At 37.2% G+C, this 72,089-nt stretch overlaps 4 protein-coding genes across 6 annotated transcripts in view; 2 read left to right on the top strand and 2 right to left on the bottom strand.

Moving 5' to 3' along the window:
* The window catches only part of LOC131972399 (protein-glutamine gamma-glutamyltransferase 5-like), a 17,450-nt gene extending 8,643 nt beyond the window's left edge, over positions 1 to 8,807 (bottom strand). Inside the window, exons 1-10 of one of the 2 annotated variants that reach the window (XM_059334240.1) lie at positions 8,539 to 8,807; positions 7,733 to 7,927; positions 6,492 to 6,728; positions 6,275 to 6,393; positions 6,047 to 6,175; positions 3,173 to 3,350; positions 2,770 to 2,905; positions 1,609 to 1,712; positions 1,180 to 1,419; positions 926 to 1,042 (exon numbers count right to left, since the gene is read on the bottom strand). In XM_059334240.1, the coding sequence (XP_059190223.1) occupies positions 926 to 1,042; positions 1,180 to 1,419; positions 1,609 to 1,712; positions 2,770 to 2,905; positions 3,173 to 3,350; positions 6,047 to 6,175; positions 6,275 to 6,393; positions 6,492 to 6,728; positions 7,733 to 7,927; positions 8,539 to 8,620 (1,537 nt within the window). In that variant the 5' untranslated portion in view covers positions 8,621 to 8,807. The remainder of the gene's footprint in view (positions 1 to 925; positions 1,043 to 1,179; positions 1,420 to 1,608; positions 1,713 to 2,769; positions 2,906 to 3,172; positions 3,351 to 6,046; positions 6,176 to 6,274; positions 6,394 to 6,491; positions 6,729 to 7,732; positions 7,928 to 8,538) is intronic. The other variant, XM_059334239.1, reaches the window with a different exon arrangement.
* A 7,985-nt stretch (positions 8,808 to 16,792) lies between these two features.
* ptges3a (prostaglandin E synthase 3a (cytosolic)) lies at positions 16,793 to 24,044 on the top strand. The gene is made up of 8 exons (XM_059333828.1): positions 16,793 to 16,928; positions 18,016 to 18,129; positions 18,722 to 18,791; positions 18,887 to 18,985; positions 19,158 to 19,247; positions 19,344 to 19,400; positions 19,495 to 19,522; positions 23,223 to 24,044. Coding segments are annotated over exons 1-8 (480 nt in total). The 5' UTR covers positions 16,793 to 16,926; the 3' UTR covers positions 23,243 to 24,044.
* Positions 24,045 to 28,069: 4,025 nt separating this feature from the next.
* mipa (major intrinsic protein of lens fiber a) lies at positions 28,070 to 30,472 on the top strand. Its single transcript, XM_059333105.1, has 4 exons — positions 28,070 to 28,561; positions 28,829 to 28,993; positions 29,102 to 29,182; positions 30,086 to 30,472. The coding sequence occupies exons 1-4, from the start codon at positions 28,202 to 28,204 to the stop codon at positions 30,269 to 30,271; spliced, it is 792 nt and encodes a 263-aa protein (XP_059189088.1). The 5' UTR covers positions 28,070 to 28,201; the 3' UTR covers positions 30,272 to 30,472.
* Positions 30,473 to 33,544: 3,072 nt separating this feature from the next.
* Positions 33,545 to 67,080, bottom strand: stat6 (signal transducer and activator of transcription 6, interleukin-4 induced). Of its 2 annotated transcripts, none has more exons than XM_059333104.1 (20): positions 66,765 to 67,080; positions 54,443 to 54,591; positions 54,218 to 54,362; positions 53,558 to 53,641; positions 52,651 to 52,834; positions 49,783 to 49,883; positions 48,452 to 48,600; positions 46,638 to 46,754; positions 45,452 to 45,619; positions 44,071 to 44,158; positions 43,855 to 43,977; positions 43,571 to 43,663; positions 40,298 to 40,501; positions 40,125 to 40,219; positions 37,866 to 37,999; positions 36,588 to 36,737; positions 36,443 to 36,503; positions 36,285 to 36,344; positions 34,480 to 34,596; positions 33,545 to 34,395 (listed from the first exon to the last, which is right to left on the bottom strand). In XM_059333104.1, the coding sequence occupies exons 2-20, from the start codon at positions 54,574 to 54,576 to the stop codon at positions 34,335 to 34,337; spliced, it is 2,268 nt and encodes a 755-aa protein (XP_059189087.1). In that variant the 5' UTR covers positions 54,577 to 54,591; positions 66,765 to 67,080; the 3' UTR covers positions 33,545 to 34,334. The 2 variants fall into 2 exon arrangements, with proteins under 2 accessions (XP_059189087.1, XP_059189086.1); XM_059333103.1 differs by having other exon boundaries at positions 54,443 to 54,588; positions 66,765 to 67,078.
* Between the last annotated feature and the right edge of the window lie 5,009 nt (positions 67,081 to 72,089).

Here is a 72,089-nt window from a genome sequence, read left to right as displayed (position 1 = left end):
ATGTTTTTTCTGGCTAACAGAAAATCCTGGTGATAATAAGCATCATTATGTCCCTATGCATCTATAGTTTAAAACTGTGGTTTGGCCATGTTTATGTACTGTTTTTACATCACAACACATCTACCTCACTTCCAGCAGTTGCATGCATTTAATTTATGGTGACCATTAAGTTTAGATACGAGGATGAGTTGATCTCCTGCTACCAGCTAATTTTAGAGAGTAGTTACAAGCTACCTCTGTTGTTGTCGTGTGGTTTGGAGGACTTATAGCTCTATAGTATAAAGCCATTGCACACTTGTGTGCCAGCATGAGACAAAGAGAATGGAGACCAACTCGTATAAGAATTGCTCCATGGCACTACAAGAGGTCGAAAAGTTCACAGGGGAACTTTAAGGTTACAGTGTAACTTTTACCTGTGAAATGACCATTTGTATATTACTCTGTGCTTAGAAGATTACTTTATTAATCCCACAATGGGAAAATTCAACCTCTGCATTTAACCCATCCTTTTTTACACACAAGTGAACACACCATGCAAGGAGCAGTGGGCAGCACATTACTGCACCTTACTTGACTGTTTTAAGAAACTGAGAAAATTCTTGCTGAATGGAAGAAATTTAAGGGCTGTGTCTAGTTGCCGGTCCTGAAGTATAGTGCAAGCTTAAAACATTTTATGCAGGAGTATTTTAAAGGAAAATAGTAGTTTGGGTAGTAGTATGCATACAACTAGATAAATGAGACATGAATTAACTCACAGTTTGTAAACAGATCTCTTGATATAGTTTTGCTGTTTTAAAATGCATCCCCCAGTTACTTGAAATCATCAAGGATTAATGTTGGGTTTTGGAAGTTTCATTCAAGAATTCAAGGTTACCCATATAGTGCATTCATGTTTGCATGTGGGAGATGTTACACAGCCACTGACCAGTCTCCGGGATCACTTTCATTTTGAAAGTTGGTGGTTCCACAAAAGGACAGTAAATGGGGGGAAAATCTTTAGAACAAATGGGGGAGTGTCTCCCAGGGCCTGCTGGTTGATCCCCTGAAAAGGAAAAAGTGAGAATAACTTTATCCCACATGTGGAGATCACAGACAGACACACCCTGCTTCTACTGTCTTACATGCAACACAGTACATAAATACGTGATACAGTATGTAGTAGTAGTATTCTGGTCTTACTTTTCTTGCTTTTATAAGTGTGTGTCAGGTTCTCAGGACTGTCTGAGCCGATCCTCTTGGTGTAGATCAGCTGTCCCACCCATTCAGTGTCCACCTTCCTCCCCACCACCAGTCCATCACGCACGATCAGCCGTATGACGTTCGCGTCAACAGAGGCGTAGATAAACGACGTGTCATAAGGGGTGCCGATGCTACGACGCTGGATAGCAGCAACTGGGCAAGGACCACAGCAGAATATCCCTGCAGGGGAAAAAACATGTACTTATTGTTACAAACTTGTTAGTTATGATTCACAAATGAATCACATTATTCATCATTTTCCATTTTTATGACAGCTTTCATATCATAGTTGTTTAGAAAGTTAGGTGTTCAAGACTTGAAAATGTTAAATAGAAATATTGACATCCAAAATTTAGTTTAGGGACCCACCCGCACTCCTCTCCTGGGGGGTCGGGTCCACTACCTGCCAGCCATCAAACCCTGCACCCAGATCTGGTCTCCTCATCCAGCACTCCACAAACACATGGAAGTTCCTGCAAGAGGGTCGTCAGGTGCGGATGCACAAACAAATGAGTATGCATGCATCGATAAATATGAGGGGCTGTATGGGCCAGACTCATTCTTCATTCATTCATTCATTCTTCCCTCTCAAATTCACAATTTTACCTCACAAACACATATCATTTTCCTCTGTGCATGCATGGCCATGTTTATCTACGAGGGGCCGTATAGGCCATGATTCATTCTTCCCCCTCACATAGCTCTCACATACACATTCACATTTATACCTCTCACATACACATTTATACCTCTCACATACACAACAAAATACCTCTCACATTCACAAATACCTATTTTTTAGGGGAATGTGAGAGTTGAAACTGTAAATGTGGGAGGTATTTTTTTTGTGTATGTGAGGTAAAATTGTGAATGTGAGAGCTATTTTTTGTGTATGTGAGGGAAGAATGAATCATGGCCTATACGGTCCCTTGTAGATAAACATGGCCGTGCATGCACAGAGAAAATGATACATGATCACAGGTCAGTACACGTAGTGGACTACTGTGTAAGCCTCTACTCTGCTATGGAATGATATGTTAATACAATGTATAAAGCAGTTAAGTTTTGCGATTATATTGAAATGTTTAAGATGTTACTGCAATTGATGTAAAATAGAAGTTCCAGGCTGTAGCAGGCTGAGTTTTACAGATATAAAACCAAAGGAATCCATTGATACCAACCATTTATAGAAAGTATGCAGTAATGGGGTGAAATAACGCAGCAAAGTTAGATTAAATTTTGGCAAGAAAAAACTGGCATGGCTATTTTCTAAGTCATCCCTTGAACTCTGACCTCTGAATAAAAATGGGTTCCATGGGTGCACAAATCTTCTCTTTACAAATAAATATACATCATTACAAGCTTTGGTCTTTAGAAGAAAAAAAAAAAAAAAAAAAAAAAAAAAAGGTACAGCTACTACTAAATGATTGACAGCCCCAGTTTACATTTCACCTGTCAAATGATCCTAAAAGCTAAATAACTAAAAAGGTCAACTATTATTGTTGTACTTTGAGAGCAAGAGACACCAACCAAATGCTGTCCTTTGACAGGTTGAGCTTCTCCCCCGTGCTCGAGTAACATTCTTCAATTTTCAGGTTGCCATCACCGTCATGGGCTGCGTTAAAAACTGTCACCACCCTGGAGGGAATCCCCAGCACTCTCATCACTGGGGGGAAAAACAAGTCAGTCTTTCAGTCAGGATTTGTAAAATAAAATTTGATAAAGATGATATTTCAAATGTCAGCTCAACCATCAAAATACACAAAATCAAATAAGTAAGAAACTTAAACCTTTCATAACTTTCTGACTCATGGCCAATTCATATTCAATGGGGTGCAGGGCATTTGCTTTGCATTCAAGATAACTAAAGAACACTTCAATGTCACCCATGATTTTAGTGTAAACACACTGTTGTGTCCAAATTATTAGGTACCTGTGCAGAGGACAGATGCATAGACCCAACACTGCCCGTAGCGAACTGGGCTGCAGTTGGACGAGACCCACTGGTGAAGGATGTCGGCGCTGCCGCTCCACTCTGTCGGCTTCACGCCATCTTTGTAGCTGCCGTGCCACTTCCCCTCCACAATACCCAGGTCATCATTACAATTCACCTTGGACGGGAGGAGACACATTACTGAGTTTCACCCAAACTGGAGAGAAAATATCAGGTTTCTACATATACATGGCAGCAACTCACTGCATTTACTTACTGACTGACTGATCACAGTTTGTTTGGGGGGCAATTTGCCTATGGGATTTTTGCATTGGATTTTGAATCATTGCAGGAAATCAGCTCCGTGGCAAACACACGTTTCTGATGCTTAAGTCTAAAGGAAGCATCAGAATGAGGAAGATAGGTGATTTAAGTGACTTTGAACGTGGCATGGTTGTTGGTCTGAGTATTTCACAAACTGCTGATCTAACAACCATCTCTAGGGTTTACAGGCAATAGTCCGAAAAAGAGAAAATATCCAGAGAGAACAGTGGCATTTGCCCAATTTCTTTTTGGGGGGTATTTATTTGCGAAAGATATTTATTCTTCATATTTTTTGTATTTGCTAAAGAAAAAAAAAGAATTTTCTGCATTCATTTGCCAAACATCTTTTGAATATTTTGTGTTTAATTGCCAGAAAAAATTGTTGGTATTCATTTGTCAATAATATTGACTTTTCTAGGCATTCATTTGCCAAAAGACAAATTAATAACAAAAATTAATTAATTTTCTTTTTTAGATATAGCAGTTATATTGTGATCGTGAATTGTTTTGGCCACGATAGTGTAGTGAACATGTAGTAACTGATTTTTACCCAAACTGGAGGACAATTTCAGGTCTTTACATACACTCACCAGCCACATTATTATGTACACCCGTTCAGTTAGTTGGTTACACAATTATCTAATCAGCCAATCGCATGGCATCAACTCATTGCATTTAGACATATAGACATGGTGAAGACGAGCTGCTGGAGTTCAAAGAGAGCATCAGAATGAGGAAGAAAGGTGCTTTAAGTGACTTTGAACAAGGCATAGTTGTTGGTCTGAGTATTTAACAAACTGTTGATCCAACAACAATCTCTAGGGTTTACAGACAATGGTCCGAAAAAGATAATAGATATAACTAGAAAATTTCCTCTGGGGAAATTTTGAAAGGGCCACGGGGGCTACTGCCGGTGTGTGTACACTATGATGAGATTCTTCAGAGATTTCAAACTATGCCCTTTAACCTCAAAATGTGTGTGTGTGTGTGTGTGTGTGTGTGTGTGTGTGTGTGTGAGAGAGAAACATGTATGTGGAGGAGTGTGCGCGCATACGCGCGCATTTGTGTGTGTGTAGCGAAAATCGCATAAAGTTACCTGTGTGTGTGTGTGTGTGTGTGTGTGTGTGTAATTAAAATCACATAAAGTTACCTGTGTGTGTGTGTGTGTGTGTGTGTGTGTAGCGAAAATCGCATAAAGTTACCTGTGTGTGTGTGTGTGTGTGTGTTTGTAATTAAAATCATAAAGTTACCTGTGTGTGTGTGTGTGTTTGTAATTAAAATCACAAAGTTACCTGTGTGTGCGTGTGTGCGTGTTTGAAGCAGGTGTATGCATGTGTGAGGAGTGTGCGCACTTATGGTCATGTATGTTTGTGTGTGTGTGTGTATCTGTAACTGTAATCACATCAAAGATCAAAGGCAATCAGATCAAAGCAATCAACTGAATTAACTGACACCACCTGTTAAAGTTCCGAAGGAGTGACAGCAGCCAGGTGGAGGTGGACTGGAATTTCTGGCCTCGAACAGAAAGCATTTTTGGCAAAACCATAATACCTATCATTGATTCGACTTCACTTTAAGCGTCCTGAGTTATTCCTGAACATCTACATATGTTTGTTTTTTTTTCAGAAAAATGAAAACATAGCTTTGTTAGAGCGATCTAAAAAAAACTTCCATATCCCTTTTTCAAATATCTCCCTGCGTTTTTAATATGGGACCCAATGAGGCAGTTGGTGGTTTTGGTGGCGCATCTTTGCGTCGTACGCCCAAACTATAACTCTGACAGCTTTACCAGAGGATTGTGAGTGAGAAGACAAATTTTCCTACATTTCTATGTATAAATTATTTCTGTAGAGTGGAATTTGCGGCCTGGAGCGCAGTTTTCAAATTTATTTTTTGACAGTTTTATCTCTCCCTCTACACTCTGAGCGATGACATCACACACTCTGACACGAACATTCCGTGCAATACACACCCATTATAATCTCAGAATTTCTCCAAAAATGATCATGGTCATTGAACAGGGATTGATAAAAAACTATATGTCCTATCGAAACGTGGATTAATACACCGATACACAAGACTTGTGTCTACTGTTTAAAGTTTAAATGGAGTCTCTAGGTGAAATTATGCCAGAGAAGTAGACGTTTAAAAATCTCCAATTATTGTTCTTTTTCGCTCATTTTTGGTCGGCCGTCCCATTCATTTTAATGCAAAATTTTGGGCAGTTTTTCGCGACGTAAACTCGAAAAATTCGTATTCTGTAGAGAAAAGTAATAGCACACCGATCCCGATCAAACCGCACGTTTTGATATATAATTTGTCCTGCAACTCTTTAAGCTGTAGGACTAGAAGCGGGACGAAATTGCGTCCACAAGAGGAATAAGAAGAAATCCACAGTATAACAGTAGTGCTCGGGGCAATGCCAGTGCTCGGAGCAAAGCCCCGAGCACTGGTCCCTACAGCTATTGCTGTATGGGACCAGTGCTCGGCGCGATTGCCCCGAGGCCCTAATAAAGTGGCCGGTGAGTAGTCATGAGTGTCATCTCTCACCATAGCACAGATCACCCTGCTGAGGTAGACGGGGTCTGCTCGTAGAATGTAGTCTTTGTCTTTGTCCCTGAGGTGCTGTGGGCTGACCTGCAGCAGTGTCAGACATGCCTCAAGGACCCCAGGCTCGTACTGCACACATGAAATCACACATTTACTCTGTAACATATTCTTACCTGGAATAATACGTGATAATACGTGATCTATTCATGATAGCGGAGTGTCACATACCTGACCAAACGCCCAGGGCCGCCTACCAACATTAAGATGTGTGCCCATGTACACCAACCCATAATCACTCTTGATATACTCTTGTAAGTGGACATCCAGTGGCATGTACACTGGATCCTCTGAAAGGCAAAAGCAGTGGTGTGGAATGACTTCAATTACAGGGTAACAGCAAAAACAGTAGACAGTAGCAGGAAGGAGTATTACAACGTGGACCCACCTTCCAGCCAAGGGTTGAAGAGCAGTACAAATGAGCCCACTGCATAGCTCCTTCTGCTCTTTATAGTCTCTATGTGCACCAGGAGGTGATACAGACCCACTGAGGACAGGACAGGGGAGCAGACGTGGGCGGTAACTGACTGAGGATTCATGTCGCCTGGGTAGATTTTGGCTGTCCACCTTTGAGGGTCAGATCGCTCGTCATAGAACTGGACTGGGATCCTCTCTGACAGATCACCTGTGTGGTGAAAGAAAACACTCAATTGAATTCAGACCATGCATCTTTTGAATGAGGAAATATGCGCGTCATGTTATACAATTATTTTAGTGATATATTAAGCTAAATATTGAAATCATGTCAATAATATACATATGATAATTAATTTAGATAATTCAGAACCTTAATTTTCGCTTTATCTTTAAGGCATTAATTTACAAAAGAAAGGATTTATATGATACTTTTTAATATCATCATTATTATCATCATTATTACATTATTATTATTATTATTATTATTATTATTATTATTATTATGTATTTGAGGCATTATTTTATATGCCAAAATATAGCCTTTTGTTTTTCTTTACTTTTTTTTTGGGGGGGGGGGGTATAATTTGCCCAAAATATATACATTCTTAATATTTTATTATTTGCTAATTTTTGCTAATTTGCTATTTTGTGTTTATTTGCCAGAAGAAAAAAAAATGCCAATGATGGATGTTTTTGGACATTCATTTGCCAAAAAAAAAAGAGACAAATAACAAATTTAATTAATTCATTTACTTTTTTAGGTATAGCAGTATTATTGTTATCGTGGATTATTTTGGCCATGATAATCATGTAGTGCTGTGCAAATAATTCCAGGCACATTTTGAATGAGCCTTATATAGCACATTAAAAGAATACTTTACAAATACAAAAGCATCGCGCAGCAGCACAAAAAAAAAAATCACCACAGCCACCAAACCTGGCATGCTAAGAAACACAGAGTTTTCCCTGGGGATGACAGGCTTTATCAGCATCATGTGAACCTGTTCAAAAAGAGCTTGAATATAACAGACCTTCATTTAAATGTAAGAATCCTGCACTCCATCCTTAAGCCTTTAAGCTTTAGAACTTTACTTTCCTTCCACATCCCACACACAAGATATTTATGTGATGATATACGTGAAGTGACTGAAAAAGGGTGCATTTAATTGCTTATAATTGTGACTTTGCATTTGTAAGACTGTTATTTTTCACCTAGCCAAACCTCCAGGACCACATTCTCTGTGTGTGGATTCCACGAGCGGCTGCGGAACAGCAGAGTCAGTTTGAAAGGTTTCCCTCGGCGCACTACCAGGTGCTTTCTGCTGAGCCCCTGGGTCTCATGGGAAATGTGGTTTTCATGACCCTCAAAGTTGACTAATCTCAATCGGCAGTGGCCATCATCAGTACCTGGAAAAACAGATGACACATTTAAAAAAAAACAAAAACATAATCTCATAAATCTGCCACTTTTTTCTCACAAATCTGCTACTTATTTCTCTTAGATTTCCCACTTTTTTCATAAATCTAACTTTTTTTCTCCTACATTTCCCACTCCTACATTTCCCCGCTCCGCCGCAGCAAGGACTCAGCCTCAATGGTAACGTTCTACCAGTGTGAGCCACCGGGACGCCCCTTCCCACTTTTTTCATAAATCTACTACTGCTTCTCCTAGATTTGCCACTTTTTCTCACAGATCTGCAATTTTTTTCCTCCTAGATTTGTCACTTTTAATCTCATAAATACAAATAAATAAAAACACTGGACTAAGGAATTGTTTTTTAGTTTCTGTTCACATGAAACTTCCATTTCTCTGTAACATACCTTTCTAAGATCATTTTCACACTTTAACTTTAGAGCCTGTCTGTGTGAATTATAAGCAACCAAGTGACTAAAATACTTGGTTTTAAACTTAAATGACATGTAAAATCTTTTAAGCTATCAAACTAAACTAAACATTTAATTTCAAAAGCAGTAGAGAAAACCAGCATCTGAAAGTTAAGCTTGATTTGTTAACTCACCACAGAGGTGGTGCGTGGTCTGTTGCATGCAGTCCATGGTCTGACAGCAGGAGTTACAAGTGACAGGAGGAATGAAAGGCATGCTCCACCTTCTCACTGATAGGCATCTAACTGAAACTCTTTTGTTTTCTGTGGCGTAGAGCCACTGTGGGTTCTTTTCTCAGCAGGTAGGACACAGAGCACAGGGATGGTTCAGCTTTCTTTTAGTGTGTGCTCCAGTCTTCTGCCTCCCAGGTCCAGCACGCTACTCTGTTTTAAAAGGGAGGTGTGCCAATCACACTCAACTTGTGACATTGCCACCCAATTAAATGAATCCTGAGCGTCTGTGTGTGTGAGCCTGCTGCCTGCAGAGTCAGGTGACCTGCTGCTGCAGGAGAGTGAGCTCAGGTGTGCTGCGGGGGAGGGGTGATTGGGAATTGACAAATGCAAGGCCAGGTGAGGAGAACAAGGGGAGAAATCAGTGTGAACAGAGTGAGATGACAGAGGAAGACAGAACACAGAGACAGACTCAACACATTGGCTAAAAAGCCCATTTGGATTAGTTGAGACCGTCCTCAACTTACTGCCTGTGGACACATAGTGGCTAGCTGCAGGGCTGTAAATGGCTGAATTGTTTTTTCCCTTTGGGGGAGCAAAGGCCCTCACCCTTCTTTTTGTTAGTCTTATGCTACCTATACATCAGAAGACTTTGAAAAGATTTGGAAAGACTCCTGGAAAACTCTAGGCTCACACCTGCTCATATCTAAAGACAACTGTTGAGAGTTTTTAGTCCCAGCCTAGTCTCAGACTGAGATTCTACAAAGACTGTGAATCTTGCAGGATCACTATTTACAAGACTACAACTAGATTTCCTTTAGCATTTTTTACCTACCATGCAATTTTTGTGTGTGCAGTGGTTTGTGTTGAAAAAACAACAACAAAAAGAAGAGGAGAAGATGCCACAAAATGCCCCTCACAAAGCTGAAAAGGGGTTTCTGTTTTTCTGACATGAAAAGTTGACTATTTTACAGTAAAATAGATATAAGGAAGAATAAAGGAAAGGAAACTGTAGAAAAGAATTCATGATATACATTTATGTCCTATTTAATTATTTGTTTAATTGAATAATTATACTTATCAGCTCTATCAACTTTCATTTAGTTAATCACACATTCATCATCAATTATTTATTACTTATTTATGTATACATTTATTTATACATTTTAACTGGGTCTGCTTACTGTTCTTTTTACTAAGAAACAGCGCCCCCAAAATCCCGCTTGTGGCCATAAATATATTACATCTCTATATTTGTATTTAGGATTGAGTTTTCTGACATTATTGTGATGTTACTTTTTCCTGTCGAAGTGGTTTTACTGCCGGTCTGGACCCGCTCATCTATTGGTTGTTGATTGTGTTACGTCACTGCGACTTGCGATAATATCAAACACGTTTGATATGATCGCAAACCCAAGATTAGGAAAAGACTGATAAGAAACAGCGCCGATTACTACCTTACACTTAACGATCGGGATGACGGGAGCGCGCTGTGACTCCAGTAAGACTCCTAGATTTACTAAAGACTTTCAGTTTTTAGTCTGGGACTGTGAAAATCGTTTGGTGTAAGCCCAGCCTTATTGAGACTGTATTGGAACTTTTCCCTGGCTGGAGTGCTGCCTTCTTTCCTTTGGTGGATTATATATTTTTTGGTGGATTACCTTTTGCTATTTTTTTCACTTGTGGAATACCTTTTTTTCGTTGGGGATTATATTTTTTCTTAAAAGTGAACTCAGACTCTTCAGCCTAGATTAAGGCCTTTTTCTGTACTTTTGTACATGCCCTAATTTCGGGATCACCCTTATTTATAAATAAACATTTTGTTGCTGTCAAAAATCTCTAGCCTTTGTACTTTTATAACTGAACGGTCACTCCTTCATTTTTTAGTGGTAACGTTAATTCGCTGTGTCGGCGTAAATTGTTACAACCTGGCACTGCTCTCCTGAGCCCTCTCCTGCAGCTGATGCACCACGCCCCCTCCACAATCCACCAATGATATGATCCCTTTTGTGACAAACTAAGCCCCAGAAGCAATAATTAATTGTGTGCACCTCTCCACCACCTCCTCCAGTGTGTCCAACCTGGCTCCAACCACAGAACCAGCTCTTTCACCAGTCTGTCCAACCGCCTTGCATCTCTGTGTCTGATGCTGCCTCCCCAGCAGACTGCAGCATAAAACAACACACTACCACCACAGACTGATAAAACACCTGCAGCATCTTACTACAGATGTCAAAACATCTGAGCTTCCTTAAGAAAAAAAGATGGTTCCGCCCCTTTTTGTTCTGTGTTTAAGGACCAGTTTAAATCATTATCCAGGTAAACACCCAATGCAGAAAGCTCGGTGAGATCAAAAAAAGAACCCGTGAGTAACAGCTACAGACTTGAAGGAATCATTGGGTTAACGTCATGAGTCATGAGAACCACACACACAAAACTGAACAGGTGACACCAAGGAGGAAGCTGCTGATTTCCATAGAAACATTACTCCATGCCTGAAGTTTGCCAAAGGGCAATATGGCACTCTGGGAAAATGTTTCAGTCCACAAATGAAAGGCTTAATTGTTCATGAAGGTGTAAAAAGGAGTCTACCACACACACAAGATTGAATAGTTTTGGTAAACATGGCAGGACATCAAGAAGAGATCACTGATTTCCAAAGAAAGATCACTGCAGGCCTGAAGTTTGCCAAATGGCAACATGATAATCATGGGAAAATGTTTCATCAGTCCATAAATCAAAGTTGATCATTCCACATCACTGCATGCCTGAAGTGTGCCAAAGAGCACCCTTGACACTCCATAACACTACTGGGAAATTGTTTGGTGGACTGATGAAACTAAGGCTGAAGAAAACGCAGCACTACGTATGGTGTAAAAAGGGCCCTGCAATCCAACATAACATCATCATTCCAACAGTGAAGTATGAAGGAGGGAGAATCATGACTTTGGGCTGCTTTGCTGCCTCGGGGACTAGACCACTTGCTATCATTGAGGGGAAAATGTGTTCCCAATTTTATCAAGGAATCCTACAGGTTAATGTCAGGGTGGCTGTTGCAAGCTGAAGATCAGTAGAAGTTGGGTGATGCAGCAGGACAATGACCTTAAACATCAAAGTAAATCTCTTTTGCCTACAAAAAAGAAAATCCACCTTTTAGAGTATCCCAGTCGGAGCCCAGACCTCAATCCGATAGAGATGCTGTTGAATGACCTCAAGAGAGCTGTTCACACGTTTCTGATGCTTACATGTTTTATTCAACAGGATAATCTTCACAAATGAACACCACTTTTATTATGTTTGAATGGTTATTGCAGCTGACAAAAGTAAAAAGCTAACCAGCAGTTTTGACAAGCTAGCAAATCTGTAGCCTAATGAATTGTTTATTTACATAATTTACAATCTACAGGAGTTTATAAGAGCACTGAAAAACATGACTACAGGCTGCAAGGCGGACTAGTGAGAGAGTTCTCATTTGGTGTGACAATGTTTAATGTTCCCGACAACCACTGTAGTCCCATTTAGCCACTTGTTAGCAACCACCTTTTTATGGACTCAAAAACTTTAAAAATTCACAAGTGTGGGTGTTTACTAACATATTTTATGACATACAACAAAACACAAACATCTCTTTAGCTTATGTTAGCCACAGACCTTATTTCAGGCTTCTAACCAAAAACCCATTCAAAATCCTCATTGAGTTTGAGAGGCTGGACCCCATGGTGCTAAAATGCTAACTTATTTCCAAGTAAAATAACTTATTAGTCTAATTAGTTAAATCCAAATTCATTAGTCACAACTTTATGTTTAGTATTGAACAACTAAACATTATGATCATGAGTAAAGTTCATTAATGCAGTATCTAAATGCAAGTACACTATTTCATAACCAATACAAGAGCTTAAAATGAATTTATTTCATGTCACTCACACACTGTTAGAAAAAGCATTTTATTGAAACTATACACTGAATCGTATAGTGTCCACAGACCTGAACATAAAGGAAATAAAACATGACTGTAGTTATAAAGTTTTCACACAATCACATGACAGGTTGAGGCACCCACAGGCTACACTACATGTACAACCTTAGATTATCTGTGGTGCCTGCAAAATGAAGATATATCCAATCTAAACTGATGTGAGACAAGTCCGTGATTAAAGAAGGTGTAATTCATTTACACATAAGGCAGTACAATCAAAATGACAAACTGTATTCCTGAATAACACTTCTTTTCAACAGTAAAGAACACAGTAAATGCATGATTTGCTTGGATTTACCAAGTAGTCCCTTTATTGTACAACTTTTTCTATTTTAAAAACATGCTTTCATAGCTTAGAACAAGAGTAATAACATAAACATAAAAACATGACATGTAGCAGGACAGTTTTTCAGGTCATACTGAGTGCATGATGTGAAAACGTCTTTGTTAGTGCTGCTTATTCCAACTGAAAATCAGTATGGTTTCCGAAGAACCAAGGCAGGTAGACGTATGTGAAGACAATGTGAGTATCTTAGAAAAACAAGAAAGATTTGATCCTTTTTGGGGTGAAGATAAGATATCCCAGGTACCTCCCTCAGCCTGGGACAGGTGATTGATTTAAGGCATGAACATTAACTTTCTGAACTGATCTCAAGTGTATATAGTGAACAATAACAGCATGTTTTGAATTCCTATCAAGAGTCCATTTTAACCCTTCTTGAAGCCATGGCTGCTCTACACTAATCAGACTTAAAGATGCAGCTTTAATTCAGCCAGAGTGATAAACAAAACACACGGAATGCTTTTTAAAATGTTCAAATTAGACTGTATGGTCTGTGAGGACCTACTGAACTGCTTTAACAGTGCATGTCAAATCAGGGGGACCTGATGGGAACAGTGGGTATCACCCAACCACCAGTGTCCATCAAGGGGGTCAATAAGGAGGTCATACAAGTAACTGGGATTGCACCTGCAATATAAACTGGACTGGTCAGCACACACTGATGCACTTTGCAGGAAAGGGAAGAGACTATGATCTGTACAGTTACAGGCTGAATTAGCCCATATTGTACCTGCTGAACACACTTCTTCACTTTGCAGTTTTAGCACATGCTGTAAATTCTTATTATAGATCATTATTACTCACCATCTCATATGTTTATTTTATACAGTTATTTCAGTGTTTATTTTTAATCCAATTCGGGATAAATAAAAAATATCATTGCTCACTATCGACTTCCTGTGTGTATTTTATATGTTGTAGGATAACAGCTTTACGCTACTGCTGGTTATTAAAGTTACAATAACATTCAAATAAGAGCTAATACGTGCCTTAGAAATCTATACTAGAAAATGCGACATACAACTGATTAATAGAAAAAAAGAAAATCTTAATTCATGTTTGGTGAGTTTATAATTTTTTTTTTAATGGAAAAGTGAAACAAACTGAGATTTTATGAACGGAATCTGGTTTGGCGAATTCAGCCATCCAGATGGCTCTGGATTTGTTCCTACTCTCTCCTGTTAGTTTACTGTCTGACCTGAGAGCAGCGAGTTTCTTCATGAAAAATCATTTAAAAAATTTTTTTTTAAAAAGAGGATAAGAACAACACTCTTGTAGGTTTGGCAGCGGTGTATGCTTTTGATGTCTGAAACTGTAACACAGATAACTAGTTTAAAATAAAATATAATTTTATTTAACTATTGTTTCAGTTTTACAAGCTCACCACAAGGTGCTGGTCTTCGACCATTACATTGAGTGAGGAGCGTTGCTGTCACTGTCCTGACTGCAAAACATGCAGTAGAAACAAAAATAATATAATAATGAACCTCAACATATTTATATTATCATTCATTGGTGTGCATTGTTGTGATCATTAACAATAACTGCTCCGCATAAAATGTGATGAATAGTAATCATCGAAATCCATTAATAAACTCTTACACGTTGCTGTTTTGCTATTTCATAAAGATTTCTCGAAACAACAATAAGGTGGATTTTTTAAATGATTTTATTCAATATCGTCACACTTAAAATAATCGCCCAAGTAATTTGTCAAAATTGTTTTGTTTTTTTGCCTAAATCATCTCATGACGCCGGCCACCTATGGTAAAAATCGCCTACATCCTCAGTTGATCAGATCATGTGATTTTAGGCAATTTTTTTGAACATGCCTTTGTGACTTAAGCAAGATATGGTATCACTTTATTTTGACATTGTGACATGAGCGTGTCATAAACATAACATGGGATGTGTCATGAACATTAATGACACTTTGAAGTAACATTAATGCTCATGATACTTGTCATGTCATGTCATGTTTCTGACAGGCTTGTGCGACTCTTATATAGACACCTTCAAAATAAAGTGTTACCAGATCTCGCTTAAGTCACAAAGGCATGTCCAAAAAATTGCCTAAGTCATTTATTTCTCATAAGTTACATAATTTACACACAGTGTTATTACTATGCCAATAGCCATCCTTTGTTACAACCTTTTTGAGTGAATTGATCAATAAATGTCATATGTTACACTTTGTGAAGTTTTTGGTGTTTCTTGCAAATCTTGAAAAAAATTAGTTAGGCGATTATTTTAACAGGGTGACATTTTTTTTTTGTCTTTGACAATTAAGGAACACTACAATCATGAGATCAGACAAAAAGGCATTACAAGAAACAAATGTCACAAAACAAATAACTAATCAGGAGAAATAGTAAAAAATTAAATAAAAAAAATAAAAAAAGGTACATACATTGGTCACGCAGAGTATGAAGTACATAAAGTTTGTGCATTCACTGGAAATGATTTTTTTTTTAAATCATAGTTATTAGAAATTAAGGTTATACATTCATCAGGCTGTCATAATATTGAAGAAATAGTTAATTTTTTTGTCTTTTACAATTCTGAGAGACTTACCCTCTGGAGTCCATGAAAGCACCGGCACATTACTTCATCACGTGACGACATAAAATGACGCAACGTTGAGCCTTGCTATCAGCTTCCCTCTAAAGTTCTGGCTAGAAACTCCATACCAGATTTTTTTGATGATATTTAGCCAAGTAAAACGGAGATATTGTCAAATATATTTAGTATAAAATATAGAACAAGAGATCATCCTCATTTTACCTGTTATGTTATATATGCAACCTGGATTCATATTTGCAACATTTAAAATTTTGTGTTTTAAAACATAATTTTCAAGATCAGATTTCATGTTTCATTAGTTTCTTTTGGGTTGAAATTTTGATCAAGTAAGTCAAAGCTAAAAATTAATATCAGGACATATAGGTGAGGTAACGCTGAAAAAAAATTATACTAACATGGCATGGTAAAGATTTCTTAACAGATCTTTTAACTGACATAATAGCCAAAGATTTCAGAGGGTTAAGAAGATAGTTGAATTCAAGTAGAAACACCTTAAACTCTGGCTTAGCTTTGATAAATCTGTGTTTGTGTATAAAGAAATTACAAGAGAATTAAGAAATTGGTTACAAATTCAACAGATTTGTTACAATGAGTAAAATAACAAAGAACATCTTTTTTGGTGAATTGGTATGAGACACTAAGTTAGATAAATTATTTCTCAAGTCTATCCAAAATTCCTGCACAACATTACATTCACAAAATGCATGAGCAATAGATTCCTCCACATCACAGAAGACACATTTACTATGCACAAACTTAGATAGCATTGCATGGTTAGATTTTGGGTAAAATGTTAAAGTGTATTTCTTTAATCTTAGAGATGCAAAATTTATAAGGCAGTAACCACACTTTCTTTCAGTCACATCATCAATTAACTCATCCCAGAAATTCCCTCTTGGAGAACATTTCTTTTTAGCACGGATAGTATTCCTTATGAATTTATTACTACATTTTTATCCAGCAGAGGGCGACCATCAATAATTAGTTTGGTGTCAATTCTTGCACTTGTGCTGTGTGAAAGATGATATTTCATAAGCTGTATGGTACCAGAAGGAATTGCCTGGCATACAAGACTAAATTCTTTACATCTAATAGGAAATTCAAAAGTACTAATAAAGTCATTATAAGAGGGAAGGTTGCCATGTTTATCAAATAAGTCATTAATGAAAGATATACCTTTTGCATGCCAGGAAGGAAGAAAGATTTGTTTTTTTATTATAACGTCTTTGTTATTCCATAGCAGGGTGACGTAATTCAATATATCAGGTGTCAGTGGGGTGACGTCAAGGGAGAGGGAAACATCGCGATGTTCTGCGAGACACAGATGTCTCTGTTGAGTTAACTGTTTAGGTTACAGTTATCATTTTTTGCCGGGCACCGCAGCTAGATAGCACTATTATCCATATCGTGTACCGACGAGGGAGTTTAATTGCGAAAACCAGTGGAGATGTAAGTCTTTGGGTTTACTACGTAGTCGTAGCTGAGTCGCTACAAGTCTTGGTCGTGTTGGGAGGATAACTGGCTAACATTAGCAGCCGAGCTAAATACACGAGTTAGCGTCAGTGGCGGTGCAGTTACACCAACTACTCGTTAAATCCACCGACAACTAACTTTCCCTCAGCATAGACCAATGTGGCTACTCGATGTCCCAGAAGATGCTAACTTTATTTTATTCGGCGTCTTTACGAGTCCCCAATTCAGCACCGTCGCTAGCTAGCAGGCTAATGTCAGGCACCGCAAGGGTAACGTTCATGTTAGCACGAAAAAAGCGTGGTGTCATGATTAGCACAGAAGACTTCACTTCAGCTAACGCCAAGTTACACACGTTTGTCAGTGACAATGTAACATAAGCTGCTTCTAATTAGGCAAATACTGCTCTCACTGTGGTTCAGCTACCCACACAGCTTACTATTAATAGAAAAACTATGATTTCTCATCTGATACACGTGTGTAATCTGTAACGTGAGCAGGCGCAACTTTTTTAGGAGATAAATCATTTTAATCCTAAGAGACTAAAGTTATTGTTTTTAGATAATGTGCAGGATATTTCAAATGCTTCCATGCTAACCCGAATGAATGAATGAGTGATGCCTTCGTCACCATGATTTACGTGACCTAAAATACACTGCACCCTATAGGCTACACGTGGGTCGCCAGAGCAGAATGACCAACCCCCGATTGGAAAATATGAATATTAACCAACGGGACACTCCTTGTTCTTGATTAATTAGGCTACCATGTTATGGTAGATCCTGTCTTTCATTGCGACACTCCTGGAAAGCTTTCACAGCCCCTGCCCTTATTTAAATAACATTTGTACATACTGTTTCTACTGTGTTTAGGTTGACTTTTTCCTATTACTTTCCATTTGTGCTGCCGTTTTTTACTCTATTAGCTTTATTCTCTTCATTTTAGTTCTTTGCACCTTTTCCTTGTGTGTGAAATGCTCCTTGGCAATTCTGATTATAATGAACTATAGGCAATGTTGGATTTTACTGATGTACCCTAAAATTCCCTCTTTATACTCTGTCTTTAGGCAGCCTGCAACAGCCAAGTGGTATGACAGACGGGACTCTGTTTTTGTAGAGTTCTGCGTGGAGGACAGTAAAGATGTGAAAGTAACTTTTGACAAGTACAAATTTGATTTCAGGTAAGTTTTATTAATATAAAGTTGAATGGTAATTGTTAAGTAGGTTCAGGGGGCAATGGTTATATCAAAATGCAGGAAACTCTTTCAAATATTTATTTCTTCAAATCAGATTCTTCACTCACATTTCACAATCAATTAATCTGAAAGAAAGCAAATCCAGGCTTAGAAATTGATGTCATAAGTTAAATACATCTTGAGAATAAAGTTCTCAGTTCAGCTTAAAGTGAAGAAATACTAAGTGTGACTTACCAATACTGCCTCCTCATGCGAAAGTGAAAAGGGTGTGCAAGACTTAAATAGAGTGCTCAGGTGAACTCAATCGAGTAAACGAGGTGGGACAAAGAACCAATGAGTGACAGGGAAAGGAAAGAAAGTGAGGTAGGTGAGGAGAGAGTAAAGGAAGCACAGGAAAATAACTAGTGCCTTCACTATAGTGATATTTCTGATAATTTCGTATCCTTCCCAGAACCATCCTAAAGAAAAAATGAGCAGTAGGATGTGTTTATCAGGGCCCTGTATAGTGTAGGAGCAAAATGATTGCAACACTATTTTTTGGCAGTTGTAAAGGAGATGACCTTTTTTCACTTCACAGCTGCCTCAGTGGAACAGATAATATCAAACAACACAATACGGTGGACCTTTTCGGCGAGATTGATCCCAAAGTACGTTTGTCAACTGTTTTACATCGTTGCATAGTTTTCTATCATGCGTTTATTACTTTACAAAGCTTTTATCAAATTGTCTCTGTTCCAAATAGGACTCCAAACACAGACGCACTGATAGGTCTGTGTTGTGCTGTTTACGAAAAGCAGAGGCTGGGATATCATGGCCACGACTCACCAAAGACAAGACAAAGGTAGCTTTCAATCCACAGATATTAATCACTTTTTCTACACTAAAGGTACAGAATTGTTGTAAACCAGATACTAGATAACTAGATAATTTAATTGCCATGGATTTTTCAATAAATCTTGGCAGGCTGTAAACTCATTTGTTCAACCTAACTCAATTCCTTTAATCTATCGTAGTGCAACTGGCTGAGTGTGGACTTCAATAACTGGAAAGACTGGGAGGATGACTCAGATGAGGACATGTCAAGTTTTGACAAATTCTCAGAGGTTAGTATGTTGATCAACAGTGCCTAAAATGAGTGATGTCCAGACACTCTGTAGTACTGGCTTAATGATTTTTATTTGTCTTCTCCATTTCTCTAGATGATGAACACAATGGGTGGAGATGATTTACCTGATTTAGATGGTGCAGAAGATGAGGTATGTTTTATAGGCTTTTTATCCTTTATTACATTTATTAGTGTAAGTGTAGTGAAAGCAGTGCATAAAGAATTGTTCTTACTTTGTTTTACAGCATGATTCCGCGGACAGCGACGATGGAAGTAAGTATTATTCTAAGAGAGATGTTTGTTAGTCTCTAGATACTGGGTGAGAAGAAGTGGTAGAAAAAGTATTCAGATCCCTTACTTCAGTAAAAGTACTAATATCACACTGTGAATTTACTCCACTACAAGTAAAAGTCCTGCATTCAAAACTAACAGAAGTAAAAGTACAAAACTATCAGCATCAAAATGTACTTAAAGTATCAAAAGTAAAAGTACTTGTTTTGCAGAATGAACCCACTCAAGATTGTTTTAAATATTTTAAATATATATGTAAGCAGTGTTTTAATTTTCTCAAGATAGGGCTCATTTTAACTACTTAATACACTTTGAGGTTGAATTAAAAAAAAATGTCTGATCACTTTAAATTAATCATGTTTTATGTTAAATCTTCACCTGGAAAGTGGGTACATCCCATGTCCCTTATTTTATGTCTCCTCTAACCTCGCTTGAACCGGAAGTTCTTTTGCATGCGCCATCTTTACGACCATCCCAAAGCTCTTATTTGTGCTCGGAGGATAGAGGATAGATGAGACTGATCTTATACATCGCAACATCTCTGTAGTTTCAAACTAGAGTGAAGACAGATTACTAATTAAACTCAAGTGTGTCACCACAAGTTTTATATTTTATTTATGATTCGCCACATAGATAAAAATCTGTTTTATTGTGGCTCTGAACAACAAAAAGACCAAACATATTTCTACATTTATAATGAATTAAAAGAAAGATTGCTTTAGAAGCTTTTTTCCCCGTTCGTGATCTGTTATTTCCTCCATTCAGATTTATTATGGATATTGTTAAAGTTTAAAAAAAAAAACAGTAGAGTATGAGAGTCTGTCCGTCAGCAAGAAACACTTTTACATCGTTTGTCATTTTCATCAGTCTCACGTGAGGCTGATCATTACTGAGTATAGGTTTGACCTGAGTGACATCATTTTACATTTTACCTTAATCATCTAACCTAATAAAACATTGGCTGGTGTTCAGCGGACACAGTCATGTTCTGGGATATTAAATAATGAATTTACCACGCTGATCGTCTACGACGGCGTATTAGGGCCATGTATGAAAATAAATGAATAAATAGGGACCCAGGGGAGAGGGGCCCAGCCGCCATGGCACGTGTAAAAACACATAACATGAGGTGATGGTACTACATCAGCACATTTCATTCCTTTCTACCTGCGGGATGTCTCCGCTTCTCCATGAATCACTCTGTTTTGGGTGTTTTATTATGAAGTAAGACCGCTGTCAAAAGATGTGTCCATGTTATAAGCATTCGTATTTGTAATGATAAACATTTGTGTGTAAATAAAAAAGTTGTACCCAAAATTCTGCTGTCACACACATGAGTCTGATAAATTATTAGGGTTAGGATTGTTTTTATGTGAGTATGAATCTAAAAGCTGTGAGTGCAAAGTCTTGTGAATACAACTCTAATTTCTACGACTACAAGTCTTCACTGTGAACACGAATTCAAGTTTGTGGGTACGAGTCGAAAAACTGTTGAAATGACGTCACAGGCAGGTCACAGGGGAAAGCAATCGAACCCCGAAAAATGCGCCGAAGGATGGCTGACAACATGGACACCGTCGGGGAAGCATCATCATCATCATCACCACAGGTAAAGTAAATAACACATCCAACATTTATTTATTTTTATTTAGTTGTTTATTTCATGAAATTGTACTGTTTTAAATAATATGAAGTTTATGGACGTTAAGACATTCTGCTTTAGCTTACAAGCTAACGACCGGAGAATCAAACGAGGGAACGCACCTACGCCGCTCCGCTGCTGTAAAAGTGGAGAAATTCGCCTCAATATCGCAAACAAACGCAGGGAGAGGACAGTGTCTTGTGATTTAATCATTAAATCATCAATCATATTGAATCATATTATGATCCTTATTTTCACCTATAATGAAAATGTAAAACGCGTAGGCTTGTAGGCAGACACTTGTGTGTCTGATCTCAGATATACATGTATATAATAAATAAATTCTGGATTGATAGTAAACTGCTGTCAGGACTCTGACTAATTCTATTGTTTGGTTACACAAGCAGTAACTGACATGTGGTTAGCTTGTAAGCTAAAGCAGAATGTCTTAACGTCCATAAACTTCATATTATTTAAAACAGTACAATTTCATGAAATAAACAACTAAATAAAAATAAATAAATGTTGGATGTGTTATTTACTTTACCTGTGATGATGATGATGATGCTTCCCCGACGGTGTCCATGTTGTCAGCCATCCTTCGGCGCATTTTTCGGGGTTCGATTGCTTTCCCCTGTGACCTGCCTGTGACGTCATTTCAACAGTTTTTCGACTCGTACCCACAAACTTGAATTCGTGTTCACAGTGAAGACTCGTAGTCGTAGAAATTAGAGTTGTATTCACAAGACTTTGCACTCACAGCTTTTAGGTTCATACTCACATAAAAACAATCCTAACCCTAATAATTTATCAGACTCGTGTGTGACAGCAGAATTTTGGGTACAACTTTTTTATTTACACACAAATGTTTATCATTACAAATACGAATGCTTATAACATGGACACATCTTTTTGACAGCGGTCTTACTCCATATTTTATGAGAGTGATTGTTTATGAGTGATCCGACTGTCGCTCCCCTCCAGCCTGTCGGTCCTGTCAGACCTCCTCTGCTCCTTGTTGACAGTTACAGTGTGTAACATTCGTGTGTAACATTCGTGAACTTTTTTCACTGCAGCAGGTTTGTTCCCAGCCTTCCTCATTCCTCACGGGCCATGCTGGCTGGGTTTAGGGAATCTTTATTCATCTCTGAAGTGTGTGTGTGTGCGTGTGTGTGCGTGTGCTTGTGTGTGTGCTTGTGTGTGTGCTTGTGCTTGTGCTTGCACTACCGGATGGACCCAGTAAGGCATGGACCAATATTACCCCCTCCCCCGGGTCCGTATTTTTTTTTCATACTTGGCCCTAATATGCCGTCATAATATAGCCTACAGAAGAAAATTATAATAAATAAATAAATAATATAAAGACATTTTCCGTGCCCCTGAGCAGGACACAGTTCACAGTATAAATACACAATGCAGCTTGTTATTCATGTGCAGCTGTTTGTTAAACAGAGAAAACACTTATTATTATTATTATTATTAGTGCATGTCTCCAGCTGTTAAAGCCGACTGACAGCTGATCCAGCTGTGATCTGCTGCCGTCTTCATTAGAAACGGACGTCGCTTCACATGACGCTTCGGAGGGAAGAACGTCCCATGTCTCTTAAATCGTTTCCTCTCTCCTCACTTTGTTTCCTTGCGTCTCTCCATGCATCTGCAGTGGGTGGGACTAAAATGCAAGTGAACGACGCAAGTGAGGGAAGCAGGAATGGGAAATAGACGACATGAGATGCACCCTAAAGCTGTCGGCTAATTGTAGTGGAATGAAATGTACAATTTTTGCCTCAAAATGTAGTGGAGTAGAAGTATAAAGTTACATAAAATGGAAATAGTAAATGCACTTAGTTACATTCTACCACTGGTGAGAAGACAACCATATTCACATGTTCCTCAGATGGTCCCATGTGTTGGGACATTATTGAACATTTCATGCTCATTGTTTGATGCACTAGTTTCCATGTTATAAATATTAATAGGTGAACTAATCGTCTAAGGTCTAAAATCACATGCTCACACACATATTTTTTCTCTCTCTCACAGAAATGCCCGACCTTGAGTAGATGAATCTGGATGCCACCTCAGTAGTAAACGAAGCAAGTTAAAAGTCTGTTGAAGAAGAGAGACGAGACACGAGTTGGCAGCCACGTTGGAGAAGAGACGTCATCTCTCTACGCAGTTTCCAAAGTGAAACCCCTCAAGGAGGAGACGGGGCGTGCCTGTTGGATACAGACGTGCACAGCGACCCATAGCGACATACAGTGCTGTGCTTGGCTGTTCTGTTCTGCATGGACAATTCTGTTCAAATGAAAAAATGTTCTTGTTCATTGACTTAACTGACTGTAATGGGATGTGCTGATGTCTTACACCTTCTCTCTCTCTCTCTCTCTGTTTTTTTGCGATGTCAGGTTACGTATTGAACATTGTGATTTCTAACGAAGAAAAAACTCAAAATGCCTATTTTCCAAAAAAGTAGATTTTTTTAATAACAGATTTTTCCCTTTTAATGTTTGTATCGTTAAAATGCACTTATTTTGTTTGTTAATTTAAAAAAAAAAAAAAAGCAGGAGCTCCGCTTGAAATGAGTTTTTTCGAAGTATGCCAACTTTTTTTTTAAGCATTTCAGCAGTTAAAATAAACAGACATGCTTGTGCAATTTACAGCTTGTGTTGAGATTATGGCAGTAGAGTGATCTAATCTTTTGCATATTATCAAACCATGCAAAGGGGAGTTTGTTTCTGTACAGAGTATTGCACATCGTAGCAGGTACAAAGATACTTTTCTTCCATATGCATACTGAGGTGAGGACAGAAATCCTGTGCTATTGTTAATCAAATACACTAGAACGATGCTTTGAAACTTGTGTGTTTGATTCACCACGTTGAACACTTCTGCGTTTGTCCTATGCTGTGGGAGTTTGGTTATACATTTCTAATAAACTCTTTCAGACCATTGAATATAAAATATCTTCTTTAAAGTTCCAGAAAAAGTTTACTCATGTTTAGAGATAGAATCCACTGAAAATGAATTATTACTCATTATTGTGGGAATGTGGTCTTGGTATCAAAACATTTTTTTAAGCGGTTCATATTTTTACAAATCTGTATTTAGAATTATTGTGTAGCGTCGGTTTATCTCCAGATTTTTTATTTTAAATAAATTGGGTGCGAGAAAGAAGAACGATTACAATTCTTACTAGTGACTTAAGTTTTTTTAAATTTAAATCTGTTGGGGGCTGACAGCCTTCCAGCCTCACTACAAAACTTTACAGACAAACAAATCATTAATCTTTTGTGTAGTCTTAATATTCTATGTACTCCCCTTATCCTAAGGGCAAAAAAAGACCTGCCATTACCAAATTAACTCCTAAAATAAAGCAGCATTATTGTATTTTAAACCCCAAATCTATTTATTTTGTCTTTCATCAAAACTTTATAAATATCCGGATTTTCCCTCTTCACAGTACAGAAATTGGCATTATAAAACAAAAAACAAAATAGTAACAATTTCCCTGACCTTCAAGATGTATAAACAACAATAAATAAGGATAAAAACTTTAGGAAAAGTCATAAAATTTTGACATAAATAAAGATAATTTAGGTTTGTGGGTTTTTTTGTTGGGGAATATTGTGACGGGGTCATTTTTTACCCACAAGACAACACAAGGGTTAATGAAATGGTAAATAATAATAATTTAATTAAATAAATGCTCATGGTTTGAAATAAATTACCAAATCTCACGTGAAAAGCGCAAGTTAAATCCAGAGTACATGTATATACTGTTCTGCTACACATTAAATTTTAATTATTGGTCATTATAATTGTTGTCCTCATACTGGACTCAAAGAGATTCCCACCGAACAAAAGAAGAAGTTAAGAATAAAGAAGAAGTTAATTTCTTATAATATTATTTATTATGGAAAGCATTTAATAATACAACGTAAACATTTTTTTAAAAGGGGAACAATTACAGATCTCTCTTTCAATGTTGTATTGACTTTTAAAATGTTGAAATGAACATCTCTTTGGAACGGTGAAATGTCACTTTGTTACCACTGAGTAGTGCTAATGTTCGCTTTCACTTCTCTTTGACATTACACGGGGTATTTCAGGGGATTTCCACCTCCTTTGAGTTTTTATAATACTGAGTGCAAAAGAGAATTTGGAAGCCTGAAATTCCTCGATGGTATGGATTTTTTTTACTGTAACTGTTTAAGATTAGACTATATTCATCCTGCAGTGGGAAAAAAAATAACAGCTGTTTAAGATACAGACAGGGGAGTAACAAAGATATAAAAATAAAAATGATTTAACAAAATAAGATAAATAATACAAAATAAATATAAAAAAAATAAGATAAATATTATACTATTCATAATAAAATAAATAAAATAAAATTAGTATTGTCAGTCTGTAGATTTTTTTAAAAATGGCAAATGCAGGATTTCCCTTTCAAGTAATTACCAAACAGGAGAGTTACAAAGATATACAAATAAAATTGATTTTTTTAAAAAGATCCATTTTACAAAAAAATAAAATATAATAATTAAATTAATAATAAATAAATAAAATTGTGTTTTCTGTGATTTTTAAAGTCCAATAATTACCAAACATGGGAGTTACAAAGATACAAAAATAAAAATTATATTTAAAAAAATAATACAAAAAATACATATAAAACATAATCAATATTTAAATAAATAATTTAAAAAGTATTTATAATAAATAAGTAACTGAATGAATTAGTAAATAAAAAAGTAAAAAAATAAAATAATGCTGGCTGGCTGTGATGCAACTGCAGTATTTCCCTTTCAAGTAATTATCAAAGATGCCACGTCCAAACTCGGCGATGCTCATTAGATTTGATATTAAAACCATCATAGATTATTCATGGAAAATAAGAACCATAGACTATTTAAAAGGATGCTTTTTTCTGAGACAATAAGAAAATAAAAATAATGGATCATTTGAAAACATAAACTGCCTCGGATTATTTTTTAGCAGCACCTCTGAGGTCTAACATAGTTCATAGCTGATGCTGTAGTCCTTTATCTGATCTGCCCTGTAATACATGGTTCCTCCACTGTGTGGTGAGTGCAGACCAGACCAGAGCTGCTGCTCTAGTGTGAGATGTTTAGGGACTGCATGTTATTATGTATGTGTCAGCAGTCTGGAGCCAGGGAACAGGAAAACACAATGCAAGCACCTTTTCAACACCCTCCCTGTAAAACTAAACTGTGGGCTTAAAGCCACAAAAGGAGGCTTAGCGGTGACTGAGGGAGTCATGAGAAGGACATAATACTCATCACAATAGAGATGCGCCAACTGGCAAACTCATAAACTGTCAGAATCAGGGCAAAGGGATGAAAACATCATACTTTTTTTTATTTAAAGAAAAAGCTCTTTACCTCAGCAACAATTTATCATATGATGGTGGTAGGTTTTTGGTGGATGTTTTTCATGTTTTGAGGTGGAAAAACATCAAAAACTCTTAATAAATTCCAACTTGCAAAGCGGCCCACATCATTTGAGACATGTCTGTGTGCTGATTATATTTTCATTCCCCTTTTGACGCCATTCTCTGGAGTGCAGAGGCAGATACATGCAGCCTCTTTGGCCCGTGGACATGGGAACTCACAGATTCAACAGCGATGGCAAGACAAACAGATCATAGAAACGAGCAGAAACTGTTACTGCCAGCGTTTTGTCTCTATGCATGAAAGGAGAAAAGCAGTGAGCTCAGCATAATCCTTTCAGAGGGCTGCGGCCGTCCCTCTTGCTGCCCTGGTCAGCATGATGCTCCAGTGCAGAAGCTCAATGCCAGGCCTGCTCTCCCCTCTTCCTCTCCAACCGTGGATTTTCCACCGCTTTATCCAACATGAGCCTCCCAACCCGCCCAGCACACGCACACAAAGTAAAACTGTGCCTAATCAGTTCTGCTGCCACAAACCTAATTTGTACCAATCCAGAGCACAAGTGGAGAAGGTGCTCGCAGCTCTGATTAGAGTGAATATGAACTGTTTATTACACAAAGGTGGACACTGCAATGTAAAAATATATTAAAATGATTGGAAATCAAGCAAAAACACCCACTGCACTCCACTTGTACCAGCTCACATGTTCCGCCCACAACATGCCCACTGCTTTTTCTATTTTTCAGGCTTGTGCATCAGTGCAACTTCTCAAGGGAGAAGTGGTGTTATGAATGAGTTATTCTACCACTTTGTTTGTATTTATCCGTCAAGCAGACTGCTGTTGGTGCTCAGGTACAATATCTCCACCTCGCCCAGTAAAACAAGACTGGGAAAGCCCTCAGTGGACATATAAGATGCTGCAGCATTTCACATTCCCCTGCTTGTCCTCCACAAAAATACACCTTGAAGTGCAGCATGTTGAGAGCTCTTCTACATAAATAAATGAATCATCATGAACAGCTTTGATAATTTCTGGGCCTTTAAAACTTGCAACCCAGTAATCCAGATTCAGAATAACTACAATGAGCAGACAGAGGCGGGTCCCGGCAGGAGAAGGGTTAAATGATTTTGTTTTGATTTGTAGTATTGTGTGCTGGCCCCTCCCCTGGGCCCGGCGGGTCTGCTGTGGTGTTATAAAAAGGCCTCTGAGCTCCCCCTGCTCTGGTAAAGAGGCTGAATGTCTGCAGGACATGCTTAACGTTTGTCTATCCATGTTCTTCTACTAACAACCAGCGGGGTTGGCACATAGATGCACAGAGACTGGCGTATTGCTCCACTCAGGAGCTCTCTATGACAGAAATCAGAATTCAGAGCAGCAGATTGTTCCCAGTTGCATGAGAGTTACATGTTGAGCAGTTTGCGTGTTGTTGCATTTAGCTTTAGAGAGGCAGTTTCTGTTTGAGGGCAAACATTTTTTGTCATTTGCTCTGTGTTTTTTTGGTTTCAAACAGTCATTACTGTGGAGAAACAGCATCTCCTTTTAGGTAATTAGTTAGTTTTTCTGTTGACTTTTCATCCCTCCATTGCTTCGAGGTTGCTTTTGCCACCATGTGGGAGTTCAGGTCCATGTCCTTCTGGCGGGCTGTGTTCGCTGAGTTCTACGGCACCATGTTCTTTGTGTTCTTTGGGCTGGGGGCGGCCCTCCGCTGGACCACCGGGCCCCATAATGTTCTTCATGTTGCCTTCTGCTTTGGGCTGGCGGCCGCCACCCTCATCCAGTCCATCGGCCACATCAGTGGAGGACACATCAACCCGGCTGTGACCTTCGCCTACCTGATCGGCTCCCAGATGTCCCTGTTCCGTGCTTTCTTCTACATCATGGCCCAATGTCTCGGAGCGCTGGCTGGTGCTGCCGTGCTCTACGGGGTCACACCCGGCAACATGAGGGGAAACCTCGCACTCAACACGGTAAGATTAGCTACCAGACACTGGAATGCCACATCCATTACTGGTTCTGACTCCTATATATCGCATCACATTTTATGCATCCACTGACTGCTGAATATAAAGATTATGCATGAAAAATTAAGTAATATACATACAGATAATTGCCAGTTCTTGTATCTGCATTAAATATACAATAATCTAACTGTATCTAACAAAAACCACATTGCTTGTGTGTTTTTTCGCATGCACTCACATGATTAATGCTTCTTTTTTCCTCCCGTCTTGCAGCTTCAGCCCGGAATCAGCCTGGGCATGGCCACCACCATGGAGGTCTTCCTCACCCTGCAGCTTGTCGTTTGCATCTTCGCCGTGACTGATGAGAGGCGCAACGGACGCCTGGGCTCTGCTGCCCTGGCCATTGGCTTCTCTGTGCTCATGGGGCATCTTCTCGGGGTAAGAAGCAATTATTTTTTACAACTTTAAACCAGGATTTCTTACAAGAATCTGTTGTATCACATCACATATAAACCTTGAACTACTTTTTCTCTCCCTGTTATTTAGATGTACTACACTGGAGCAGGAATGAACCCAGCAAGGTCCTTCGCCCCGGCTGTCCTGGTCAGGAATTTTGTCAACCACTGGGTAAGATGATCAGATCTGTTAATGTTGTTACACTTCAAACTACAAAAAAATTAAAAATAAAAAAGGAAACAAATAAATGAAAAAGAGACTAAATATACAAGGAGAATGGACATAAAACAAAGTTAGAAACATTAAATACCACATGACTGTTTAAACAGATGGATTAAACTTTATTGGGAGACTATTTTAAAGCATAGGGGAAACCTATTTGAAGGCACAATCTAAAAAAAAATAATATATATATATATATATATATATATATATATATATTAAAAATTCTAGAAAAAATATTTTATAATTTTATTAGAAATATTAACCATAAAACTGATGTTGAAATCTAAATAATAAATAAATAATACTGTATTATATATATATATATATATATATATATATATATATACACAGTGTTATTTAATTGCTTAATGGTCTTGAATGTTAAATTACAGTAAATTCTATGTATAAAAATACATCATATTGCTGAATGTAAAATTAAGTCAACTTTCTGTTTTCTTACAGTAAAACGTTCAATTTAATGTAAAAACATGTAAAAAGAAATCATAAAAAATGGTAAAAAAGTCTGTCAATAAAACACTTACCATCATAATAAAATAAAAAACACTGTAGTTATTGTATATATTTTAAATATAGAGATATTTAAATATTTATTTAAACTCATTTAATGTTATATCGATATTTTTAAATAAATTATTTTTATTTAATGGTAAATGGCACCTTTTAGTTCCAGACTTTTGACTGTTTTTATACAATTATTATTATTTTTATTTATTTTTTACAGTGTTTACTGTATGCATGACTCTATAAGTGAGCACTTCAAAATGAACAGAAGGTACAGTAACATGTTGACCCTCACTAACACACTCTGCTCCTCTCTGTCACTGCCAGGTGTACTGGGTGGGACCCATGATCGGTGGCGCCATGGGTGCTCTGCTGTACGACTTCATGCTGTTCCCCCGTGTGCGCGGCCTCTCCGAGAGGCTCGCCACACTGAAGGGCACCCGGCCCCCAGAGGCCGAGGGCCAGCAGGAGACCCGGGGAGAGCCCATCGAGCTCAAGACACAGGCCCTATAAGCCTCAAGAAGAAGATTTCAGAAGCTTTCTGACCCCCCCATCCCTCACCCCTCAATCTGCACCCTCAGTTCCCAGTCCATCCTCGGTCCACTCGGCATATTTGCGCACATACCTCCTCCCCCACCTCCACACACACGCTAACACAGATCCCATTCACCCTCATCCAGAACTGGACCTATTGAATCACAGTGAAGGGGAACCCACAGCCCCGACCATCTCGCCTGATTTCACCTTTTCCCACCCTTCCTCCTCCTCCTCCTCCTCCTCCTCCTCCTCCCCCTTGGACTGCAGGACAAAGATGGAGGGTTAGAAGAAGACTTGCCACTGAAGGAAGCACCCTGTGCCCTGTGGTGTGGGGAGTCAGTCACTCCTGGCTGACCAGGTGGCTATAACTGCTCAGGACAGGGGCCTCTCTTGCTATCTTTCTTTCACTTTTCTCTCTCTCTTTCTGTTTTTCTCCCTATTTTGTAGTCTGCTAGGAGTGAAGCTACAGTAGAGCAGTGGACTTCTGCATGCTTTTCCATTTTGATCCGGTGTGATCTCGCCCTTCGTTTCGTTTTTGTTTAATGAACTTTGGGTAAATTACATGTACGTATTGTACTTTACCAGTATTTATTTGGCTCACATTCTCTTTTTTTCCCAGTTGTATGTGTGTGTGTGTGTGTGTGTGTGTGTGTGTGTGTGTGTGTGTGTGTGAGACAGAGAGTGGGTGTGCATGCATGTCTCTGTGCATGTGTATGGGTGTGTTTTGATTTTCATTTTTCATTTCCACAATTGTCTGTATCATGAACAAAAAAAACAATCATATAAGCATATTTTAGGGAAAGATGCAGCCTTTTCCCCCCGCCCTTACTGATAACTGCAGAACAGATTCCATGTTTCGAGTGATCCCCTTTTTATATCAGAAGAAAATAATTTATGCCTTTGAGTCAAGTCTTCAAGCCAAATTCATTCAGTTTAGAGTTTGTGTCTCATCTAGTGAAGCACACACACATTCATATTTATATTAAAATAAACACAAAACACAAAACTATCTGGTCTTTTCTGAGCTCAATGAAGTTACAATTATAAACACGTGGACTGGTATATAACCGCCACCAAATCTGTTTTTTAAGTGAGGAAATCTGCAGGTTTGTACCACATTTACACAACTTATACAGTATTCGTGTTGGGCTACATTTTAAAATGACTTTTTTCTGACATGAGCTTTGCTTTTAGAGCAGCGCTTATCACAGATTCATGTACAGGTGTGTGATAGTTGGTTTGCTTTTTACTTTTGCGTGTCTGCCATGGAAAAACAAAGAAAGCAAATCTGACGAGCTGTCATGAGGATTTTTTTTTTTTTTAGTTGAATTGTGTTGTTTGACACGACTGAAGGGTCTCTGTTACATCAACTCGAGGTTAGAAATGAAAGAGTGCATGAGGTGTGGTGGCTTGTTGCTGGTGTTAGCAAACACCTGGTGCCTTCTCTTTTCTTACGCTGAGCTGGGCGGCTCTTTTGGGAGTGAGATAGTTTTTATTGGACAAGCCCGTCTCCGACATATTTTGGGGAGAAGAGAGAAGGTCACCGCGAGGCGACTGAAATCTTTAGTGTGTTTGTACAGGGTGGTAAATGTACACCTTTATTTTCATACGATCTAAACGAGAGAGAATGAACTTTTGAAGTTGAAGCTCTACATCGGCCCGGCGTCCCCTCTCTCTTCCATCCCTCCTTCATTCACCCTACCTCCTCCCTTTGTTTACGAGGCAGCCGTCGTGTTCTGCTCTAATGAGGGGACATCTAAAAAGCTGCTGGGATGGAGGGACGGGGACGGGGACGGGGCGCTGAGAGAGATAAGTTAGCATTTTTGACAAATTTCACCCGAGCAGTTGTTGAACCAGACATGTAAGCTGATTCTCTTCCTGCTTCTCCTCTACATAACCTTTTTTTTTTCTTCAGTGTGATTTCCCTGGCAGTGGTTGAGTAGAATTTAGTGACATGTTGAAATTAGAAATTTGTGTTTTAATGGAAAAGCTTTGTGATGTACAGTGTAAAGTTTTCTTTTTTTAAAAATAATTTCATGATTGTTGAAACTGGATGGATAGGAAATATAATATGCTAGTTAATGCAATGTCTCCTCTCTGGCTGATGGATTACGGAAGTGATGACGATTATGTTACACACCAATATGATGCTTTCACTCGATGGACAGCCTTGTTGGTACACGGGCATTCCTTCCCCGATCACAATGCCATTGATTTATTATTTTTATATGTCAAAAAAATCCGAAAATTCTTATGTTTCCAATCATTTCTTTGTCTGTTTTCTTTTAGACTGAAAAATATGGGATTTAAATAGATGGTTGCACACAGGACAGAGCTACATTTGCATGCATCGGAAAGGAAAATCTGAGATGCATGCAATAATTATCATATATAACACATTCACAACATCATAAACACATGGAAGCTGTGATTCAGTCTGCAGAAACTCCTCTTAAAATACTTTAAAATCTGCCAAAAACAGCTGTGATATCAGTCAAGGATGGTTTATAGGAGGAGTCAGATATTCTCATCCAAAATACTTTGTGTCAAATTCAGCAAATAGCTCCTCACAGTCCTTCAGCTGTCAGGCTACACATCTATGTACATCTATAAACCAGAAAAAAGACACTTTTCTGGCTGCTCTCCGTGCCCACGAGGATCGTAATGAGACATAATCAACATAAGAGATATTACCTTCACAGCTTGGTATCATTTCTTTTTGTTTGTTTCTTTGGGGTTTTGAATTCGAAATATATCAACAATCTTTCTCCGGAATCACAGAACTTTAATGGAGCTTAAAACTAATGTTTTTGTAAATAAATTGACAAAATTTATATTTTGGTGGACAAAAAAAGAAATAAATGTCCCTACAGTCAAAGGATATGATCTGTAGTCTCAATTTATACAAAAGTAAATCCACAAGATATAAAAAGTATCATTACATGCATAGCAATGACAGTGAAAAGCTTCTCATAAAATCAGAAGTTGGTGCAATTTTCAAAATACATTCAACTGACACAATATTGTTCTTCAACCTGTAAGAACTTAACTGCAGCTCTAACTTATTTCCCAAAACAAAACAAAAAACATTTAAGTGACACATTTAAGACTGCAAACTAAATTTAATTAATTAAGTTGCATAAAATAGCATCTAATTTGAGAATTTACGCAGGAATAAAAGGTATGGAGATGCAGTTGACCATTTATTTTCAATTTATTGATGAGTTGTATCATTTTTTTGCATGAGGCCAAACATTATTGGCTGGAATTAACAAACCAAAGCTTAAAAATAACAGAAAATTGAGTCTTTAAGATATCATTTAAGCATTTCCCACCACCAACATCATCACAACTTCTGCCCTCTGCTGCAAAACATGTGTCCAATTATGTGGTAATAGTTTCACAGTCAACGGTGATAGAAAAGCTTATTTGTGTCCCTTATGTCCCATATCATAAACACAGGCGGAGTTATGGAGTTTTTTATCATGCATGCTGTGCGGTACGGCAATATCGGGTGTATATCCTACTGTAGCTGAGGCTTAGCCATCATAAGGAAGGGTTATATATACAAGAGGGGAATACTATTCATATACGGTCATGGACAAAATCATCTCTGGTAGCTGACATCCACAAATAAGCCAGCAGGTGAGAGAGAGCAAATCAAATATGAATCAAATGTAGATGACAGAACATTTCATTTGTTCTCAAGTTTGCCTGCTTCCGTGTAGCACCAGCTCGACATGTTGAGTCCCAGAGAAATCACACTTGCTTTTACTTACAAGTAGATGAAATAGATGGCTCACAGGTAGAGCGAATACCACGAAGACTGAGTCCTTGTTGCAGCGGAACCAGGTTCAAATCCGGCCCAGAGGTCCCTTCGCTGCATGTCTCGCCCTGCATTCTCTCTGTCCCGATCAAATAAAGCGTGAAATGCCACAAAAAAAAATTTAAAAAGTCTTAACGTGGAAGAAAAAGTCAACGCAACGACTTTGGTCTCTCTCTGATGTTGCTCCAAAAACAACTTTGACGGGAAATCCTCCTAATGGTTCAGATCTTGGAGAAGAGTGTCCAAGTCTAGCTCCATGTTGTTACCAGCTGGACTAAAAGATAAAACAGACACATTCAGTTAGCGATCAACCTTGGTTATTGGATTTCATGCACAGACGTGTGGATAAAGAACCTACTTGTGTTCACTGAAGCCGCCAGGAGGGCTCTGGCAGAACTCAGGAGAAGGTGCAGAGTCCATGATGTCCTGATTCAGCGTATCTGAATGGGGGCTGAATGGCTGCGGGAACTGATGCCTGACAGAAACAGCAGGAAAAGGAGTACTATCAACCAATAATTATTAAAAAATGAATAACAAGCTTCCACCAGAGGAAGCAAACTGCAACTCAAAGGCCTCATTATTCATTCATGACATTTTAAAACAGCTAAGATATCAACAATTAAATGCATCACATTGAGTTTTTCTCAGTCCGTGTTTTTTTAAAGGCAGCCGTACACAACTAAATGTAAAATCGATACACTGTTAATCGTAGAAAGAAATTATAAAAACAGGCATCAGTTGAAATCTGAACTTTCCGACAGTCCTTGTCTCACAGCTTTAGTTACTTTTAAGATTTCACATACAAAACACACGATGAACTGACAAAACATCATGTTTTCTGCAAGTAAAATAAGTTAAACTATCCAACAGCAAACAAAATAGTGCAAATGGTGTTTGTTCTTTTACTTAACCCCACTACCACGTCTTGAAAAGATATCCAAAAATACAGCCTTTATCACAGACAGAAACTGTAAAAACATGCATCATGGTCCGAATTGTAACTTTGCGACAGTCCTTGTACATTTCCGTGAGAAAAAGTAACCAAAACAAAGCTTAAAATTTTGATATTTCTGTCAGAATCACTTTATTCTACATGTTTCATTTAAAAGGTTGCCAAAAATAAACTGTTTGCAATAACTAGATTCTGTTAAAAGCATTAAATTCTGCTCCTCGGCCACACTGTGAAGCCATAAATTATCTGAGAAATTCAACTTTCCCCCCTTTATTATGATTTATGTCATTCTAACTTTTTTTTCTGCACAAAAGACATGTTTGAGTTGTTCACACTATCCATAATTGTGCAAATTCCACAGAGTTGCATGACTTATATATTGCAGTGAAATCCAAGACCCCAGTGAGTAAAATGAGCACTGAAAAATGCACTGAAAAATCTTGGGGTTCAGAAGGTTAAAAACTTAAAAAGAATTATCAGACTGGTTTCTGAATTCCTGCTGGTCTAATTATGTAGCCATGGACCACCACAGAAAGCTGATCAACAGCAACACAAATGCATTAATAAATTCCATTTCATTCAATTCAGATTATTTTAATATTTATTATTTATTTAATACAACTCGTGTTTTTCTTTTTTTTATGATTTATGTTGTAAGTGTGTTACTCTGCACAAGACATTTTTCATTTGTTCCCACTTCAAACCATGATTGTGCTTATTCCATAGTGCTGCAGGACTTTATATATATTTTATATAAAATACAAGGCCATGGTGAGTAAAATGTAAAAAGAGCAAAAAAAATAACGCCCCAGAAACAGCTTGTTGGGGTTCAGAGGGTTCAACATAGTTTTTCTGTGCGGTTATTAAAGAACATTTATTATGTATCCCTTTAAGAAGACTTTTCTATTTTATCAGACTTTATGGAAGATGATATTGCATGGCCATTTATACAATTTTTATAGGCAAAAAATCAGAGTGCCTCCTACATTTTGCACCAAATTTCTCATCTAAAATTCACCAATTTTATTATCTCTTTCAAGGTTTCCTGTGAGCGCCATAAAAGTGACAAGCAAACATAAATGTGCAGAAATAAAAGCAGTGGAAATGTGGAGGATTGGTCACTATCTGCACCAGGGAACATGAGTGAGAGGAAGTGAGTTGCTGATATGGAATTAAAGTGAAAGAGGGAAATGTGTAGCGGTGACACTTACACGTTGAAGCCTCCTTCAGCGTGGGGCATGGAAGGAGCTGGGAGCGTGCCTGCAGCTTCCCTGCAAACACACACACAAACATGACACGTTACCTGAAAGTGATTTTACTTTAAGTGCATCAGATGACGTGGTTTGCTTGTAGAGAAACAGTCCCTTACGTGCCGACTTTAGTATGCAGAGACACGGGGATGTAGCCTCTGTTGGCTGCTGCTTGAGGCTCTGTTTAAAAAAGAACTCCATTTGTTAGCTGATCTCACTTGAGCTTCACAACATAGATGTGACTCTGTGCATGAAGAGCATTACCTGTGTAGAATTTTTTGAAAACGTCGTTTTTATCGAATTCAGGATACAGGTATGTTATGTGGATGATGTCTCGGATGCGGTCGCCGAGGCTTCGGATCTCCAGATCTCTCTTGGTGAAGGGTTGGATGTTCTGAATCTTCTGTCCCCCGTCTAGATGAACAAAAGTGAGAGAGAGAGAGAGAGAGAGAGAGAGAGAGAGAGAGAGAGATAGAGAGTCCATCAAATTTCGTCTGTAAAAAACATCAGAATATATACTAGCGTTCAAAAGTTTGGGGTCACCCAGAAAATGTCTGTGTTGTTTCCCATGAAAACAAACTGTTTTATTCATGAAATTAGTTAAAAAATTGACCAAATATATAGTAAAGACATTGACAAGGGTAGAAATAATAATTTCAACTTGTGCAAATCTCCAACTTTACCTCTAGATACTCTAGAGATACTTACCTCTAGATTTGCTTCTCAAATCAGCACAAAACAGTTTTCATCTGTGCTAACATAATGCTCAGGTGTTTTAATGATCAATGAGCCTTTCAACACTATAAACGTGGATTAACACAATGTGCTACTGGAACACAGGAGTGATGGTTGCTGACAATATCTAATAGATATTTCATAAGATCAGCCGTTTCCAGCTTTAATAGTCATTTACTACATTAACAATGTCTAGACTGTATGTCTGTTTTTTGGGGGGGTTTTTGAATTAGTTTTTCTTTAAAAAATAAGGACATTTCTAAGTGACCCCGAACTTTTGAGCGCTAGTGTAGATCGGTATAAAACTGAACTGTTTGGTGTATTTAGGTGCTACTATGGTGTAGATTTCTGGTGGAAGAACCCCAACTAATTTTGATAAAACAACCCTTAAATATATGCATTGTAAAAAATTCCATACATTTTGCACTACAGACACTACAGGTGAATGGAGTTAAAAGTTTAACTAATTACCATCAAATGTCCCCAACAAGGACAAAATTAAAAGTTAAAAAAGTTTTTTGAAATTTTATGCTGAAATATGCAAATCAAACATTATCCAATGCAAACTTTTAGTGAATTTAGGAGAACTCTACAGACAAATAGATAAAATGTGGTAAAATAAAGACCTAAATCAAGCAAAATTTAAGATTTCAAGCAAAATCTCAAATTTTACCACTGATATGTATGAAAAAGTATTTTCTTTACATAAAATAGCAGATATAAGAGACATATATGTGATTACACTAGCAAACAACAAACAGAAACTAAAGACAGTAAAAGCCACTCTGGGGCCCCACAAACACTTACTCTCAGAAGCGGACACGTATGCGATAGTGATGCCTCCGATCTCAGAGTCGCTGAAGCGCAGCAGGAACGTCCCGTTGGGTCGGTCTTTGAGGATCAGGTGCAGATGTTGCTTCCCAATAAAACCAAAGATCAGCCTGGTGGAACAAAACATGGCAGTCAAAACATCATCATCAACGTTTTATGTTTGAGAAAGTAGCTTTCTGGGAACATTTGCAGAGTGTAAATAAATGCACAATCCACATAAAAAAGATGTATTTTTCAAAAAAATTCCTATATCGAACACCATATCGGTTATTGGTGAATTTTTCCCGCTCTACAATCAGTATTGGCATCAGTCTCAAAAATCCCATATCAGTCAGGCTCTAGTTTTTGGCACACGAGAGCCTCTTTTTAAGGGTTTTCAACCAAGTGGAGAAATATTACGCTAAGTGGGAAAATGACATCTCCTTCATTAAAGGACCCTGAGAGCATCTAGATTTGTGACATGTGCCATTTAACCCATTTAGACCGATGAAACGTCTGCATGTTTTTAATGATTTGGTCGTTTTTAAAACAAGTAACCAATGAAATGCAACATGATAAGCTGAAATACGTGTGTGGAAGGCAAAAGGGGAAAAAACAAAACAAAATACAAATTCTTCAACGTCTCCACATGGGAGAATTGACAGAAAATGAAGTTGAACAGTGACAGGATCATCCAAATCATCATTTGTTGTTGATGTTTTAAAAAATATATATATTAATGCTTTTTAGGACACGGCAACAATTTAGAGTTAAAGTCAAAGGTTTAAGCACTCAAATGGTTTTTATTTCATATTTCTATGTGCTACAGAGGCTGAGAAATCTGATAATTGTTTTTTTAAGTTAATAGATTAAACAAAAAATCTTGAATTTTAAGTCAAAGGCAGAGCTCCATAGTTACAGCCAAGGGTGTAAGATTTTAAATTGTTTTTATTTCATGTCTCTATCTGCTACAGAGGCTGAGAAATGTTTAGGAAACATTGCCATCCTGTGCAGTTTTTCTTTTGGCAGGTGGTTTTGCAACAATGCTGAAGTTTTAGAGGGTCTTTTTCTAGGTGGACTTAGGTCTTAATGGGTTAATAACCTACACATCTACCAGCGATTTATTTTCTTTACATCCTTTGTCTACCCTTTTATTTTTCCCTTTGTCAACCTCAGTTTTGTGTTCTCTACAACTTAGGGTGTCACCTGAAAGTCCGTACCAAGGTCCGTGTTCTGTTACATTGTATACATTTGGTCCTGTTGGTTTTGGTTTCACACTGCAAAAGGAATAAGGGACTTTACAAGACAATTCTACTGGACACGTCATCTCCCTGTGTACTTCCGCGGCTCATTTTGTTTTGGTTACGCTGCGTTGTTAGGCCGGCCGGCATCTGACGTCAGTGTTACTTCCTTAACGTGTTTACACTAAATGAATCCAGCGAGCCACCTTTTACTCCGTTTGAGTCCTTTTCCCATGCGTTATTTCAGTCTTGTGGCAGTGAAGGTTTCTGCTGCTGTCCTCAGCCCCGTTGTGCACACAATTAAATGTTTGTCCTTGGTCTTGTTGCCGCTGATTAGTGATTGTGCTCACCTGCTGAGGCGTGCAGCAGCACGGCTGCTGTCACACACACGCAGCTGCACCTCCAGGCAGGTCGCCGCAACAAATACTTTTGCTGGTCTTTTGCTACCAGCAGCACCAGCTTAATGAGCAATATGTGAGAGTGCTTGGTATTTGCAAGATGAGCCTCCTCATCATGCCAAAACTTTATCGCTATTGACAGGAGAGGAGGAGAAAACGGCTCACAATCCTGCAATCCAACTTCCTGTACCGTAATTCGAGAGCAGAAGAAGAAAAAAACTTCCTGTCATTGACACGAAGGTCCGAACTATAAAAAAAGTTGTTTTCACACTGCAAAAGGGCCGTGGTTCGTTTGGTCCGGACCGAGACCACCTCTTTTGGTCGGACCAAACTTTTGTCCTTTGGTGCGGACCATGGTCCGCGGCACCTTTCACACCTGGAATTTAGGTTCGGATCAAACTGAAAAGTCCTAAAATCCGGACCAAACGAGATAGGTGTGAAAGCGCCCTTAGTCACTGAACACGTGTCCTTAACCTGGTTGTTTGTTATATGTATATATATATTTGTTTTTTTGCTTTGTTAGATAAAATTGTTGACCAAAAAAATTGTTATATTATTAACACACTAGAGCAATTTGGTGATATTTAATATTAACACAGCAGGAGGAGTGTGCTCACCCTTCACTCCAGTAGGCCTTCAGGTGCTTCTTGGTCAGCTCCATCACTCCCTCAAACCACTGCCAGAAAGTGAACGGTCGACCCGGGAGAACCTCCTGGAAGAGGGACACTGCAGTGTGAGATCTGAGTGTACGCCAGCCTATGTGTGTGTGTGTGTGTGTGTGTGTTTGTACCTTATTAAACTGGGCCCAGGAAACCATCATGTTGCTGAAGTCGTCCGCAAAGTCGGGCCTGTCAAATATCTTCTGGGCCAGGAAATGTTGGTTGTACTGGTCCAGGTTGTGATGCGTCTGGACCTCGGAGGTGAATTTACTGTTCAGGGTGCTGTACATCATCCTCCAGGGCACGCGCTCCGGCACCATGAACGGCACTCTGTCCTGATGATGACAACAAGAATGTAGTAAATTGAGGCACTTTTCTACCATTTTCTGCTACTTTATTCTTCTTCTCCACTACATCTCAGAGGAAAATGTTGTTCTTTCTACTGCATTACATTTGTCTGACAGCTTTAGTTACTTGCTAAACTAAGATTTCAGGTACAAAACACACGATGAACTTATAAAACATTGTGTGTCCTGCAAGTAAAATAAGTCAAACTATCCAACAGCAAACAAAATAGTGCAAATGCCTCCCAAAAATACACCGTCTATCATAGAAAGAAACTGTGAAAACAGCCAATTTGGCTGGAAATTTTAACTTTCAGACAGTCGGATCACAGGTTACTAAAGTTTCTATTCCAAAAAGTGACCAGAATTAAGCTTAAAATTTTGATATTTCTGTCAGAATGTCTTTATTCTACATGTCTCATTTAAAACATGTCCAAAAATAAACGGTTTTAAATAACCAGATCCTGTTAAAAACATAAAATTCTGCTCCTCAGAAACACTGTGAAGACATGATTGATTCTGCTGAGACGAATGGTCAGGTGACAAATATTCACTGCCAATCTGTTTACACAGAGTCGAGAGGAGAGGACAGGACAGGGCAGGAGAGGCTGTAGGTGCCACTTTCCCTCTAATTTAAGCTGCAATTAATAATTCATCGCAGCCAAATATCTTTTCAATTATCAGTCATTGCTGCCACAGAGTCTTCTTTTGTTGTTGTTGACAGATTTGGAGGATTTTTTGTCAAATTTAACTTGCATTTTTTCTTTTTTTATGATTTATGTCATTATAACTGTGTTTTTCTGAACAAAAGACATGTTTGAATTGTTCCCTCATATATCCATCCAGGACTTATAGAATTATTATATTTTTTATATACTGCGGTGAAATACAAGGCCACAGTGAGTTAAATGTAAAAAGAGCAACAACAAAAAAGCCCTTTAATGGCTTGTTGTTAAGTAAAGGATCTGAATACTTTTTCCACCACTGAGTATCTCAAGTGTCTTGACACTGTCCATTTTGTTAGTGCGGTTTGGCATTTCAGAGGATAAATGTATGTCTTACAGACCACATCAGACCGTTTCCAGTCAATGCTATGATTGAGAAAGCACAGAGAGAAGCAAACAGGAAGCCCGTCCAGCCCCAAAGAGCTTCTGTACGCTCTGTTACTGTAAGTATCTGGCTCACTTCCAACTCAGCTGCTGCTGCTGCTGCATACAATATTCTGTCTAATGAAACATACCAGATTACTGTGATTTTCAATGTTGAATATGCAAACTCCCAGGATAGGACAAGATTGCATTTTGGCATTAGATTAGATTAGATTCTTGTACACTATGCAGTAAACCTATAGAAACATACAAACAACAACAAGAGGTCAGTCTAGCCAAACTGTAGGGAGGTAAACAATGCCTCCATCCTGCTCAGTGATTACTCTCCTCTAAATATTCCATTACGGAAAACTCAATAGGCCTTTTTTCACAGCAGACATTGTAACTTAAAAACTAGACGGGCACTCAGAGAGAGCAGATCTCCACTAAGGCCCTGCCCAATCTCGCAATGTTTACCAAAGTGGAAAGTAACTGTGTATCAGTCTGATCTGCTCTGAAATGTAATGGGCTCTTGGCACTGCCCTGTGCCACATCCCCCAACCGAGTTTCGTACAAATCAGGCCAGTAATCCTGCTAACAAACAGACAAACCAACAAACAAACATGCAAACCAAACCGTACCCCTTTTCCACTTTATTAGGTAATCAAACAGTAGTCGCAAGGTGGCCAACCGTATGATTATCTGCAAGCTTTTGTTTTGTTATTACATATATTTAATTTTATCCAACAAACAAGCATGGACCAACTATTAATTAATTCTCCTTCTGATGATTTCTCTCCATTCTTGCCTTCTCCATCCTCCTTTTCCAACCTGTGGAGTACGAAATGCCCACTGACGGCATCACAGTTCGCACCTCAGGTCAATAAAAACCTGATATTTAGTGTGTGAACAGTAATGAAAACCTGTTTCATGTTGGTTTATTATTTATATAAATGGATAATAACACAGTTATAATGACACAAATCAGAAAAAATGTTTAATTTCTCTAATAAATTATTTAAAATTTGGGGGGAAATATGGAACTTATATATACAACACTTTTCCAAGTGCCCACAATTGTCATATATATTGGAAGAAAATAACTGGTTCTCCACATGCTATACATATTTAAGTATTGTCATGTTTCCAGCCTCTCCTGTCCTCTCCTTTCTGCTCTGTGTAAACAGATGTTCAGTGAATATTTGCCATGTGACCGTCACAGCAGAATCAATAATGGCTCCATAGTGTCTCTGAGGAGCAGAATTTAATGTTTTTAAACAGGATCTGGTTAGTGCAAACACTTTATTTTTGGCATTGTGTTAAATAAGACATATAGAATAATAAATAGAAATATCTCAATTTCAAGTTTTGTAGTGGTTAATTTTTCTAACAGGGGCTTTAATAACCTATGATCTGTTCAAGGACTGTCGGAAAGTTCAAATTTTGAGGATAATGCCTGTTTTTACAGTTTCTTTCTGCGATGAATGGTGTATTTTTGGCGATCCTTTAAAGAAAACATATGTTTCAGTTTGTTTCAAACAAGGTTCAGAGGGTTAAATAATTTAATGATGCATTATTACTATATAATTTTAGGCATTTATGTTCTACTACATTGGGTATTTGTTCTTTTCACTTTCTTTCCTGCTCCTTCACTGTGTTTATATGTTTTCTCAGTTAAGTGTGAGCAGCTGCTTGGTGTGAATATAGAATCAAGTGATTTTGACAGAAATATCACAATTTTAAGCTTAATTTTGGTAATTTTTTCGCATAGAAAATTTTGTAACCTATGATCTGTTCAAGGACTGTTGGAAAGTTAAACTTTTTGCAATAATGCCTGTTTTTACAGTTTCTTTCTATGATAAAGGGTGTATCTTTGGTGGCCTTCTGAAAAAAACATATGTTTTCAATCCAGAGGGACAGACTGATAACAGAGCAACACAGAAGGCTGATAAATGAATAATCTGACACTTACTGGTTCAGAAAAAGCGCAGTCCCATATGATGGTGGCCAGAGCGTTGTTGTCCTGACTCCCGTGGACGATGACGACCAGCGGCAGTGAGATCATCTGTAATAAAAAAAAACCTCCATCATTTAGAAGCTGTTAGCTCAGTGAGTCACTGCTGAAGCCACTTAACAAAGCTGCCAAATCATCGGAGGCAACTTAAATAAAATACAGGAAAAAAACATTGTTATCATGACCCTGCAATCACCACCTGTAATTAAGCAACAGTTACAGAACAATGGGCAGGGTCAGACCTGTATCCTGTAGGGAATGTCACACCCTGTGATGTTGATCTCTGTCGAGAACAGGAGAGCAAATTTCTCCTCCGTCACAGACTCTGATCCCTTTCGGTCTGCTCTCTTGATCTTCTTGATAGACTGTTAATAATAACCAAAATAAAGAGTGTTAAATGTGTGAACGAGCCTAAACAATAATCTCATTTAGACTGAGAAATGCAGAGTAGTACGTGCCATGTTCCTGAAGGTGGCACATGTGCTCTTGCTGGCCGTGTTGTGTTCTAGGATGGCGGTGTTGTTGATCAGCTCCCCGACATTATCACTGCACGGAGCAAACATGAGAATTTCAACCTCAATTCTTCTCTCATAGTATTATATGCCAAGTACCATACTTTAACCCATTTAAAGTGGTATTATTTTACTTACTTATGTTCTATAATTACAGACAGGCTACGGACTCTCTGCCATGAGATCTGTCAACACCTACTTGCTTAGTCTAGCTAAATGTTATTGTTTTCTGACTTTTAATAGAGCTTTATTAGCTATTTATTTATTTTTAGGCAAGGCAAGGCAAGGCAAGTTTATTTGTATAGCACAATTCAACACAAGGTAATTCAAAGTGCTTTAGTGCTTAGTATAGTCTTTATTTAAGATTTATGATGGTAACAATAATTACAATTATTATCGTTACTATTTTACAATTATTATTATCTATTTTTTAAATTTCTTTTTAGTATCCATCTATTCATTTATTTTATGTTATTTAATAATAGCTTTTAACTGAATTTATCCATCTATCCATATTGTATTTAAATTGTATTTAATCTATTTTTTCAATTTAATGTATTTTTTATTTTTTCTATTTTATTTTATTGTTTTAGTCTGACTTTTAATATAGCTTTATTAGCTATGTATGTATTTATTTATTTAATTTTAGTATAGTCTCTGATTAGGTTTTATGATGTAATAATTATTATTATTATCGTTACTATTTTAGAATTACCATTATCTTTTTTTTAGTATCCATTTATTTTATTTTTTTAAAATCTTTGTCAATTCTTATTTTATTTAATTCGTCAAACGTCCTCCCTTTTTTAAACTTGCTAATTTTTATACTGATCCAATATAAAAAAAACCAATCCTATATCTTTTATATCATTGCCTTATACCTGTGATTATACATAAGTATAATTTTATAATTCTTTCATGTAAATGGGAATGAGCATTGACAGAACAACACACTGTATAAAGAAAAAAAAACTTAAAAAGGATCCTTGTTTATTTTTAAACAGACTTCTTTTGATTAAATTATATTATAGAAAGGTAGAATTTACCCTTGGACTGAGTAGTGTGTAATTAACGACGACTAAATCAAATATATATGTTCAAGTTTTCATCTTATAAAGTTATTTCAGATTCCTTAATTATTGTATTGGAATAAAGTGTGAGTTAATTATTTTGAGGTACAGTTACAGTACTCCCAAAATAATTAACACAATAATTACAAAAACACTTTTTCTATAAAAGGTGAAAATATGAAAACCAATAAGTGATGTGCACTGCATCTCTCCTCCTCCTCCTCCTCCTCCTCCATGTTGAGCTGTGTGTGACTCACCCCGGCATGCTGCCCACGCTCCTGGCCTGCATTTCATTAATGATTTGTGCCTTCAGCACCACGGGCTTCCCGGGAGCCACTTTTTCCCCCAGCAGATATCGCACTGTTGTGGAGAACTTTGACTGGGTCTTAATGACCTGAGGGGGCTGCTTGTCCACCACCAGAGAGCTGTAAGAGAATTCAGTTACACGAGTGAGGAAAAACTTGCCACGTTTAAAAAAAGATGTCAGTGTTTTCCCTAATGCTGGGCTTACACCAAACGATATTCACAGTCCCAGACTAAAAACTGAAAGTCTTTCGTAAATCTAAGGTAGTAAGGTAGTACTCTGCTGTTTCATATCAGTCTTTTCCTAGTCTTGGGTTTGGATCATATCAAACAAGTTGCAGTGACATAACACAATCAACAACCAATAGATAGTTGAAAGAGCTGATTAATATAACTATTCAATTGAACACATAATTAAATAGGGCATAAATGTATATCATTAATTCATTTATACATTTTCCTTTCCTTTATTCTTCTTTATATCTATTTTTACTGTAAAATAGTCAACTTTTCATGTCAGAAAAACAGAAACCCTTTTTCAGCTTTGTGAGGGGGCATTTTTGTACATTTTTAAGTAAAATGCATCAATTGTAAGAGCAGTTTCTTCAAAAACATACTGAGCTGCTAAGAAGAAAGTGTACTCTAAACAGAGCCAAATAGTCAAATACTATCATGCAAATTCACATTGTAATCCCCTGTGGTGTCTCTGGGAACAGGATTTAATTACTATGATGTAAATGCCTAATGTTTTAAAGTATTAAGAATATAGTATTATTTTCCATACATTCTTGTAAGAAATACATTTTAAGAAAAAAAAAGACAAATCTGGATACAAAAATATGGAAAAGCTTCAGCAGATAATAAACACATGCCCAAAAAGAACAAACTTGCTCAAAGTCAATCATTAGAATCATTAGATCTAGTTGTTTAGGTAGTTTTTATGCTCTCCACAGTGATTTTGCATTCATTTGGCTTTGGGTGTTGCTCCTTATAAAGGGAGGGAAAGTACATCTTAATGTTGTTTTTTGTGCGTGAAGCAGAGGGAAAGTTTGCGTTAAATATATTTACTTTCTTTCATAGTTCTCCAATTAACAATATATATAGATATATAGAAAAATAACTAAAATGAGACTGTGCTACCTTTGAATGAGAACCTGCAGAAGTTTTCCCAGCCTCTCCTGGAGCTCTGGGATCGGTTCTCCAATCAGCATCAACTCTTGTCTCAGCTTCCCGTTCACACCAAGCAGCTGCTCACACCTGACAGAGGAAACACAGAAACACAATGAAGGAGACGAAAGAAGGTTAAAAAAACAAACACCTGAGGCAGTAAAACATAAATGCTTAAAATTATAGAGTAATAACGCATCACTGGAAACAATAAGATGTGTTTACCAAAGAAAATGACTTTTGATATTCAACCTTCTGAATTGAAACGTATGTTGTTTTTTTTAAAAGATCTCAATTTTTTTACATTTTGGAATATTTGAAAATATTTCATTCATCGTGGAAAGAAACTGTAAAAACAGGCATTATTGTCGAAATTTGAGCTTTCATTTCATTTTATGGATTACAGATTTTCATAATTTCCATTACAAAAAGTAACCAAAACAAAGATTAAAACTGTGATATTTCTGTCAAAATCACTTTATTCTACATGTCTCATTTAAAACGTATTCCAAAAATAAAGCGCTTGTAATAACTAGATCCTGTTAAAAACCATTCAATTCTGCGCCTCAGAGACACTGTGAAGCCATGATTGATTCTGCTGAAGCGTGATTTCCACCAGGGGCGGAACGGCTGCGTTACGACTCCGTTGCTGATCGCTGCCACTCTAATCAATGAGACCATTTCCACCGGGCGCGCCGCGGAACGTCTCAGCAACTTTCCGCTCTACAGTGCGATCAATCCGTAGCACTTCTATTTTTGCCGTGAGCAGTTGCTAAAGCGCGTCAAGCTCAACAGAGCAGATCGCACCAGACAGGAAATCCGACACAGAATCAACGTAATACACTTCCGCCTCCTTTCAAAATAAAACACAATACACAGTTCATGTAGCCTAAAACTACTTCACATCAACATTGTGTCTTGACAGCGGGCACCAGATCAGCAATCAATCAATCAATCAAAGGGTCTCAGAGGGTCAGAGACATGGACGACAAGAGTCTGATTGTTGAAGTGGAACATCATACAATCATTTATGACATAACACATTGTTTTTATAAGGATAGATGGTCAGATCAACAGATCTTCCACGTCGGAGAAGCAAAGTAAGCTGTTGGTTGTTGTTGTTTACTTCATACACACAGTTTATCACAGGATCTCGCGGTCTCCCGTACGTTCAGGATTATAGCGTGTTCTTTTTATCTTGCGTGTATACGGCTGGCTCGCTACGCAGCCGTTACGCGCCCGGTGGGAACTGGCGCCGAGCAGAGGACGGGCAAAACCGCGGCGGAGCCGTTCCCGCTGTTTACACAGAGCAGAGAGGAGAGGACAGGAGAGGCTGTAAAAATGAAAATAGTTCAACATGTATAGCATGTGGAGACCTGATTGTTTTTCCAATATTCATGACACTTGTGGGCAGTTGGAAAAGTGTTTTCCAATTTTATTACAATTTTTTTAAAGAAGTTATCCAAGAAATGCAATCCCCCCCCCCCCCTTTTTTAAATGATTTATGTCATTATAACTGTGTTATTCTGCACAAAATACATGTTTGAAATGATAATTCTTTATTAGAAGTTCCCACTTCTAGCCATGATTGTGTTGATTCCCCAGGGCTGCAGGACTTATAGATTGCAGTGAAATACAAGGCCACAGTGAGTAAAATGATCAAAACAACACCCTGAAACAGCTTGAGGTTCAGAGGGTTAAAACCTTAAAATAAAGAATTATCAGCAACAGCAATACAGATGCAAAAAGTCCAAACGTGGAGACAGGTGTAGTGGGGTGCACCTCACCAGGTCTGCAGGGGGTTCAGGTTGTCATCGAAGGGATGTCCGATGGCAGCCTTGTGCTGCTCCCACCGCCACGCCTTCAGCCTGCTCATCAGTCGGGTCTGACACTGGTCCAGACAGTCCACACACTCCTTCAGCAGCTGGAAGCGCTTCTGCAACATCCAGAGACATTACACTGAGCGTTACATTCCCCCTGCAGGTGTGTGTGTGTGTGTGTGTGCGTGTGTGCGTGTGTGTGACTCTACGGGCCTCAGCTCTCGGCACAAGGCCTTTGGCTGTTGAATCTGTTCATCTGCAGCTAATCAGTCAGTCTGATCAGATTGACTGTGCAGTGTGAAGGCTGAGGAGCTGCTCTTCTGTGTTTCGAGTTACTTTGTGAGGATTTTGAGGATCCTTAAAGCAGTTTATGGTTGTTGGACTAAAAAGTAATAAAAACTGGTCATTTCATGATATGTATATATTTAAAACGAGTATTTACAGTGTTAACAGTATTTACAGATTAATGCAGTTACAGTTTATTTACTGTATTGTAAATTATTTCAGATTAGTATTTGTGTGTATAAGTTAAAATGCATGCTATCTCCTCTATATTGCATTTGCAAAGTGCAACTGTTCATGGCTTGCTTTGAACTGTGCGCCTATAATTGGCAACTTCTGCTGGCAGGCTTTTTATGATCTGACCTTTAAGTTTCTGTTGCATGTGTAGGGTTTTTTCTTTTGCCTTGCAAGGAACAATCAGTGAGGAGCTGCTAAATCTTGTTTCTCCTGTTCCTCTTGAGTTCATTTCTCTGGTTGTTAATTTGAGCAGGGCTCTGCCCAATCGTGTCATTATGCTTCCATATTCTGGCAATATTCCTCGTCTAGTTTTATGTTAGACCAACTTGGGCTTGTAACACTCATGGCCCACAGAAATATTAAATATGCCATAAACAAAATTATTTATCTATAAGTTGTTAAATGTGTCGTGTATAAAATGTCCAAACTTGATCTTTCTGAAATTCCCAGAGCTGAACGTTGTTGTCTGTTAATTGTTGAACAACATTTAGATTAAGTTTTTGAATAAATTAGATTGAAAAGGATGCAAATTCTTTAATGGTCAGGAGCGAGATATAATCTCTATTTCCATTTTTTTCTGTTGATTGATTAGCTGCCTGATAAAGTCCGAAAGTAAGATTTAACAGTATGAAGCTCTGGCCTTAGAGTAGCTGCCTACTTGGCTAAATCAGCTGCGTTTTTTTTTTAGTGATGACAGGCAACTTTAATTTCTTCATAATCTACCAAAAAGAAGAACTAATATTATGCCACAAATGTCGGTACTTGCAGCTGAAGCTCACCGTGGCCATGGCCTTCACATTGTACTCCAGCTGCTGGATGTGATTCTGGAGTTTCTGGATTTCTGACTTTGCAGGATCCAGTCCGTTCTGTTGGATCGGCCCTGTGCAAACAATAAAAAGCACCATATATGTCAAGGCCAAATGAAAGAAAAACAGACATTAACAACCGGAAGGACAACATACTTTAACGCCTGAATGGGAAACAGTGACAATTGTTCTGACAGGGAAGCAAAACTAAAAGTGACTCATTTACGTCATCCATTCAACGTAAATGATTAATGCTTTTATTATACAATGGGGCACAGTGGAAGTGGCATTTCTTAGGAAAAGGAAATGTACATTACAGTAATAAAACCGGTTTGACTGAGCAACAAAAAAAGAAGGAAACACAAAGTTATTTTAGCTTCATTCTTTATATATGACAGTATTCCTTTGCACTTGAAAAACACACTGAAACAGAAAGGAACGCAAAGACAAATGTTCTCTGTTAGCTTCTGTTGAGCATGGGGGGGTTTCCAACTGAGCTGTGAACTCACATTTATGTCCTGGAAGAGTCAGAGAAAGTGGAAAAAGAAGCACTGAAAAAGGCTGTGGTGGTAAGAGTAGTAGCTGCTTTTAACACCACTGACCACTCAGTTCTGTTCTGCCACCGAAAAATAAGCAGGCATCTCACATTCATTTGAATTTCTGCAAAACAGAAATGTTTGGAGGAAGCCAGGAGAAGTGACATTTATCAGATAATTTTTTTATGATGCATCTCATGATACCTGTGTTATTCTGCACAAAATACATTGTTGAGTTGTTCCCATTTCTAGCCATGATTGTGCTAATTCCATAGAGCTGCAGGACTTACAGACTGCAGTGGCCACAGTGAGTAAAATGAGCAAAAAACACCCTTTAACTTGGAGTTCAGGGTTGCATTTTGCAAGCAAGAAGAAACAGAAACGTTGGGAGGAAGCCCGGGGGAAGTGATGACATGAGGGGTGCCTCAGGGCTTCCGTCTTGGCCCATCACTATTTCTCTGTCATGCAGTCAATAAGAACAGGTTTCTATTTCCCCACTCTTAATCAATCTACACAACACTGTCTCATCTAGATAAAAGTCTACACATATGACTTTCTGACATTTAAAGCATATACACCAGCAGTTTCGTTTTGAAGCCTTGAGCCAGAAGTGCCCATATTTGGAAGAGAGGCTTGGCTCTAACTGAGAACTAGAGAACCACCTATAGTAAAGGTGCAGTCCGCTGCCAGTGTAGATCCTATACTGGCAGTCTGACTGCACCTGGCTCCTGGCTCTGTCATGCTTCAACATGCTACGGAAATTGCTGATGCAGGAATCGGAGACTTCAGTTATAAGTTGGAAGTTTCTAAAAATGACTCACAAGGAGAAGTGACATTAACAGTCAACTGTACAGTGTCACAGCCAGTTCTGCCGGAGCTTCCCGCCTATATGTTTTAACATTATGCTAAAGTTGGGGGTAAAGTTAATCAAAATATGACATACTAAACCTATGCATACTTTGGATTAGTCATTGAATATGCATGAACCAAGAAGTAAACCTAAACAATCAGAACTACTAGAGTCCAACAGTTTTAAACAGGGCAGAGGTCACTGTGCCTGTGACAAGATAAAGACATTTCTTTGACACCGCAGGTAGCTTCCATCTTTCAAGGTAAACCAAAAACAAGGTAAAAGCAATTAAAATCTTCACAGGGTCGTAAATACACTCTGCACCACACCCTAAAACATACCCTGCTTTATCGTCTAGGTTGTATTTGATTTCATGTTTTATTGAATCTTGAAACCAGCAATAGAGACCATAAACCTGTTAGAACAACATGTTATGAGGTAATAAATCAAATGAGAAGTAGGCTAATTTTCTCAAGTACTGTATTTAAGTGCAATTTTGAAGCACTTGTACTTTACTTGAGTATTTTAGATGACGTCCATACAAAGTAAAGCCTATTAAGATCGTAACTCATATACAACAACTTCCTTACTTACTACTAATAAGCAATAATTCTGAGGTTATTGAGGGGAAACTCTTAGTTAATTGCTTACTGGTTGTATAATAGGGCCATGCAGAAAAAGGCATTAATAACTACTTAATAATTACTAATTAAGAGCCAATATGTTACTTATTTGCATGCTAATAAGCAACTAATTAATGTTGAATATGTGTTCCCTAATCTAAAGTGTTAACAATGAGCCCTAGCTGGACAATATTATACTGCTGCTTACATAAATACATCAAATAAAATAATAAAATAATATATTAGAATATATAAAACAATCTGAGTGGGTCCATTCTTCATAACAAGTACTTTTACTTTTGATACTTTAAGTTCATTTTGATGCTAATACTTTTGTACTTTTACTTCAGAAAGTTTTACAGTGCGGTATTAGTACTTTTACTGAAGTAAAGTACCTGAATACTTTTTCCACCATTGGTCATTTTCTCATTTTTGCGACCAGTGGAGTCGCCCCCTGCTGACCATCAGAAAGAATGCCGTTTTAAATTTCTCCTCAGACTACAACTAATGATTATTTTCACTACTGTATAATCTGTAATATAATCTGTAAGTATTTTCTCCTATAATCAATCAATCATTTAATCAGTATCATGTAAAAAAAATGGTGAAAACCGGCCAACGTTTCCAAAGAGCTCATAAAACTAGAGTAAAAGGGAACTAAAATAGCTTACTCCAATTTAAGTTTCTATGAGTAATGTCGTTTCGTAAGGTCTGGCTGTATCATTAAAGCTTTTTGACACTTAGTACTACATATGTTACATAAATATTAGAATGTGAAGCAAGGTGTGGCTAAAGAGGAACTCAGTCTACTGTGTGTTTGTGTGCGTCTCACCTTGTAAACCCTCATAGTTCTGCCTCTCCCAGTTGAGGTCTTCTTGCAGCTGGTGCATCTTTTGTCGGATCTCCTGGACCTCCAGCACCTTCAGGACCAGGTGGTCTACATCCTGCGTGTTGGGGAACGTTGACTCACTGTTTGGGTACTGTGGATACTGTGGAGGGTTGGGCATCTGAGGGGGCTGCAGACATGGAACAGCAGTTAATACACTGAATCAGTGCTAAGGGCAGGTTAGTTTTTGTAAACTTTAACAGTGAAAATTACCTAAAAAAAAAAATTAACTTTACTTAGTATTCCCTGCAGTCAAACCAAATCATTTATTATTACCACAAAATGTTTAAAGTTAAACCCCCTGAACCTTTTTTTTTTTTTTTTTTATCGCCAAAAATACACTGTTTAGTGTAGAAAGAAACTTTAAAAACAGACACTTGTTGAAATTTGAACTGAATTTGAAGTTTCTGTTAGAAAAAGTAACTAAAATTAAGCTTAAATTTGCTTAAAAAAAAGCTTAAATATCTGTCCAAATCACTTTATTCTACATGTCTCATTTAAAACTTGGCCATAAATAAACTGTTTAGAATAATTAGATCCTGTTAAAAACACTAAATTCTGTGCTCATTTACACAGACCAAAGAGAAGAAGACAGGATAGGTTGTAAAAATGCAAATAGTTCAATTGTGAACTGTGTAATTTTGCAAAAAATTGATTTTTGAGTTGTTCCAACTTCTAGCCATGATTGTGCTGATTCCATAGAGCTGCAGGACTTTACACATATTTTTTATATTGCTGTGAAATGCAAGGCCACAGTGAGAAAAAATGTAAAAAGAACAAAAAAAAACCCCTCTAGGTCGTTGGGGTTTAGAGGGTTAACTAATCACAGACAGCATGTGTTCACAGATCTCACCGTGCGGAGCAGGACCCTTTCCTTGGTGAGGATGTCTCGGACCATCACTCCAAACTGCAGAGGCTGCCGCATGTGAAACATGTTCTGTAAATCGAGCATACATCAAATGTTAAAAGCAGTCCATAACATAAAGGTGTAACTATCAGTATGCAGTGGTTTGTTCAAATTTATTCTGGCAACAAATAAGCTTGTGCGATTATCACGAATCCCTATGATACACACATTAGTGTGTATATTTACAGTGTCAGTTTGAACATAAAACATGTTGTTTGTTCATTTTTCAGAATACATTTAAGAGCACGTCCCATTTCTTTGGAATCAGGGTGGCACGTAGGCTTTTATGTTCTTGTACTTGTTGTGAGGTCTTCACTTCCTCTCTACAGCCCTAACATTACTCAGAAAAAAAGAAAAAATATACATTTCCCTACATATGCAAACACCATCTTCCTGTCTCTGGTTTCAGTGGTCTCAGACATGCAAACCTGCTGCAACCGCTGGCAGCGGCTTTGGATTGTAAATACAGTGCCGGCTGTAACAAACTGCATTAAACCTTTATTGGAAACAGCCGGAAAAATCACTGTGTCTGCATGAAACCTGCCAGGAATCTAGTCAGGAACCTAAATCCTATTGTGGGAGCTGCAGAGTGACACAGTCCCCTACCATGTTCCTGCTGATCTGCATCAGCTTCATCCTGTCAACCACGTTGGCGTTCTGATGAGCGAGCGCCTGCAGCATGCTGATGGTCGTGTCCAGCAGGAGCTGAGCCTGGCTCTCCTGCTCCACCTTTTCCAGCGCAAAGTCGTCCCTGTGAACCCACACACACACACATGAATACGCTGGATTTATGCATGTGTGAATGTCTGTGTGCACGTGTTTGTGTCTCACCAGCTTTGGCTCTCAATCCATTCTGCTAAAAAGTGTCGGACTTCGATGGGGAAGGCATCTGGGGGGTAGAGGTTGTTGATGGTGGCATCAGACAGGCACTGTATCATCTGGGACATGTGCACCCACTGCGCCATGATCAAGCCGGGCTGCTCGAGTCAGAGAGAAAAGGACAGGTTTACTACATTTTAAATTCACAGTGGAAACAAATAGGACATATTTTTGACACTGGCATTATAGAATAAGGCAGGAGTTACACTAACAAGGGGTTTTCTTATTATTATGAGTAACAATTCCCCCATAAAAGACCAAAACCATCACTGCCTAAGTCCATCTGTTTTCCACATTCCTGTCCTGTTTGCAGCACTACAGCTCAAGCTCATTTATCAAGATACCCAATGTTGACAAGATGGCCCAAAGATGCACTGTTTATCTGAGAATAAAACTGTAAAACCACCAGGCATCATCATCAAATTATAAGCTTTCCCACAACCTTGAACAACATCAAAGGTTAAGAAAGTTTCCATGATAAAAAAAGAAAGCAAAAGGAAGCCAAAAATGTTCATATTTCTGTCAAATAAATCACTGTATTCTACATGTCTCATTTAAAACGTTGCCAAAATATTCACTAAAAAAAGATGAAAGACTGCAGGAAAGGCTGCAAGTAGTTACACTGTTGATCATAGAAAGAAACTGTAAAAAGTCATTAGCGTTGCACTGGAAAAAGTAACCAAAACAGAGCTTAAAATTGTGATATTTCTGTCAAAATTTTATTCTACATGTGCCATTTAAAACATAGCCAAAAATAGACAATTTGCACTAACCAGATCCTGTTAAAAACATCAAAACCTGTGCTTTACAAATATCTGTTTACACAGAGCAGAGAGGACAGAAGAGGCTGTAAAAATGTATGTGGTAAAATAGTTCAATAAATATAATATGTGGGGACCCACATTTTTTTCCAATATTTATGACACATGGGGTATTTTTGATAAATGTTTATATATAAATTCCATTTCATTCCATCTTAAAAAAATAATAGAGAAATTCAACTTTTTCTTTCTTCATGATTTCTGTCATTATAAGTGTGTTATTCTGCAAAATTGTTCACATTTCTAGACATATTTGTGCTGATTCCATAGAACTGTAGCACTTATATATTATTAAATATTTACTTAAATTAAGCAGTGAAGTACAAGGACAGAGTGAGTAAAATAAAAAAAAAAAGAGCATAAAACGCCCTGAAACAGCTTGTTGGGGTTCAGAGGGTCAGAACAAACTCATGCTGTGCAGCCAAACATTGTTCAAGTCCACATTGCTTTGTTGCACATTTTGGTCGAGGTCCAAAGAATTCCAAAAATATCAAGAACGTGACACAACATGTCGAGCTTTTCAGTTTCGATGTGTCTTGTGTTTTGAATATAGTGTTAACACTGTTTCACTGTTTGCTTCAGGCTGGAAAAGGCTGATACAGCACGTCCTGATCCCCAAAAAGCTGTATCAAAAGCTAAATAAACAGAATGGATTAAACACAGAATTCAGATTGTATATTTAAAAAAAGTTGATCAGTTTGAGCATAAACTATCTTGTATATTTCCTATTTAAACGGGCACGGCATGTGCAAGATCTAAACAGGTTTTTTTTTTTTTTTCAAATTAAAATTTTTGGTAACGCTTTATAATAAGGTCCTTAATAACCATTAATTAACAAGTAATAAGGCATTGTTCTAGTAGTTGCAAAAAGCATAGTTAACTTATAGTTAACTTATGATAGATGAGCAATTAAGTATATTTTAATATAAGCAAACAAAATAAGATTAATAAAAGGCATGGCAAAGACATAATGGGTGAGTCATGGGTGTTTCTAATGCCATTATTAACACTTATATAAGCTTATAAACACACAATAATGTTAATAAGCATCGTGTAAGGACTTACAAGGGCCTTATTACTTGTTAATTAATGGTTATTACAAGGACCTTAATATAAAGCATTACCAAATTTTTTTAACCCTCTGAACCCTGAAATATAATGTATGTTTTCTTTATGACGGCCCTTGAATGGATAATAGGTTACACAAGTCTTTGTTAGAAAAAGCAATCATTATAAGCTTAAAATTGTGATATTACTGTCACTTTATTCTAAATGTGTCATTTAAAACGTTACCAAAAATAAACTGTTTGGAAAAATTAGATCCCTATAAATGCATTAAATTCTGTGCTCGACAAATATGTTTACACAGAGCGGAGAGGAGAGGACAGGAGTGAAAAAAAGGAACCAAAGTGAATTTTAAAATTGTGATACTTCTGTCAGAATCACTTTATTCTACATGCGTCATTTAAAACATTGCCAAAAATAAAGGGTTTATTGTAATAATTTAGTCCTCAGCAACACTGTGAAGCCAAGATTGATTCATCTGGGACGAACGGTCAAATTTTCTATACGATATTTTGACAAATTGAGACATACAGGATGTTTTTAATTTAAATTACCAGGTCGTCAAGTCTCTGTGATGCCTGAATCCCATTATAAAGACCAGTGTACTGTTCAATTCTCAAGAGTCGAATATTAACACAAAATATGTGTCCAAATACCATTCTGAATGAAGTTTTGTGTTATTTCAGAGACCTCACAATCTACAAATTGTATTCTACCGAAAGAAACCTTAGTTTTTTCACTCCCTCATAAGGGGAAAAGGACAAGGACACACATAGATCTCCCTGGGGTGCAGTAAAGCCTGAACGACTTCTTCTGCCAGAAACATCCCTGGAGGGGAGAGTGAGCCCTGGAGGTTTCCTTCTCCACCGTGTGGCCTCACAATCCCACATAAAAAAAACCCACAAAAAATCCTTAAAGTTAAATCACTCAACGTCACTCCTCCCTATGCATGTTTCCTGTCTGTTTCCACAGTGGCATCTAAAATAAACTCGCTCAAGCTAGTCAAGAACAAGACCCTTGGACAACCCCAGTTCCCATGAAAATTTTGGGATGCTGTGTGAAACTTCAATAAAAACACAATGATTTAAATTTTCAGGGTTGTATGTTCCTTTGTAAATTAAGTACATTCACTCAAGTACTGTGCTTAAGTACAATTTTTAGGTACTCCACATATCTAACTTTGTACTTCTATTTCACTACATTTTAGAGGCAAATATTGTACTTTTTACTCCACTACATTTAGCCGTCAGCTTTAGCTACTCTTCAGGTCGAGATTTAACATTAAAAAAATTATCATAATTATACATGTTTACAAATTAAATTACATAAAAGTATATTAAGTAGTTAAAATTAGCCCTACTTGGACAACAGTTAACTGCTTACATAAATGCTTAAAAAATAATAATACAATAATATTTGGAATATACACAACTGCTCAAAAGTTTGGCGTCATTTTTTTTAAAAAGAAAAATACATTTTTTAAATCAAAACAACAGACATACAGTCTAGACATTTTTAATGTGGTAAATGACTATTAAAGTTGGAAACGGCTGATTTTCTTATGAAATATCTATTAGATATTGTCAGCAACCATCACTCCTGTGTTCCAGTGGCACATTGTGTTAATCCACGTTTATAGTGTTGAAAAGCTCATTGATCATTAAAACACCTGAACTTTATATTAGCACAGCTGAAAACTGTTCTGTGCTGATTTGAGAAGCAAGAAAATGATCCTTCCTCAGGCTGGTTGAGTATCTAGAGGTAAAGTTGGAGACTTGTACAGGTTAAATTATTATTTATACCCTTGTCAATGTCTTTACTGTATTTTCGATTTATTTTGGAACTCATTTCATGAATAAAACTGTTTTTCATGGAAAACAACACAGACATTTGATGGGTGACCCCAAACTTCTGAGTGGGTCCATTCTGTATAACAAGTACTTTTACTTTTGATACTTTAAGTACATTTTGATGCTGATACTTTTGTACTTTTGCTTCAGTAATTTTGAATGCAGGACTTTAACTTGTAGTGGAGTAATTTCATGGTGTGGTATTAGTACTTTGACTTCAGTAAAGGACCTGAATACTTAATTCACTTAAGAAGAGAATTTTAAATACATTTGTTGACAGATATTTTACGCAGGCATGACAGATGAAGGACCACTTTGCAATTAGTGTTAGCAAAATTTCTTATCTGATGCATCTAGTTGTTGTTGCCGGTATTTAAAGGTGCACTTTCTCTATCAGTCAGACTCAAGTAAAGTCATGAAGACCTTATCTCTTTATATGGCACTCATTGAAATACTTTGAAATTCAAAATTTCAACCCTAGATTGTTATTGGAGGACATTAAAATACTATTTATCTTATGTGACTTTAAAAAAAATAATTTTCATGTTGCAAACCTAGGTCAATGAAGTTACAATATATGGTTCCTCGCCTGATAAAGGGTTATTTATAAATTTGACTCTGAGGATTTTAACTGATGAATAAACAGTGAGACATTACTTTTTACACACAGGATAAAGCGTGAAGTATGAGTGACATGAACACACATCACTCTGTATGATAACATCTGTTTGAGTGTGGAAAATCACAGTTCAGGTTGGTTCAGCTGATGTCACCGAGTAATGGGAAGTCAAACCAATACTGCTCTTTTTCCACTGGCATTCTCAGAAATCACAGAGGGGGAATTTGTCAGCTGTCAAGAAATTATTTTGAATTCTTTACTTACCACCTCACGATACAAATCCATCCTGTAGTTAAACGGAATTAAAGTTTTCACTTTCTACCAGCTGAGCCTCCCACCATCTGTATGTCACATTATACAGCAAAAAAAGTAACTTCTCTTCACTCACAGTTATCAAAACTACAGCTGCAATTATTTTCATGATCTATTTGTCTTTTTCAATCAATTGTTTATCCCATAAAATATTTCTGAAAACAGACACCCTTTAGAGCAAAAGGTGCCAAAAGCAAAATATTTTTATGATCTATGTGATGAATTATTTGAATTTGAGGCAAAAATTATCAGTTGATTAATCAATTAGTCAATGGAAAATGTTGATCATTTATTGGTTGTTCAATGGCAGCAGCTCTCTTGGTGCAGTTTCTCAAATGAGAGGATTTGTTTTTGTTTCGTTCCCACGGGCGAAATCAAAGATGTTTTCTTGAAAGATCGTCAAAAATACAGCTTTTATCTTCGAAAGAAAATACAAAAACAGTCATTATCGTTGAAATTTGAACTTCCTCACAGTCCTTGAACCAATCATAGGTTACGGAAGTGTTCGTGAGGAAAAGTAATCAAAATTCTACATGTCACATTTAAAACATTGCCAAAAATAAAGCGACTGCACAAATCAGATGTTAAAAGCATTAAATTCTGCTGCTCAGCAACACTGTGAAGCCATGACTGATTTGAACGGTCATGTGACAAATATTCACTGAAAATCTGTTTACACAGAGCTGAGAGGAGAGGACAGGAGAGGCTGGAAACAGGGAAATAGTTCAATATGTAAAGCATGTGGAGACCCACAATTTAAAATAATATTTATCAGAGAAATTGAACTTGCATTTTTTCTTTTTTTTATGATTTAATTATAACTGTGTTATTTTGTACAAAAGACATGTTTGAGTTGTTCCCACTTCTAGCCATGATCGTGCTGATTCCATAGAGCTGCAGGACTTATAGATTGTATATATGCAGTGAAATACAAGGCTAGAGTGAGTAAAATGTAAAAAGAGCAAAAAAATCATGTGTTTATACCTCATAATCAGAATGCAGAAACACAACGACAAAAAAGATTGGGCTCCAGTAGCCTTCCTCACCTCGACAGCTTCACTTCCTTAAAGGAAATACAAAGTTTAGTGACCTAACCGACCACACCTTCCCTGACATCTGCACAAATATCCTTCACCTTAAAACTGTGAGTGAGATGACTGTAAGTGACCTCTGGGTGTAAAAAAACATGGGCGTCTGGCCTGGAGTCATGTTATCAAGTGTTCATTTGCATGAACAGGTTTTTATTTTATTTTCCTAAATCAAAAAGGTTGTTTTGTGCAAGCCAGAGAATATCAATCAGTGTTTGCAAATTAACTCTTTTTTTATAGAGCCTGAAATCAAAATGTAGCCTGCAGAGGTTCTACAATCCGTGCAACATGCTCACGTCAGATGTGGAAAACCTGATTTTTTTGCAGATTTTTTTATGACAAAAAGAAAGACTTCTCCCTTTTCTTTCATCGTGTGTGGGAGGTAGTGAGGATACAGAAAAGGATCTCTTCGTTGGGCTGCGGAGTCACTTGGGAAAGCAGCTGTGGCTGTTTTATCTGAGCTTTTACTGTGCTTACGTTACAAGCAGCAGAGTTCAAGTTCGGTCACCTGGGGAAATTTAAATAGCAGATTTGTTTTCCTGCAAAGTAGTTCAGTAGTGGCAGCACCAGCTGCTGCAGCCGAAAGGAAAGTTATGTAAAAATACTTTGATGCTCTTTCAAAGTTTAAAACTCGATCGCTGATATCTGTAAATTTCCCAAAATAGTATTTAAAGTAAAACAAACAAACATTAGAGAAAAACACTGTAACAGACGGGGTGACATGTTCCTGTTGGCTGTAGTGCAACAAATTAGGGCGGGGCGACGGATCAACATCGTTGCATACAAAGTAAGAGGAAGTACAGATAAAATTAGAATGCCACCAGAGAGCAAGCTGAGGTTAAAGAAATACCTCGCCAAAGCATCCAAAGTGTGGGAGTGTTTGTGCAGAGTCTAAACAACATGGTGCTCTGTAGAGGTGGGGGAAAATCTATACAGCATAGTATCACAATATTTTGTGTGGCAATATTATATCGATTCATGGCCGCCAAGTGTGGATATTAAGCGTTTATTTAGCGTCAGTATTTTTGCCATTTTGTTTCTTCCGGAGGCTGTAGCAAGCTCAATTTTAGGAATATATTGGAGATACTGGTATCATGAAACTAGTAGATCTAATGAATCTATAGGCACCATGTGTGTGTCAGGATATCAAGTCGGGAAGTTGTTGAAATAACGCTGCAAAGTTAGGCTTTTTTATGATTCATTCACAAAAATTCACAGCAGTGAAGCTCAAAGTTTTTGAAAGTCTGATAAAATGCTGCAGTTGTTGTCGTCCATACATGTTTGATATCAGTTCGGTTCAGTTTGACTGAATACCTTGTTGGTTTGACTCTCATTGTGGAGAAATAAAAAGAGTGAAGTGAGATGAAGAGACTGAGAAAGATTTGACACCTCTCTGCACGCTCTGCAAATTAGAAACAGCATATCGCAGCAGTACAACAGCAATGCAGAAGCACTTGAAGCAGAAAGAATCCCGTACATTGTGTTATTATTTTGCTGTTGTATTGCGAAATGTAGATTGCATTATAATCCTTTGAGTTAAATGGAACACACTCTTGCATTAACTTTGTTTTGTTGAGCCTTTATATTGGAGTGTAAAAACAGAATACCAGTTGGGGAAGAATAATAATAATAATAATAATAATACCCTGCAGTGCTCACTTAGTTTTTCATATTTGTTCATTTTAATATTATTGGATATAATATTGAAATAATCCTTAGCTGCAGCCCTACTACAAATGCTTTGTTCGAGTTTCAGGTATTCACTGAGCGGTGCTTGGCAGTGACCTGTGATTGGCAAACAGCAGGTGTGAAACATGTTGGCAGTATTGGAGCTGAGAGCCGTGTGTGCCTCATCTTTTCCCCTAGAATGTGCCGTTGGCTCTCTTTTTTCTGATTCAGTGGAATCTGCAAACCTGTCGTAACCTGATGATTGAGGAATGCTACGATACCAATAAGGACATCTGTATGCAAATGTTGAAACATATGTTTTCTTTAAAAGATTGCCAAAGATACACTGCTGTAAAAACAGGCATTATCGTCAAAGGATGAACTTCCTGACAGTCCTTGAATGGATCATAGGTTTTATGAAAGTTTCTGTGCAAAAAAATAACCAAAACAAAGCTTAAAATTGTGATATTTCTGTCAGAATCACTTTATCTTTTTTATTATTGTGTCATTTAAAAACATCGCCCAAAATAAACTGTTTATTTTAATAATTTAGTCTGTATGAATAATGATGAGTAAAAGTACTTGTTGTGCAGTAAAATGTTCCCTGTCATTTGATATGATATTCACAACATTTAAGTTATGTTGCATTATTATTGCGATTTTCAACCCTTTTGAGTATTGCAAAAACAAGTATTGGGTTATATTACCTTTTGTAACCTTCTCAACCAATTTAAAAGATCGACAAAAATACACAGTTTGTCGTAGAAAGAAACTGTAAAAACAGCGATTATCGTCGAAATTTGAACTTTAATGACAGTCCTTGAACGGATCAGAGGTTACAAAAGTTTCCGAAAAAGTAACCAAAACGAAGCTTCAAATATATTCTACATGTCTCATTACAATGTCGCCAAAAATAGAGTTTGCACTATCCTGTTAAAAACATCAAATTCTGCTCCTCAGCAACATTGTGAAGCCATGACTGATTCTACTGAGACGAACGGTCATGTGACAAATATTCACTGAAAATCTGTTTACACAGAGCAAAGAGGAGAGGACAGGAGAGGCTGGAAACATGTAAATAGTTCAATATGTATGGCATATGGGGACCTTTTTTTTCTGATATTAATGACTTGTGGGCACTTGGAAAAGTGTTGTATATATAAATTATATTTTTTTCCCCAAAAAATTTTAAATAATTTATCAGAGAAATTCAACTTTTTGGCTGATTTATGTCATAACTGTGTTATTATTAATTTTTATATTATTTATATATAAATATATATATATATATATATAAAATTTCTTCCCCAATATTCCTGACACTTGTTGGCACTTGGAAAAGGCTTGCATATATAAATTACATTTAATTTAATAAAAAAAATTTGTCAGAGAAATTAAATGGTTTGGGGTTTATTCAATTTAACAAAAAGCGAGAAGAATAAAAAAATAAAATAATCCCATTTTGTGTGTCTAGGATGTTTTTTTAATGTTTGCCGTGGTATCAAGAGAGCTACAGAGCATATTTTTGTTCAATACAAGTAGTGTATCAAAATTCGAATACTGTGATCTACAGATATCTACAGATATTTTAGGTTTGGTTCCTACTTAAACTGTCATGCTGTGGGAGCAGCAGCTGTTCTCTGAGGTGGATCTTAATCCTCCTCAGCTGGTTGGTGATAGCTGTCCATGTTTCAGGCTTCTGCAATCTGGAGGTTGGTACTAACTGAAGTTAGAGGTGCACATGTTGTAAAAACACCTCATCTGTGCATGCAAGATCAATATGCACATTAATCACAGAACTACAAACAAAGTTACACTTTCAATGCAGCTACACAAACTTAAAAAGAATGTTTTCCTCAGCATAAACTGATTTCACAATAAGGGAGAGCAGAGCTGGTTGTGATAACACTTTCACCAAGCAGGGATAACTGGTTTTTCACAGCCAAAACAATAATTTTATCTGGACCATGTTAATGTTTTGATTTGTACGGATACTGAATGATATAAAAAGCATCCAATTAGAAAGCAGTCTCTTTAGGAAAGGTGTGAGGCATTTCATGTTTGTTTATTTCCAAGAGTCATGCTGCCAGATGGTTTGAAATATATATTTGTCAGAGAACTTAAATGGTTTGGGGTTTATTAAATTTTTTAAAAGTGAGAATAATAATAATTTGAAAAAAGAATCCCATTTTAGGATGTTTCTCTGAACTGAAAGCACTCAGTAGAAGCCTTCAGTGCTCTTCTCTGCTCCTCTTTCAACAAAGAAACATTTTCCAGTTCTGCTGTGGAGGACTACTAGACGCTGACTGGTCAATCACTCCAGTTGTGCATCCCAAACAAATGAGATGGTTAAGCGTTTCTCACAGAACACTGGGCGGGGATTGTTGTTTCACTTTTGTTTTTGTGTGTGTGTTTCGAATCCTCCAAGCAACAACTAGGCTCCTTTTCTGATTAAGGGTGAGAGGCTGTCACAAGTTTAAGATTTTTAAATGAAAGTTGGCTCTCTGGGGAGCCACAAGCGTCCTCTTTACATACATGCCCGCTTTATGGTGATACAATGCAGTTTAAGGCAAAACCCACATTATTTTCGCCTATTGCATTTGATAATTTCTACATACTTGGGTCACTAAACAGTCTGTGAGGTGCAATAATTGGGTATGACTGGAAATCTCAGACTCTTGTGGATTCAATGAGCCCAATTTTAATAATGTGTGATGATGTTAGTCATCAGTATTTGCATTTCATGTTCATGGAAAATGTTTAGATATCAGCTCTTAAGTTAAACTGTTATGACCTATTTTTATTGTTATTATTATATTTGTCCAAACAAATGTACCTTTAGTTGTACCAGGCATTAAAATGAACAATAAATTGAAGAAAATAAGGGTGGTCTAATATTTTCTTTGTATATGATATACAATAAAGGGGTTTCTCAGCAGTTTAAAGAACAGAAGTGCTCGTCATTCAATTGTCGAAAATGCAGAAATGTCAAAAGTTTTTAAAACCAAATCACAGCATGAATTTGTCTATAATGTTGCAAAGGTAATGGTATATTGATGTAATATTCTGTAGGGTTTTTAACCGTTTTTAATCATTTTTATCCATTCTCAAATAATAATAAAATGTCTAATTCAGCACCAAATGTGTGTAACAAATGGTATCAACCCCAAAATTGCTGCAACAACTTATAGGGCATAGTTTTTTTAACAAACATTAATGTTCCAACCCCTTATACACCTTATTATTTAATTAATAAAGTTATTTTATTAAAATATTTTTGACCAGAAGATCCTCAGCTTTCAGATGATGTCCACACTTCTACGTGGCATTTATTGTTGACCTGCTATCTCCCCCTAAATCTCCATGCCGAGTTTGAGCTCTTACCCTCAGACAGGAACAGAATAAAAAAATAATTCACAACTCAAGCCATCACTCAACTTAATTTGAATTTTAAAAAGTGAACAGTAAGGATACATCCAATGTATACTAATGTAGTGATGGTCCTGCCTTCAGTCCTGCCTCATTGTTTATTGTGTACTTGTCCTCTTCCAATGTTGTCTTTGGATATTTGTTGTTGTGTTTTCTAAGTCTTTATGCCTCTGTGTTTTGTGTGTGTGTGTGTGTGTGTGTGTGTGTGTGTGTGTGTGTGTGTGTGTGTGTGTGTGTGGTTTTTTTTCACCTGTCTGCAGAACAAATTTTCCTCAAGGGACAATAAAGTTGAAGTTGAAGAAGAAGTAAAAACTCACTGCCCACAACTCCCAATTCTCTATAAAGGGGGTGGGACACATTTTATTTTTGACAGTCATCACCACAGCCTCCCCTACAGCTGCTTTGCCTGATGTATGGTCACTAAGTGGGGATTAAGCGTTTCCAGTGTCTGGCTTAGCCACATAAACATGGAGCAACAATTTCCAGGAACAGCAGACAAAAAAATAAATGAGCACAGTGTGTGGAGGGAGGGACTGCTGCCACATTACATTAAATATAAAACGAAGTCTACACATGAGGCTCTATTTCAAGCCTACATCCTGATACTTTTTTTTGTAACCATAACGTAACACTGTAAAAATAATCGGCTAAGTAATTTTTTGTCAAAATTGTTTCCCCCCCCCCTAAATCATCTCCTCATGATGCCGGCCACCTATGTCACCTATATCAGATCATGTGATTTTACCCCTTTAAGATCATCACTTTGACAATTTGCCACATTCATAGGCATCAGATAAGAACCCAGCAAAGAAGAGCTAGAGGGAGATTGTTTAGTTATCAGTTTAGTTTGTCAGTGTTTTATTGTTGACTCTAATATTGGTAAGACTTTATTTTGAAGGTGTCTACATTAGAGTGGCATAAGCTTGTCATAAACATGACATGGGATGTGCCATGAACATTAATGACACTTTGAAGTAACATTAATGCTCATGATACTTGTCATGTCATGTTTCTGACAGGCTTGTGTGACTCTAATGTAGACACCTTCAAAATAAAGTGTTACCATGTCTTGCTTAAGTCACAAAGGCATGTCAAAAAAATTGCTTAAGTCATTTATTTCTCTTAAGTTACATAATTTACACACAGTGTTATTACTATGCCAATAGCCATCGTTTGTTACATCCTTTTTGAGTGAAATGATCAATAAATGTCATATGTTACACTTTTGGTGAAGTTTTTTGTGTTTCCTGCAAAACTTGAAAAAATTAGTTAGGCGATTATTTTAACAGGGTGACGATATGACAGAGACGCTCACTACCTGATTTGAACGCAACGTTTCACAACAGTGAAGGCCTCGGTGGCTGCAGGCCGCAGGATTAAACACAATCATATCCTCACAATAACACAAGCAGCGACTCTTACCTTCAGTTAGATAAAGGTTTCAAAGCATTGAAGAAACGCTCCTCTTCCTCCTCCTCTGTCTCATAAGTCCTCCGCCACTAGAGATCTGCTACTCCACATTTCCTGCCTCCATCACTCTCTGAAACGCTGTCCTTTTTCACTTTTTTCTACCCGAGAAGAGAGCACCTTAGAGCAGCGAGCAGTTCAGGCACGGAGAAGTTTTGAAGCAGCAGAAAGTAGGCTCGGCCTCACTTCCCTGTTACGCAGCGACGTGCCAGTCAGAGAGGAGCGCGCTTTATTTCCTGTCATGTCACGTTTCAAGTTCACACATGACCGAGAGTAGCAGTGTGGAGCACACTGTAAAAAGAGTCGAGAGAATAAAGATTAAAAAAAGGTAAACAGTGGCAGCAAAAGTTGACAAACATTTATCGTCAAATAATAGAAAACAGTGAAGTTATTTTACAGATAATTTAATACAGATATATAATATGGATAATATACAGTAAATATGAGTATTTAAATATATATGTAGAATAAGTAACTTTTTTTAACTTCAATATGACCGTAAGTGTTTGGCAACTTTTGCTGCCAGACTTATTTTAAATTTATTTTATTTTTCACTTACTGTAGAAAAAAACCCTATTAAAAACCCTGTAAAATAATACAGTATAAAAAAAATATATATGTAGAATAACTAAATTGTGCAACACGTCCCCATCCCCTTTCATTTTTTACATTACATTTAAAGTTTTACTATATGAAAACAGACAGTCGCCTTCATTTTACATGTTTTTTTATTTATTTTTATTTTTTTACATAAAATAGACTGCAATTTAACATTCAAGACCATCAAGCAATTGAATAATATTGTTTAAAAAATCTATAATGCCGCTTATTATAATTTACAGATTTCATCTTTCATTTTGTGGTAAATATTTTTAACATAAGTAATTATTTTTTATGGCATTTGCACTTAATGTAGTAAAATTGAAAAAATTACAATAAATAAAAATACATCTGTACAATAACAATAGGTTGTTACTTTAATATGACAATAAGTGTTTTGCAAGTTTTGCTGCCAGACTTAACATTTTTTATTTTACATTAAATTTAATTTGACGTTTTACTGTAAATTCTGAAAATTGCCTTTATTTTACATTCAGAAATAGGATGTGTATTTTTACATAGAATTTACTGTAATTTTTACATTCAAGACAAATTAAACAATTTAATAATACTGTCCAAAGAATTGATATCATTTACAGATTCCAACATCAATTTTATGGTTAGTATTTGTAATAAAAGTAATTTAGAAAAAAAAACAAGAAAACCCCTGTAAAAAATAATACCGTATATAAAAAATATATCTGTAGAATAACTGAAGGTTGTTGTTGTTGTTTTTACTTTAATAGTAAAAGTTTTAGTAAAAGACTTATTTTTCAATTTTATTTTTAAATGTTTTACTGTAAAAAAACAGAAAGTTCCCTTAAGTTTACATTCAGTGATATGATGTGTATATTTATTTATTTATTTATTTAATGTATTTTTTACACAGAATTCAGTGTAATTTAGCATTCAAGACCAGTAGGTAATTGAATAATACTGTAAAAACAAATCTATAATGTCCCATTATATTTACAGATCATGAGAAACAGTAAAAAAGAAAAAAAATCAGAAAGAAATATTGCACAAGAAGCAGCCACTTCAATTTTATGGTTAATATTTGTAATTAAATCAATTTAATTTATCATGGATTATTTTTTCTCAATGTAGAAAAAAGATAAAAGAAAACCCCTGGGAGCAACTTCTTCTTCTTTTTTTCTTTAACTTTTTTTCTTCTTCTATTTTTTTTTACAGTGTAATATGAGTGCGCGCATGCTGTGTGTGAAGGAAGCAGAATAACACACTTTTAGGGTTGGTTTGGTAATTCCAGTAAACACCCTACTTCCGCTAACGTGTCAAATCGGGAGGTAATCATGATACAAATAGAGCATGAATACTGAGGGATTCAGAAACAGAAAGTACCATCGAGTCTGGCGGGCTTGGTGAACTTCTAAAGAAAGGAGACGTAGGCGGAGTAATGTTGAGTCATCTCACTCGATGCTGTAACTTCCAGGAAGACACATGATACCATATCTGCAGATGGCAGTGCCTTCAAGTCCGACATCTTCCCAACGGCATTGTCTAACAGATATTCGGGCCCAAAACGGCTCAATAGCACAGGACTTCACCTCTGACAGACTCACACTATGTTGCAGCGTGTTCACCTGCAGGCCTGCGAGCAATTGTTTATAATAACACTTTATAATAACTATCACAACTACACGGTTAATTGCTTTATAGTTATATTATTGTCCATAAACAATCAGGTGGTATAATAGTGTTTAATTAATAGTGTTTCCTAATGATCAGCAATGCTATATGCTTATTTAACAGTTAATTATTGCACGTTATAACATTTTATATGTTTTTGTTAATGAAATCATTTTTGCTAAGCTGTAAACATGATTTTGATGGCTATTAAAAAGTTGAAACTGATGATTAAATTGTTAAAATTAAAACAATTTTAAAAAATTTAAAAAAATTGTTCTTTTAATATTTATTTATTTTAACGTTATTCATTATTCCAAAAAACAACAATGGATGATACTGTGATGATATACATAGAAACAAAAAACACACGACAATCAATAATAAAAAATAAAATCAAGAATAATAAATACATTACACAATATTTAGATAGTTAACACTTTGTCAGTGGTTAGTAATTGTTCTAAAGTATCTATAAACAGCACTTTTTGTACGTATAATTTCCTTCCTCATATGGAAGAGATATATATGTAACTTTCCATGTGATTACCAGGCACAACTACCAGGGGGCGCTAATGTGTCAAAGAAGTTGTAGATCAGCTACTGCTTTGCTGTTTTGCTGTTGTAATAGTGTTCTATTTGTGCATGTTTTATGCCCATTTAAATATGTGATATATGTTTAAATACATGTTTAATACTCTATCTTCTTTCGTTTCAGGGCGTGTTGTTGTTGTTATTATTATTATTATTATATTTCTCTGATCAATTCTTTTTTTTCAATTGGAATAAAGTGGAATTTATATATACAACACTTTTCCAAGTGCTCACAAGTGTCATGAATATTGGAAAAAAATTGTGTCTCTACATTCTGTACATATTGAAGTACTGTCATGTTTCCAGCCTCCCCTGTCCTCTCCTCTCAGCTCTGTGTAAACAGATTTTCAGTGAATTTTTGTCACGTGACCGTTCGCCTCAGCAGAATCAATCATAGCTTTACAGTGTCGCTGAGGAGCAGAATTTAATGTTTTTAATAGGATCTTGTTAGTGCAAACAGTTTATTTTTGGTGACGTTTTTTAATAAGACGCAACTTAAAGTGATTTTGACAGAAATATCACAATTTTAGGCTTCGTGTTGGATATTTTTCTAAATAAAACTTTCATAACCTATGATCCACTCAAGGATTGTCATAAAGTTTAAATTTAGATGATAATGCCTGTTTTTACAGTTTATTTCTATGATAAACTGTGAATTTTTGGTGATCTCTAAAAGAAATATGATATATATAAATATTGTAACTCATATACAGCCCTAATATAAAAGAGAAACATCTACAGCAACAGTAATATTAGTAAAAAAAAAAAAAACCATCACATATAATACTAACACGCTGACAGGGAACATTTTACTGCACAATTAGTACCTTTACTTATCATACTTTGACGAATGTGTTATTAAAATCTGGTCATTTATCTGCTTATATTTCCCTGGAATGGCCACATGAGGGCAGAATAAACCTGCATTAAACCTGGCTCTTATTCCACATGTTCAGTGATCTGTTTGAAATTAGGAGCCATCGCAGCGAGATCACACACATGATGATCTGCAGACGAGCCGACACAAAGAAAACTCACTTTACATGAAGAATTTCATCTTCATCTGTTTCCGTCAGTATCAGATCCTGCTGCTGCTCCCACACTGACACTTCTGTTCCATTCATTCTTTAAACAGCACCCTTTTTATTCTACGATATAACTATATACTATTTATTTATTCAGTAATCACATTTTAGTCATGTGAGAGGGGGCAGGCCAGTGATATTTCACCAGGACATTCCACCTGTCAAACCCAATTTCCTGAGAGTTTTGATTGACCTGAAACAATGCAGCTGCAAAGATTTGATCATTTCCTTTTAAACAACCTGAGCAGTTTCCATTGTGGCGTTATTTCCTCACCAGATCCAGACTTCAGATTAGTTTATTTATCCGTCTTCAGGCTGCAGACAAGAGTTCTCTCTTCAGGTTGTGATACTAATGTTGCAGGGCAGTCACCATAAAGATTAGACTGTTTAGCATTCAGGCCAATATTTGTGATGACAGCGACGCTGTGCAGGAAGGAGCCAATATCTAATGTTAGGTGACATTGATCCCATTTCCTAAAAGTAGTCTGCAGCAAAATGCAGTACCTCATCTATCAAGGACAAGAGTTTGAGAACATCTTGTAAATAAAATGAGATCTTTTTGTGCGTGTGCTGGCTGCAGGTTTGCTGTTAGTGTTACTGTTCCTCTCTGCAGGTCATTTTCGGGGTCCTCTTAGGTAAAGGGCTCTTACTGCAGCTTTGCAACATCTGGAACCAATACAGTGGTGCTGGCTATCTGTGGGACCAGGAGGTTGTGGGCTGGGTTCGGGGAGGGGTGGGGGGTTAGGGGTTGGGCTAGTTGCTGCTTTGGCCCTGGGGGTCCATGTGTCCCTGACTTCAAAATAGACTTGATTGCAAACAGCTGGCAGTCCTAACTCACCCGGTGTCAGAGCTCTCCTCTGATGTCAACCTTGTCAGTATCAAGGCCCGGACAATGGAAGACCTGCAGCCCAGCAGAGGTGGACTGTGTCCGAGTGGAATGAGATTCAGAGAATTACCTTTTTTCTATGAAGGTTGTTACCATAAATAACTTTCTTAGATTTGGTCAAGGAAGCTAGAGATGTATATGAAGACTGCAGAAATGATTTAGATATGTAGGTTGATTCAGTTACACTTTATATGAACCCTTTCAACACTTCCATATCGTTAGCCTCATAGCATATTTGCCTAAGTCATATTTGAACATTTTCGGGGAACAAAAAACCCCCACAATTTTTAGTAAGCCCATTGGTATTTTTAATTGATATTGTAACAGTAAGTTCAAATAGAAGTGTGAACAAGTTTGCATAAAAAATTAAACACATCGATTTCATAAAAGATAAAAGTGACTTAGGCAGAATATGCCCTGACTAAGGCAATTTTTCTCTTACGTATAAATAATGTAGTTTGGTTTGTATGT

The sequence above is a fragment of the Centropristis striata genome, chromosome 5 (assembly GCF_030273125.1).
Source record: "Centropristis striata isolate RG_2023a ecotype Rhode Island chromosome 5, C.striata_1.0, whole genome shotgun sequence".
Classification (NCBI taxonomy): Eukaryota; Metazoa; Chordata; class Actinopteri; order Perciformes; family Serranidae; genus Centropristis; species Centropristis striata.
This window is presented reverse-complemented; position numbering and strand designations above follow the sequence as displayed.

Coding starts and splice junctions, on each gene's coding strand:
- stat6 (XM_059333104.1), bottom strand. CDS start 54,576: ATGGCGCAGTGGGTGCACATGTCCCAGATGATACAGTGCCTGTCTGAT. Junction 45,620..46,637: donor CTGCAGGTTCTCATTCAAAG/GTAGCACAGTCT, acceptor ATTCTCTTACAG/CTCTCTGGTGGTGGACAAGC. Junction 38,000..40,124: donor AAGGCCTACTGGAGTGAAGG/GTGAGCACACTC, acceptor TTGTTCCACCAG/GCTGATCTTTGGTTTTATTG.
- ptges3a (XM_059333828.1), top strand. Junction 18,986..19,157: donor TCACCAAAGACAAGACAAAG/GTAGCTTTCAAT, acceptor AATCTATCGTAG/TGCAACTGGCTGAGTGTGGA. Junction 19,401..19,494: donor TAGATGGTGCAGAAGATGAG/GTATGTTTTATA, acceptor TTTGTTTTACAG/CATGATTCCGCGGACAGCGA.
- mipa (XM_059333105.1), top strand. CDS start 28,202: ATGTGGGAGTTCAGGTCCATGTCCTTCTGGCGGGCTGTGTTCGCTGAG. Junction 28,562..28,828: donor GAAACCTCGCACTCAACACG/GTAAGATTAGCT, acceptor CCCGTCTTGCAG/CTTCAGCCCGGAATCAGCCT. Junction 29,183..30,085: donor GGAATTTTGTCAACCACTGG/GTAAGATGATCA, acceptor TGTCACTGCCAG/GTGTACTGGGTGGGACCCAT.